Below are 72,089 nucleotides of genomic sequence, written 5' to 3'. Positions count from 1 at the left end.
GGAAGGGCAAGCAGGACAGACTGTGGGCCAACACCCTCTTCTCAGAAGGGCCTGGGGTCAAGCCAGGAAGCAGGAAGGGAAGTGGTGGGCAGGAGGCCTGATTGGCAGGATGCGGAGGGCAGAGCCCCCTCCCTCCAGGTGCTCTGTGGAGGAGGGGCGAGCCTCTTGCCTCCTTCCCTACATCTCACGCGGCATGGGTGGCCCTCCGCAGGAGGTCCGCTCTGTCAAGGGTCAGCTCCAGAGACTTTAGTCCATTTCCTCCAAAGCAGACCTGATGCAGCTGGCTGAGTCAGGACTCTGGGACTTTCAGGATGGAGCCCAGTGTCTGCCAAGGGTAGGAGGGAGGAAAATGCCCTGGGGGTCCTCATGAGACCCGTTCACCAGAGTCCCGCCTCTGACTGTGACCAGTCCCCACCCAGGGTCTGCTGGCCACAGGACACCAGGACAGGCCCAGAGCTCTACATGTTTCCTGGGAAGGTCGAGGAGGGCACACCCTATAGCAGCCCAGGGCATTATAACCCCTAACCCCTAACCCTAAAGCACGTTCACTAATTGTGCCGACATGTTGTGCAGAATTTGAATGAGGGTGAGTGCGTTTGAAGAGCGTGCTTCATGCGGGGACAGGTTGTGTGGGTAAAGAGTGGGTACAACGCATTGTGGAACTCAGTTATTTACATCAATCACCGTTTGGGTGAAGGGTAAGTCATAAAGTTGAAGAGTGACTCTTGGTGGCGAGGTGTACACTGTGTGCATGTGCGGGGAACGTCGGTGACGTCTGAGATCCCACACCTGGGGTAAAAGGGAGAGTAAAGTGTTCACGAATTCTGAGAATTAGGTAAGCACATGAGGGAAACTAATGAATTAGTTAATAGAAAATTTGATGAGAAACAGGCTATTTACATAGCTTCAAAGAACCACCCCCTAAAATACTTACACAAAGAGAAAAAGAGGAACTTTACAGTGGAGAAGCTTGGTCGGCAACACCCTAACCAGGTGATGGAGATGCGCACCATCAGCAGTGGGGTGAGTGACAAGGACACGCACCGCCCAGAAGACGCAGTAAGGACCAAGCGTCACTTCTGGGATCTTCCGTCCAAATGCAAACCCAAAATCACAAGGAAACGTCAGACATGGCCACTTTGGGGGACGTTCTGCAGAGTAACCAGCTTGCAATACTCAAGCCGAGGTCATGGAAGGCCAGGAAAACCCAGGGACTGTCCCAGGCTGAAGGGCACTGAAAGCCCTGTTGAGTAGAGGCAGCCAGTGCTATGGGGCAGATTTGGATTCTCTCACATCCAGGGCATTACTGGGATGACGACCTGAACTCTCATGGGGTCTGGCAAATTAGGAGGCAGTAAAGCACCAGGACTGATTCCCTGATTTCCATGGAGGTGCTGTGCACGTGTAGAATTCCTTCTGAAGGAAGCACATAAAAGTATTAGGGGAATATGATGGGGCAGCAGGTCAGTAACTTGTTCTCAAATGGCTCAAGGGAAAAAAGATCTTTGTACCCCATTTTCAACTTTTGGCCAGTTTTCAATTGTTTCAAAATAAGAAAATGTTCTCAAACTGAAAGGTCCGAGTTTCCGGGAACCTGGAATGTGAGTGGCCGTCCACGTGGCACCCCTGTCACTCGTGATGCTCGGCCCTGCTTGTGGTTCTGGCAAGGAAGGTGGGACGTGACGGGATGCAGGAGTGCTGGTGGTCTCAGCTGAGACACCGCTCCCGGGGAGCTCTCAGTGTCCGCTCAGGCGTCCCAGGCTCTCAGCTGCTCCCACTTCATCCCACTCCCCAGCAAGCACCTGGAAGCGCCCCCGCGGTCCTCTGCCCCTCCCCACTCTCCTGTGAGCCCCAAGGGCACAAACCTGACTTTGCTCCCCGCTGTACCACTTCTGTCGACCAACAGGATGGGGAGGTGAGGGTCAAGGGCCCATCCCCGGGGAGGACAGTCCCGGGTGCCAAAGCTCAGCCCCTGGCCTGTGCGCTCAGCACACCGCTTCCACCTTGGGGGCAATTCCTCGTTCCCGGGGCAAAATGACCAGGCAAGGGGCAGAGCGCAGAGATGCCCACGGGACGCTGCTTATAACACGGAGCTAGTGGAAAGGATCTGAATATCCCTCACCAGGTCCTGATGCGTGGAGTAGTGCCCTCGCGCTGTGCAATGGGGGCCAGGCCTGGCAGGGGCAGGTATCCGGGACAGTTAAGTGAATGGGGGAGGGGCGCGTCAGAACATTAAACTTTAATTGAACAGAACACTTGGTCGGCAAACACAACGGATCACAACAGCGAGGGGAAGGCACCGCGCCCCACCCAGCACTCTCCTGCAGTGCACGTGCCTGTGGGCCGCACTCACCACGGGGCTGGGCGGGAGGGTGGCTGCAGTGCCACACCCTCCTCTCTGGAGAGGGGCCTGCCTGCCCAGAAGCTTGACTGCAAACTACTGCTGCCTGAGTAGAACAGACCCACCTTGGACTTCTGACTTCACAAATGTTCCTCAGATGCTTCTTGCAGTACAGGGAGTTGCCAACCAAACTATTCAAACATGGCAGCCCTTAGTGCTTCTCAGCAGAACCCCCAGGGAACTCTGGGGACCTCCTTCTTCTGTAGGGACAGAGCTCTGCAACTTGTGTTACCAGATTCCACACTTGCTCCCCTGGAGTGCTGGCCAGGCTCCCGAGGGGCAGCTCAGCCCAGACTGCCCCCTGAAAGCTCAAGGAGCATCCTGGCTCCCCAGAAGGCGTCGCTGGAGGTCTGGCTATCGGGCCACTGCACCTGGAATGCCAACACAGCATCACACATGGAGGTGCCCTCTGTGGGCTCTGCCTTCCCATCCGGGTCACCCTGATCCTGGGACCCGCCCCCTCTGGACTCCGCCCCATGACACCTGCCTCCAGTTCTCATTCCACCGAAGTCCAGCCTTGAGGAATCCCTGCCCCATGTTCAACTCTGTCCATTTTATTCACTCCAAAGTCCCAAGCTGAGGACCCAGGAGTTAGGAGGGAAACCCACGGTACCTCATAGGAAGGCCTCACCTGGCTGGAGGGCATGGGCTGGCCCAGGTCCATGGCCGGCACGGGGCCAGGGAAGGCAGGCGGGGCCGGAGCCAGCTCCGGGGGGCTGGAAAAGGGACAGTGTCAGGACAGGCCCTTTTCCAGACCCTGTTTGAGGCTCACGCTGTTTACTGTGAGCGCCACACCCTGAGAGCTTTCTGCCCATCAGAAGCCCTTCCTGGTGCCGGACTCTCTTTTGGGAACGGCCTCCTCCTGCAGGGCCCTCAGGTGTGCAGGGTGCTGGAGGGGCCTGTGTGACACCTTGAGCAGGTGGCTCAGGTAGTCAGAGAGCACATCAGCGCAGGCTCACGGAGGACGGGATGGTAAGCAGAGATGTGAAGGAAGAAAAGGAACAGGCCTGAGGTGTGACGGAGCCCAGAGGTCCTTAGGACCAAATCCGGGGAGGCGGCAGGGGACGCAGATGCAGCCGCTCGGGACAATATCATGCGGTCCCTCAAAGTCAGACCACACTCAACCTGTGACCTACTCATCCCACCGCCACGTGCACATCCCCAGAGACACGAGGGCAAACACGCAGGCCACCACGCGTCGGGAACGTGCACAGCAGTCCCAAACCAGGAGCTCCCAGATGCCCGCCAACAGGTGACGACAATCCACACCAAGGGCTCGGCCTCCGCCATGAAGAGGAGGGGTGCGGACACACACGGCAGTGGGAGCAGGTCTCACAGGAGTCAGGCTGAGTGGAAGAAGCCATACCCCAAAAAAGAGTCTACGCTGTATGAGTTCACTTATATGGAACTCTAGAAAACGCAGCTAAAGAAAGCAGGCCCTCGGTCCTGGGGTGGCAAGGGTGGGAACAGCCCCGTGACCCATGACTAGCAGCACAGCTATGGTTTGTAGGATACGTAAGTCACGCTCGGAAAACTGTCCTGTGCACCGTCTAAACATGTTGGTTTACTTTATGCCAACTACATGAAGCAGTTTTTAAACAAGGAATCAAGGTTACCAGATCAAAGCAAGGATGAGCTGGGGCACTGGAGTCCAAGGGTGATACAGCCAGTGGAGAGGCCCAGCAGGCCATGAGCGGCCCTGTGGCTGCTCTGTGTGGCTCCCGGTCATAAATGGAAAAGTGAGTCCATCAGCATGGTCTGAATTTTCCCACCATCTAGCTGTTTCCACAAGCAGAGCCTCTGACTTGGGAGGCTCCTCCCCTTCTCTCCTATGTCCCCCAGTAATTCTTCCCTCACTGGGCACCTGGCCTTCTGCTCCCAGACTTGGGAGACCCCGAACCCTGGGGACCCTGTCCTGCGGTCCCCATCGTAGATTCCCTCTCCACCGGAGGACCCCTGGCCCGACATCGCCTCCTGTGAAGCCTCTGGACACTGCCATGGCTGTCCCAAGCCCCTTTAAAACTCCAATTTGGAATATACAATCAGGATCTTGATGCTGTCCAGAAGCTAAAAGCCTTTGGGGAAAAGAAAATGCCTGAAAGAGGCTGCTGGGGCCCAGGGAGAGCTCTGGGGACGCGTGAAGGCCTAAGCGCCACGCACAGAACGGACGCCCGTATCTGCTCCAATGCTTGTCTGAGGGAGAGAGTACCACCTTCTTTCAGTAGATGTAGGATGGGGGACTGTTGAGGTTTCCAGAAATCCATAAGGAGGGGACGCACTCTGCACCGTTGGAGATGGTGAGTCTGTGCACCAGGCACCCTGCCCACGGCCCGTAGGAAGTGTCACCTGAGCCCTGTAGCTTACCTCTGGGTGAGGGTGAACTCAGGAGCCTGCAGTGGAAGCCGGGGCACCAGGAAGCCGCTCGCCTGTGGCTCCGCTTGGCCACCGCTGGTACCTGGACCCTCCTCCAGGTATGTGCTCCGGACGTTGCTGCTGGGAGGGTCAGCTAATCCTGCACGGGAAGCAATCCCACAACCCAGTGCTGGGGGAAGGGAGCACAGTCTACGTGCAGCACAACACAGGCCTCCGTGGAGAGGCAGCCCCCAGCCTCGGCTCCTGCGCTGAGGGAAAACAGCCACCACTGCTGATCTCAGTGGCCTCTGCAGGCTCCCAAAAACCAAAACAAGGTCAAGTTTTGCTGACCTCAAATTTCTCTTTGTCATTCTAGATCTCATGCCAGCCCCAGTGCCAAACAAAGACTCAGCACCCCAGCCCGCCCTACGCCCACCACGGCTGTCTGAGGAGAGACCCCGCGGTGTCCCCCGTTCACCACAGGCTGGCCCAGCCCACGGCCATTGCCCCCCCCCCTTTCACCTTGGGTTTCACCATGATTTCACTGCAGTGCCAGGTGTTACTACCTTACCTTGCCTTTTCTCTCTACTTAAAATATTGTAGAAAATCTCTCAGCGTGTCTGTCTTTCACCCTAAAAGGCAAGCCCCTGTGGACGTGATCAATTCTGGGTCGACAGACGTTTAGGAGCAAAGTGAGGTAAGAAGGAAGGTCCATTGCTGCCCTAAGTCTATCCAGGTGGTAAAACTAGCATGCATCCCCGATCTCAGACCCCAAACAACAGTCCTCCCTCCTGTCTGCCAGAGCCGAGATCTTCCTAACCATTTGGTGCATGACTCTACCTCCGCCTTCTGCTGTTTCCCCTTTCCTGCAGAACTTTACAGATAGTCTGAGGTCCAGGAAATACGGTTAACTGCTAATTTGAACATTTCCAGTTTACACAGAATAGATCAGTGGGTTTTATCTTCTTCCTCCAAGAAAAACAGAAATAAAAAGCCCGAAGCCTAGAACAAAGGGAGTGTCATGGGAAGGGTAATTGGCAGGTGGGAGATGTCCATGTTCTGCAGATGCAGGGCACAGGTCTGATCCCATGGTGGGGGCTGTCTGAAGGGAAGCTGGGGCATAAGCAGGGGCCAAGGACCCTGAGAGGTTTGCAGGGAGGGAGGGAAAGCAAGGTGCTCAGGCAACCAGCAGGGAGCTCTCCAAATCCCAGAGAACACACCCCTCACATAGGCTGGACACGGTGTGAAGACCAGCTTCCCTCCTCCCAGTATGAGGCTGGCCACTGCCCATCCCAGCTCCAGCCTTGTTAGTAAACATGGACAGGAAAAGGTCTCTGAAATCAAAGACCAAAGATCAGATGGAAAAGCTGCCTCAGAGAAATGAGTCTCCAGGCTCTTCCTCTTTGGGGCACCTCTTCCTCCTCTGTTCAAGGAAGGGCCTGAATCCACAACCCCAACATTCCCCCCTTCAGGCAAGAAAGCACATTTTCTGAAACTACTAACTAGGATACTCGGAGAAATATAAGATACTGCATCTATAAAAAGTAATACAATCGGGGCTTCCCTGGTGGTGCAGTGGTTAAGAATCCACCTGCCAATGCAGGGGACACAGGTTCGAGCCCTGGTCCCGGAAGATCCCACATGCTGCAGAGCAACTAAGCCCGTGCGCCACAACTACTGAGCCTGTGCTCTAGAGCCTCCGAGCCACAACTACTGAAGCCCATGCACCGAGAGCAGATGCTCTGCAACCTCAACGAGAAGCCCGCACACCACAACGAAGAGTAGCCCCCGCTTGCCACAACTAGATAAAGCCCGTGTGCAGCAACGAAGACCCAACACAGCCAAAACTAAATAAATAAATTTATTTTTAAAAACTTATTAAAAAAACAAAAACAAGTAACATGATCTATGAAGAAAGGAAAATCAGAAATAAGAAAAGAGAGCTTGGGGAACTTCCCTGGTGGTCCAGTGATTAAGACTCCATGCTCCCAATACAGGGGGCCCAGGTTCAATCCCTGGTCAGGGAACTAGATCCCTCATGCCTCAACTAAGAGCCTGTACGCGACAACTAGAGACCCCACGTGCCGCAACTAAGACACGGCACAGCCAAATAAATAAATAAATAAAATTTTAAAAAAAAGAAAAGAGAGGTTGGAGTTCTCTTAAAATGTATAATTGTCAAAATATCAGAAGACAAAGTTTAAGACAAAAGCACATACAATAAAAAAGAAATTTTTTAAAAAAGGTAAGCATTTTGGGAGATTGGTCCAGGATTTCCAACATCCAAATAACATTTGTGCTCTAAAGAGAGAACTGGAAGGAGGAAACTATCAAAGAAAATCACAAAAAGTGCCCAGAGCTTAAAGAATACCTTGTTCTCTGGTTCTTTAAATTGAAAAGCTTAACAACAAAGTGAATTCAAAAGACTCACACCTGGGACCATCACTGTGAAATTTCAGAACACCAAGACTTCAAAAATAAAAAGCACCAATAAAGGAAAAATACGTGAACATCAGAATGACATCTAACTTAAAATGACAACATTGGATGCTATAATTGGATGCTATGTTGCTTTCAAATTTCTAAGGTAAAAAGTATTTTAAACTCAGAATTCTGTCCCTGACAAGTCATTAATCAAACTTGAGGGCGGATTAAAGACAATTTCAGAAGATGCAAGGAAACAGACACTACCTTGCAGGCACCCTTTCTTATAGAGTTAATTAAAGACATTCTCTAACATAACAAGAGTCACGAAAGAAAGAACAAGACTTGCAATTAAGGAAACGCTGAAGCAAACCCAGGGAAGCAGTTAAAGGTGCTCCTGGGATGACGGCTCCACACCAGACTGGGAGCAGGAGGGAGGCCCTGGCAGCAAGTCTTCAAAGGGGATGCTTAAGACACTGCAAGAACTTGGGAATGTGATAAAAGCAGACACTGTAAGAAAAAACGGAGGCAACGACAAACTACAAGCCGACCTGTATGGGACCACAGAAGACTAAGAAATTTAGGTGACAGGCTGAGTTCAGCGCCAACATCCTCCTTAGAAGCTGGGATGTCACAAGATGCTATCGTGTTTGGTGCACGAAATATATACCTGAATACGTATTCTTTAAAGGTATTTATAGCGACAGTTACAACTAAGGAAGAAACTAGGAAGAGAGAGCTAGAGGTCTGAACAGCTCAGCCCTCCTCCGTTGTAGCAGATGTTGACTGGTTAGTTACAGGGACTGGAGTACAGGGGTGGCAGCCATTTCATTTCATTTTAACTCTTTCCTCACCATCTTATTTTTTTAGTCACGTGCACATTTTATTTTGAAAACAAAAATAAAATGAAAACTATCCAGGCTGTTGGTGGGAAGAGCCTGTTCCAACTGAACTGGTTTGGGGTCTAATCAAATATAAGAGATTCAAGCAGAAAGTCCTGGCCCGTCAAAATTCTTCCCCGTCAAATAACATACAAGCAGTTGAAGCATCTGATGTAGAAACACATAGTCTGTCTAGCATAGACCCACCTGTGGGGCTGGCCTCACCAAGGGCGGTGAGGGACACAGCCAGAGGAGCATCTGCAGGGCGCATTGTGAGGTCCAGCCCGTGACTGTGGATCAGTGGCCTAGTCTGGAAGGAAACTTCCTTGGAGGATTCCAGTGCAAGAGATGTCAGCCATGACACGGGGGCACCCAGAGAGGGGTCCAGCATGTCGCTGCCAGCAGCCAGAGGGCAGAAACCAGAGCCAGGGAAGACGGGAGGAAGAGTGGCAGGATCGTGGCTAGGCCCCTCCTGGTACATCTCACCACCCTGCAGAGACCTGGGGAGCAAAGTGAACACCATCCCTCAGGCTAGGGTAGTGGGGCCTGGGAGGAGGTTCCAGCCCAGTTTGGGAATCTGGGCTCCGGACTCAACGCAGCCACAGATGGCTGTGGGTTCCACCCCAATCACGCTGCCTCCACAGTTCTCCCTGGGGCTACAAGGGTTCCAGAGACACAAAAAATACTACCCCTGGAAACCTAAGATACATTAGCAGTTTATTTACAAAGCCCTTCAATGAAACATTGCTCCACAATATTGAAGGCTGAAAATGATTAGCAAGAACCTAATAGGTGAATGATTAAATGAAGGTGGATCTTAAAGGAGTGTTAGGCAGCAGTCAATAATTTAAAGAATTAAAATATTCCCCAAATGCTCCCTGTGTCTCAGATGGTGCTCCTGGGCTTTTGTTAACAACCCCCCGCCCCTGTAATCTGTGTAATGACATGCGTGGCAGGGTCCATCACTATCCCCATTTCACAGGTGAGAAAAAGCAACACTGAGAGGTCACGGGAACCTGCCTAAGGCCACACACCTGGGTAGTGCCAGCCTGGACGTGAGGTGCCAGCCCAGGTAGTGTCAGGAGAGATGCTTAAAACACAAGTGTAAATGGAAAAAGTGGGCACTGCTTGATGTTTACGCAGACGTGGACCTGGTCCCACACTCAGACTCAGTCCCGCTGCTGCCGGCACTTTCTTCACAGCAGTTTGTGCGGCACCACAGGGGCAACAGGGTGAGGGAAAGCGGTTAGGCAGGGCCTGGTCTGTAGCAGGAACTCAAGAAATGTTGGCTGTTACTAACCTAATGATATACCAACCATACCAAACGCTAGAGAGAAACAGACCACGAGGACAGCGGGTTTGCCTTTAGGAGATAGGTCTGCACGTTTTTCTTTCTGTTTTCCCCATTCACCAAAATTTACGTGAAGTCAGGCTGTGAGTCAGGCTCCAGGGAACAAGTTTGGAGTCCATGACGTGGGCTCCTTGCCAGTGGCTCCCCTGTACCTGGGGTCTCAGCTGAATCTGCCCTCCGCCATCACTGAGCTGGTCCCAGTGCCCGGCAGGCATTCCTACGCCCACTCCAGGCCTGGTCTCCCACTGAAGATGGGGAATTGAACAGGGAACGGTCCCATGGCCCACGTGGGTGGCAGTACCTGGGAGCCAGTGACTTTGGCATGGTCTCGTCTCCAGAGAAGTCTGGGGCCAGGACCAGTGGCTCCCACGGCCCTTGGGTGGTCTCCTGGGTCTGTACAGACCCACTTTCCTCAGGTCCTGCTAAAAGCCGATCAGACAGGAGGAGAAGCTGGGTGATGCTCAGGGTCCCAGCTTCCTTCCCAGCAGGTTAAGAACAGCCACGCTGGCTGCCCAGTATTCTTTGTTTGTCCCCTGATCTGTCTTTGGTCTGAACCAACACCCGTAATTAGGAACCCAGAACACCCTAAATTCTAGTGCTTGGCTCCCTTCCCACTGACTCCTGGCCCTGGCCGCAAAGTAACCTCTCAACGCAAAACGCTGCTGCAGCCCCACCTGGGCCCATCCTGAGTCCAACCTGACCCTCAGCTTCAGCGATCTCACTTCCCACAGGGTGAAGTACCAAACGTGCAGGCTGGGGCTGGCGGAGAGGACCCTGTCCTGTAACCAGTGACCCTACCTCGGCCTAGCCCTAGACACAGGTTTTGGGAGAGGGGTCACTCACCCGACCACTGAGGCCTGTCCACGCACCCAGAGCCAAGGTGGGGCTGGCCTGTGGGCTGCGGGGGGCTCGGGCCGGCCTCCCTCGCGGTGCGGTCCTCCGCCGAGTCCCGGGCTAGCGCCGCGCGCTGCACAAGGGCCCTCTGGCGCCGCCGGTAATTGGCGAACCAGTTGTAGATCTGCTCAGTGGTCAAGCGCGTCTCCGAAGCCAGGTCCTCCTGCGCCGAAACAACACGCCGCTTGCCCAGCCCGCTCCTGAGACGCGGGGCCGGGACCAGCGGGCCGGGACACAGGGCGGCCGGGGCATCATGCGGGCCGGCGCCGTGGCCTCTGGCCTTGTTCCTCCTCAAGCCGCCGCCCGGCCGACAGCCACTCGCAGCCGGGAGGGCTCGGCAGGGCTTGCAAGCCGGACCCTCCCGAGGCGCCACCAAACCACTGACCGCCCGCCCGCCCGCCGGGCCTGTGCGAGAGAGCGTCGGCCTCGACCGACCCTGTGATCAGGCACCTGTCCTTCCTCAGGAGCCAGATCCGAACCACCACGGGCCACAGCACGGAGCTCCAGTAGTGCTCCGCTGATTGGACTCGGAGAGAAGGGGCGGGGCGATCACTGGGAGAGCCCTGCTGATGATTGGACCCGGGAGAGAGGGGGCGGGGCGATCATTGGGAGAGCCCCGCTGATTGGACCGGGAGAGAAGGGAGCACGCCAGCTTTATGAGCGGCAAGGCTCTTACTGCTGCCCCCTCCACCTGCTCCCGAGAGCTCACCCGTGCATCCCTCCTGCTGGAGTCCCGGCCGCGGTAAGTGCTCAGTGAGCACCTGCTGAAGCCACACTGGATGACGGGGTATTAAGACTCCCGTGATGAAACTAACCCCGCCACGTGTGCAGGCGGCTGCCAGCCAAAGAGCGCCGTCCCCAGGGCAGTTCAGGGCAGGCGGAGAGCGCCAGCGCCCTGGCAGATAGGCCACTGGGGAGGCGGGGAGGTGCGGCTGAGGATGCGGGTCAATCCCCTAAGGGTGGTGATGTCACCTAAGGGTGGGAGTCCCCTAAGGACCGGGGAGGGTAGGCTAAGGGGAGGGTTGCCGGGCCTCGCTCTCATCTGCTCTTACCCGCTCGGCCTTGCTGGGGTTGGTGCTCACACCCGAAGCAAACTCCTGCAGCTTCTGGCGAACTTCTCTGGGGAAGTTCCGGCTCTTGAGGCCGTCAGGGCAGAGGGAGGCGGGCGGTGGGTTCCTGGATGAGAACAGTGAGACCCCTGGCTTCTTCTGTTGTACCTGCTGTGCTCCCCTGGACTTCCTGTCCTTTCACTGGCCACCCGCCTCCCCTGCAGGACTCTGTGCTGCAGTCCCCGGGTCCATCCCCTGAACAAGGGTGGGGTCTCGTGTTGCCTGGGCCCACACCCCACACTTTCACCAGGGTTTCCAGTACCACTCACTGACCAGTGGCCATGACTGTTAAAGCTGGGGGATGAGGGTACTGAGGTTGGTTATGCTACCCTCTTTACTGAGTGTATACTGGAATTTTTCCAAAAGAAAAAAGTGACATATAAGCAAACAGCACCGGTCTATACAAGATTTGCTAGCCAAATGCCAATTGAACAAACCCCCATGAACATCGAAAACACACCCCACACATCCCAGTGGAGCTCAATCTCCTGCTCCCCACACCGTCCCCCAGCCCATCCTGCGCGTCCCAGTGAGAGACCACCACGTCCCTGCCAATCAGGCCAAGAGCCCTGCAGCCAGGTTTATTCTCTTTACCTTCTCCAGTACATTCAACCTATCGTTAAATCCTCTAGAGTCAATCCTGACACAACCCTTTCCCCAGCCATGGCCACTCCCAGAAACTCCAAGAACCTCCCACCTCTGCTCCTGCACTAACCACCTGCTGTGACTCCAGTGTCACCCCTCCTTATGCCCAGAGCACGCCTTCCCTGTGCTCAGGCCTCCCCCAGGCTCAGCCCTGTGCTGCAGCCCGACCACAAGCAGAGGACCAGTGAGTCACAGCCCTCTACTGAACGAGTTCCGTCTAGCATTCCTTGCTCTGAATTACAGGATCTGCTTTGTTTCCTGGTCTACTGTCCATCATCCACACCCGCGGGCAGCTCCAGGACAGCAGGGCCCCAGCACCTCTAGTAACGCGCAGCAACCAGGGGCCTCTTCACAAACACTGCATGCTGGTCCCCAAGGCATTTACTTTGCTGAGCCACCCTCTGGCAGGCTGTCAGAGCCTATATGGAGGGACCTGACTGCATCCCTGAAGACCTCAAGGCTGACTAACTGCTGGGCTTCGAGGGCATATCTGGCGCGCACTGTGAGAAAAATTCCGTCTGATCCAAAAGGAATCCATCTCTTCTTCCATCAACCAGGCCCATGGCTCAGAAACTCCTGTCACTTGGGCTTTCAGGAGCTCAGAGCAAGACCTGCAGCTCCTCCTGGCCAATGGGGGACACCCAAGGTCAAGAACAAAGGCTCTCCAGTCTCGATGTCTAGGCTGGAATCCTGCCTTTGCATCTCTGTAGTGTGTAACCAGGCAAGTGACTAACTTTTCTGTGCTTTGGTGTCCTCATCCACGAACGGTGATGATGGTAATGATGATAACTAGTAGTCATAACGTGTACTTAGTGCTGATAATGGTCATCGTGGTAATTATTATCAACATCCATCCAGCTGCCACCGTGTACCAGACGGCCTTCTAAGCGCTATGTGTATCTCATGTGGTGCTTGCAGACCCTCACATTTCTCTCTCTTTTAACGGTCCTGCAGCCCTGAGGGGCCGTGCTGGGATCCAGGCCAGGCACCTGCAGAGCCTGACCATGGGCATTAGCTGAGCTGAGGGGCACCCATCCTGCAGGAAGCAAGCGAGGTCAGGGTGCCCACCTGCCGCCTCCCTCACTGCAGGGCCCTCACCGACAGGCAGTGGCTCCTGCTGCAGCTACAGCTTTCGGCCTGGGTCCTGGGAACAGCTCCCCGTCCTCGCCCTGCGGGCACAGGTCGGAAAGCATCCCCACAGCCAGCCGAGTGGTGGAGAGGAGGGCACCTGCTGCTGTGGAGCTTATTACCCTCTGTCTATCACTGCTTCCTCTTACCTCCCTGCCTCTACTTCACCTAAGTCCTTCTGTGGTCTTGGAGGGCAAATCCCTTGGGAGCCCCGGGGAATAAGCGCCAGTAAAGGCTGGTGCATACCTCTTCCTGCACCGGAACTTCTGCACCGGGGTCAGCGTGGCCACGCCGAGCCTCTTCATGACCAGGCGGTAGTGGATGTCATTCCAGAGCTGCACCAGCTTCAGGCTGCCACCCGGCACCCGGCATCCCTGTGGACAAGAGCCTGCTGAGACCCGGCACGCTCGCCTGCCCCGGAGCCCCGCCGTAGACCCAGACTGACCACTAAGAACATCCGCTCGCTGGTGCCCCGCGGCGAGGGCACGAGTCCCATGGCCGGGCTCCTGTCCCCAGCAGGCCCTCCCACGAATGGGAGGTGGGCACAGCTCTCCCTCGCCCCCCAGGTGAGGGCCAGGCAAGGGGAAGGCCAACTCCGGGCTGTGGCCATAGCACCCAGAGGCCGAGCCGTGCTGAGAACCACGTGGTCAGGTCTGAGCGGCCTGAGGCTTGATCCCCGTCCTGCGTGAAAGGCCTTTCTCTCCCACCAGCAGGGCGGGCCCCTGGGCTCAGTGAGTTCAATCTGAGCTGAGGGGGACGAAGGGGTCCCGGTCTGTGCCAGTGACAGCTCCCCAACCCAGTGTGGCTTGGTCATGTAACCAGACTTTAGAGATGGCCAAGGACGCTGAGTGTGGGCCTCCCCTGGACACAGCCCCTGTGGTCAGTATGTGGTTCGTGCCTCTAACCCCAGTGTTCTCAGGCCCATCTTGGTGAGGGAGGTGCTGAGAATCATTTAGCTTCCTCTCAACAGCATCAGAAAAAGCCCATTTTGCTGGGCTGAGAGGCCTGCAGTCTCCTGCCAGGATGCAGACGTCAGCACAACTGTCAGACAGGGAACCCACTTGGAGCCTCCCCACCTGCAGGAGTGGCCCTTGGCGGGAAATGCCCTTTCTTGATGTGGTAGCCCCATCCTTTCTCTCAGGTCTCAGAACACATCACTTCCTCAGAGACATTTCTGGACCATCCTGAGTTACTCCCATCCCGGGAGTTTTTCATCACTGATGTCACGCTCACATTCCATCACTGACTGCCTTCCTGGCAGCTACTTCAACTCTGTGTGTTCACCCATTTATTCTGACATTTGCAAGGCTGAGCCCTCTTATGTTCCAGGTGTTATGCTGGGTGCTGGGGATCCTTTAATGGGCAGAACTAACACGCCCCTGCTCCTGGGGCCTGCAGTGCAGGAGGGGAGGCGGATCACAGATCGAGAAATAGACAGGTTTCTAACCGTGAGCTGAGGAAGGAGCCACAGAGGGGGATGAGGGCTCCCTTAAGTCCTAGCTCGACGGGGTGACGTTTAAAGCAGAAACCAGACAGGTAGGAAGGCACCAGCCACACAGAGTGGTGTCCAGCCTCTGGCAGAGGGAACGGCATGCGCAAAGGTCAAAAGACAAAGATCTCGGGAGCTCCAGGAGAACGGCAAGCAGCCAGCACAGCCACTGTGCGGGAGCCAGGACGGGATGGCAGGCTCTGGGCCCGCGCCTCGGTGCGTACCGTGGTCCCATCTGCAGTTTTAAAACTGCCTCTGGCTGCTACGTGAAGACTAATAGAGGGGGCAGGAGAGGACACGGTGGCGGGGCGTGAGCGCCAGGAGGGTGCCGCAGGGCTTGGGGGAGAGGGAGCAAAAACAAAGAACTGGGCAGAGTTTAGTATCTTGAAGGTAAACTCAGCATGAGTTATGCATGGACTGTATTATGGACTGTATTATGAGTGAAAAAGGGAAACACAGGCCCCCAAATCTCTTATTAAAACCTTTTGAGCCAGATGTATTTTGGAATTCAGAATTCCTCACACCTTAGGAAGTAACACAGGCAAATACTACATAATTTGCACTATCCCAGTACGATCTAGGGCAGGAAGCATCCTGCAAGCAAACACCCCAGGATTTGGGTAGCAAAACGTACTGCAGTAACATTAAGTGGATAAATAAAGACAAAAATAGTTTCCCATCAATGCAGCTCAGGTTTGATGCCAACTGAGTTGAGGTTCAAAGTACCACCGGAGGAGTGACAAAGATACTTGTGGTCTCAGAGTTCCCGGATACAGACCCGCAGCTAAGGGACTGCGGTCCTGGGTCTGTTTGATTGCTTGCCTCACTAACCGGAGTGCCAACTTTCCAAGCCAGGACCACTGGTCCAGGACCAGAGGGATCCGACAGATGGTCAGTTCTGTCTCGGGTTAGCAGGCAAGTTAGAACTTAGTACAGTGAGAGTGAACGGCCCTGGCTCGGCTTATAGCAGCTCTCCCCAGGCTCCTGCTGACTCCTGGGCACTTCTGTCATCTTCAGGCTGCTGTGGGCTGCTGCCCCTCTCCCCGCCCCACCCCGGTCCTACCTCTAGCAGCTGGCAGGCAGCCCGGTTCTGCTCCTGCTGGGCCAGCATGCTGGCGCACACCAGGGCCACATCCGCGTTGTCCAAGAGGTACAGGCGGAGCTGGCTGTCCAGCACGGCCGTGACCAAGGTCTGCACCTGGGCGGGATCGTCCTGGACCTCCCGGCACAGCCTGCCTGCGAGGGTCACCAGGTCCGCCAAGGGCAGGCCAGCACCTCCGCTTCCCCTCAGCAGCTGCAGGAAGCTGTGCATCCCGAGTCGGGTTGGACTCCTCTGAAAACAAGACGAAAGTCAGGACCACCACCGGTGCTGATGGGCTGACTGCACATCAATCCTCAGACCAACAACGCGAGGCCTCTCCCGCCACAGGTACTTGTATCATGGCAGCAGTGAGAGAGGGCGGCGCGTCAGGGCCCGCCAGACCTTCCTTGTAGTCCCCACAACAGCGTAGACCCTGGCGGTGCACCAAGGCCCAGCTCGCTGCTCTCGCTGCCAGACTTCTCACTCCGCACGCCTGGAACCTCTATCTGGTGCCCTCGTGCCCCTCACCCGCCGCGCCACCTCTCTGTTTCCCCCACTTCTCACACCGCTTGTCACTGCATTTCCTCCTTCCTTCTCCAGGGTCTATGGGGGACAGGCCCAACTGCACTGGGGTCATCAGATCCCCCCAGCATCTGCCAGACGGAGAGCAAGGCCTCTCAGAGCGGGTGGGCAGAGCCGCGGGCCAGGGGTTGTGCAGACGCCCTAGGCGCTCCTTCGGAGGGGAGTCAGAGGCCCGCTGAGGCGGGACCAGCAAAATTCGCTTTTAACTATTTTAATTTTGGGGGAAAAAAACCCTTATATTTGAAAACCACAAACATTTAAGGGTTGCTCTAGTCTGAAAAATTAATAAAACTAGAAAGGGAAGGGAGGAAGGAAAGAAGGAGGGACGAAGACAAGGAAACAGAGAAAGAGAAAAGGATGGAGGGAGGGAGGGAACCGAGACAAAGAAACGAACACGTGCCGGCCTCCGGCACAGTCCTGCTGCAGTTTGGGCTCCCTGCCCTCACATCGCCTCGGGCACAAAGCTTCCCGCTCTGCCCGGTGAGGGCACAGGCTGAGTGCTGAGGTAACCTGCAAAGGCCCGAGGGCGGGGGCCTCGCCAGACTGGCTTCCGTGCGGCCCGTTGCACCCCAAAAGCCCGCTCTGCCGCCCTCCCACCCCGACACAAACAGGTGAGCCACGGCAAGCTGGACCGAAGGCTTTTCAGTGTTCTAAAAAATTACCATCTAACTATGCAAACAGACACCAAGTTTTAACAGCAGAAGGAGTTTTTTTTATGGCGATACTCAGTCGGGCCAGCACCGCAGGCATGACTCCCGGTCTGCGCAAAGCACCCGTGCGAGGCGCGGCCATAACGGGCGCCGGCAGCTTGCCAGCCGCGGCCGCTGAGGCGGCTGGCGATCGCTTTTTCAAACAGCACGTGCAGACCTGTGTCCACAACTACTTTACTTCTGTGGAACAGGATCCTGGAGGCGAGGGTTAGGGCGCGTTTTCAGTCGATGCTGCCAAACCGCTGTCCGCAAGGGTTGAGACAACCTGCAGAGAACTGCCGCGCTCCCGGCGGAGGGTCTGGCCTGCTTCTAGCTCTTTCCTCCCGGCAGGGCTACCAGGGCGCCCGCCAGGGGACGCGCTCTCGCCGCCGCTTCCGAGCCTCAGCGCCTCGTCACGGGCTCCTGCCTCGGGGCCCCACGTTTCTTCCCGTCGCGACTGGCAGGAGGCCCGCGACCCCGCACCTTCGAGGGACCCGGATGCCCCCAGCGCCGACAGCCCCGCCCCACGCTGCTCCAGGAAGGGCGGGAAGGAGGCCAAGGGCCGAGCTCATGGAGAGGGTCCTGGAGTTTGGGAAGGAAGTGGGTTCGGGGGGCACCCCGAACACTGAGGGGACCCGGCCCGGCGGGGACAGAGGGGGCGGGGGGCAGGCGGCTATGCCCTGCGTCCTGCCCGGACACCTCCGTCTGGCCGTGGCCCTGCGCCGCCGGACCTCTCCCGGCGCCCTTCTCCCCGCGGGGCCCGAGAAGCCTCCCCGGCGGCCGGCCCCGGACGCCGGACTCAGTCACCGTCGCCCGGACGACCCCCTCGTTCACTCACCTTCATCCGCACGCCACCAACACACCCCAGCCAGGCGCCCGGGGCCGCTTCCGCGCTCGGCGCGCACGTGCTCCGCCCGCACGTCCGGGGAGGCGGCGGGAAGGCGCGGTTGATACAGAGTATCCAGGCCTCCGCCAATCCCTGCAAGGGCCCCGCCCGATGACCCCCGCCCGTGCCCTGCGCCCCCTAAGTCCCGGGGCCTGCGGTTCCGCCCACCTGGGTTCGGGGCATTCCGGTGGTTCTTGGGGAGCCGAGAGGTTCTCGGGGGTCCGTGGCATTCGGGGGGCTGCACGGGAGCCGACAGGTTGGGGGGCGAGGGCGGGGCGTCAGAGGCGCCATCCAGCCTGGTTCTGCGCGTCCTCAGGCCCCAGAAGGAGCAGAGCCGGGGTCCTGGGGGTCCTGGGCTGGGGTGGAGGAGAGGGCGCCACGACCCCCGCCCCTGCAGCAGGAGGAAGCTGTGACCCTGGATTAACCCCACGCCACCGCCCTGGAGCTCTGCGGAGACAAAGCCCGGCTGGGGTCGTAGCCCAGGGGGCAGACACCCCCGCCCCTCCCGTGCCCCCGCAGCCCCAGCCGGAGGCCCCCGGTGATCCCACCCCTGCCTGACCCTGGGGCGCAGCTGCGCGCGGCGGAGAGGCCTTCGCGACGGTGGAGGCCTGGGGACCCGAGTTCTCGGTGACCCTGGTCAGCCACGCGGGGGAAGCCTCTGAAGTGCCGCCGTCCTGGCTCGGACACGGTCTGGCCTCTCCCCTGTGCGGTTTAGTTTGGGGAGATGTTGCACACAGCGAGCCGGAAGGCGCTCTAGAGAGGAGACCAGGAGGGTTTCGAGTTGCTTTTGAAAGGGTGGTCAGGGCAAAAATTCTCTGACGTCAAAGCTCATGCCTGAACGTATGCAAAAGACTTAGGCAGAAAGAGAAACATTTCAGCGTTTGTTCACTTGAAAATCTGGAAACGACCCAAGAGTCCGGTGGAATATTGCTAAACACATCACACTTCAGAAACAGGATGGGCTCCTGGAGGGTAATTAGTAGTTGCCGGGAGAAAGAATGCTTCCTGACCGGACTAGTGATACATTGTACAATAAAAACGGCTGTTACAAAGCAATGTGAGTGAGACGAGCCCGTTTGAAAAGTACAGACACAAAATGATGTATGCCACATCGTTAAACCCTGGTTGCCACCGGGTGACAAAATTATTGTTGTATTACTTTTATTTGGCTTTAAAATTTTCTTCTTTTGCTTATCCATGTTTCCTAATTTTTATAAAAAGACAATCTTCTGTTTTTCTCGTTTTAAGGTTCTTTTCAAGAAATGGGAGAAAAAACATTGACAACAGGGTTGGGGGAAGCAATCCCCACCGTCCAAGTATACTAAGGCGGATATGGGTGAACAGAGAGGAAATTGGAGATTTGCTGCAGGAAACCCTCCTGTTGTGGGAATGTGATCACAGGCCCTTTCTCCAGGACCGGCTGGTGCTCAGTGAGAATATTCCTGGTTGCACTCCACCCATGAAGCATCAATGAAGTTAAAACCTCAATGGAAACCAAAATGTCCAAGTACCTACGTTATTAAATTTAAATGTAATTCAACAAATTTTATGATTCTAGTTCATTGTTATAAAATCAGTTACTTTTTTTGGCTGCCAGGTGAGAAGTCACTGTTTACAAACATTGTCTTATTTGAGCCTCCCAAGCCACCTCTGAGCGAGTTATGTTCCCTTGTTACTAAAAAGGAAATAGGTCCAAGTGCATTTAAAACACTTCCAACCAATAAGTGGCCTCCTTGAACTGTCAGACTCAAAAGCATACGTTCTTAACGTAAGCACATAATAATTTCAAGTATTCTAAATCGGGAAACTCTTCATAAGCTTCATTTTTTTTTTTGCAGTATGCGGGCCTCTCACTGCCACGGCCCCTCCCGTTGTGGAGCACAGGCTCCGAACACGCAGGCCCAGCAGCCATGGCCCACGGGCCCAGAAGCTCCGCGGCATGTGGGATCTTCCCAGACCTGGGCAGGAACCCGTGTCCCCTGAATCGGCAGGCAGACTCTCAACCACTGCGCCACCAGGTAAGCCCCATAAGCTTCATTTTTAATAGAGGTCTGATCTTCCAACAAAAGGTAGGCCAAAAGGTAATTATCCAACACCCACTGTAAATAGAGGCTGCCTCTCTCTTCCATGCTCACTAGTCTGAAATGCAATCATTACCACATAAAGCACCCTAAGGCATACTTACCTGCTATTTCCGGATTTTCTATTCTCTCTGGACCCAGGCTACCTGGGGCGGACTCCCAGTTCAATTGCTTAATAGCTGTGTGACTTTGGACAAGGTACTGATCCTGTACCTTCTCTCCTCTTGGTAAAGTTTATGATTTGTAATAATAACAGGCCCTCTTTCCTCTTTGGTTTGAGATCATTAAATGAGTCAGTACTCTGCACGCGCTATCTTCTTTACCATTTTGTTTCTTACCGGCGTTGTTCACTTTTAACACGTTCAAAATCTGGGAACTTCCCCCTTAGTCCTAAGGGAACTTCCCCCTTAGGACTTCTCCTTTTCAGAAATGTCCTGGCCACTCATGTACTTTCCCCCATAATGAGTAGCTGAACACATTTTTAAAAATCCCTGATCCACGGAAGGCTGCAAGCCCATCTAGATACAGCCTCCTAAGAACCTCTACTTCACCCTGAACCCCTCTTCCCTCCAGGGAATTACCTTCGTTCCCAGAGGTCCCCCTGAGGGAGCTGCTTGCCCACCTGCACTGCCCCAGGAAGCCTTCTCGAAGCCCAATCTGTCTGTATATTGGGGTGCTTGTAGCCATGGGAGACCAGTCCTTTGGGCCGTTCGTGGGTTCACAGAACTACGGGGAGCAGGCCGTCTGGGGAACACCCTTGGGAAACCGATGCCTGACAGAAAAAGAGAGGGGATGTGTGACGTCTTGGGTAGAGTGATGAGAAGGACAGAGGGAACGTAAACAAGAGCTGGAAAGAGTGGCTCAGCTGTCCTTCCTTTCTTGGAAGATGGCAGATGCAGGTGGGGCAGGGCACAGGAAAACCCTCCCAACATACTGACCCAGAGGCACTAGGAATGCTTTTTTGTTTTTTTTTGCTAGAGAAAATGTTTAAAAAAAATTTTTAAAGATGAGATGAGTATTATCGATTTTTCCTTCTGCTTCAGGCTCAGAGGTGGCTGGGCAGTGGTGCTGTGCCCAAACAAGGCCCATTTCACCTGCTACAAAGCTTCGTTCCCTCTGGTGGTAGGTCAGGTGCAGGGAGGGGGACAGGGACTCAGAGCCCAGGGTCTATTTACTGAGCATGCGGCACTCTGTGGGGTGGGTATTTTGCCATCATTCCCATATGACAAGATGCCCATCAGAGAGATTAAGTCACTGGTCTAGTCACAGAACTGGTAGGGGGTGGGTTTGAGGTTAGCCCGCTCCCATCTGGCCCCCAAGTGTTGGTTTTCACGTCACCCAGCAGCACACTGACTCGGAGGGTGGGAGAGAAGGAGGAAGGTCTCGCTGCGCACTACATTCTCGTTACTCAGTAACCATGCTTGTTACACTCCAGGCCCAGGCTGGACGCTGACATCACAGATGAGTGAGTGTCCCTCCGTTTGAGGAATCCATCCTCTCAGGACCTGTTGATTGCCTACTCTGTGAAGAGCTGGAAAAAATCAATCTATTTTGTCGTTGAAACAAGCCTAAATAGATACTTAACCAAGAGCATTTTAAATTAACATAATATTACATGTGAAAACTTGAACAAACATACAAGTCCAAGAAAATGAAAGCACATTGTGTAAGTTCTTGATGAATTTGATTTTCTGTCCTTGTAAGTTACATAAAGTGCACAGATCTTTAGGGTTTACCTCTGATTTTCCCATACATGCAGATACTGTGTCCTCACCATTTCCAGCACGCTTCAAGGCTCTCTCATGCTGGTTTCCAGTCACTATCCCCCCACGGTGACCACCCTGGACTTAAGTCACCAAATGTTAGCTTTGCCTTTTTTGCACTTGATCTGCCTTCTCAAATGCTACCAAATTTCCCCCATGTAACCTTCTAGAAGGTCTATTTTTTCCCCCTTTACATTTAGGTGTACAATTAATCTGGAAATAATTTTAACTTATGGTACGAGGTATGGGTGTGTTAACCCCACACACACCCCATAGGACATCCAATTCACCTGATTTATTGAAGAGTCTTCACCATTGCATTGCAGTGGCACTTTTTGTCTTAAATCAGATGATGGTACATGTGTGGGTCTGCTTCTGGGCTCTCTGATCTGTTGTTCCATTGTTCTGTTTGTCTTGCTTTACATAAAACCATACTATTTTAATCATGGGATAAGTCGATATTCAGTGTGTATCCTTCAATTTTCCTCCTCTTTGTCTTTGCTATGCTTCACCCTTTGCATCTTCACAGGAATTTCAGAATTGGCTCGTTAATTTTGACAAAAATGCATATACTAGGACTTTGAGATGGCACTGAATTTATAGGTCAATTTGGGAATTTTTTTAAATATAAATTTAGTTAGTTAGTTTTGGCTGCCTTGGTTCTTCGTTGTTGTGCGTGGGCCTTCTCTAGTTGCAGCGAGCGTGAGCTACTCTTCGTTGTGCTCTGCGGGCTTCTCATTGTGGTGTTTCTCTTGTGGAACACGGGTTCTAGGCACGTGGGCTTCAGTAGTTGTGGCACGCGTGCTCAGTAGTTGTGGCTCGTGGGCTGTAGAGCACAGGCTCAGTAGTTGTGGTGCATGGGCTTAGTTGCTCTGCAGCATGTGGGATTTCCCCAGATCAGGGCTCAAACCGTGTCCCCTGCATTGGCAGGCAGATTCTCAACCACTGCACTGGGAAGTCCCTGGGAAATGTTTGAGAACAATATTGAGTCTCCCAATCCACAAATACAAAATAGATCTCATTTATGAAATTTCAAGCAATATTTTGCAGTTTTCTGTATAGAGGCTTTTCACACCTTTCTTTAGACTTATTTCTAATCATTCAATATTTTTGATGCTATTGTCAATGGTACTTTTAGTTCAATTATCTAATTGTTTTGTAATATACAGAAATACAGTTGACTTTTGTATACTGACATTCTACCTAGCAACTCTGCTAAATTCACTTAATTCTAACAGTTTATCTTCAGGGTTTTTTTTTTTTTTGGTTTTCTAAGTACATAAACATATTGTATAGGAATGGATAAGTTTTCTTTCTTTCTTTCCAATGGTGAATTAAAGAAGTAATAGTGTAATTTTTTCTATTCTTATATGCAAGGAGAGAGCATTATTTCACCTGAAATGAAATCATGATGTGTCTGCAACATGAAGTGTCTGTGATAGATTTCTTTTGTAAATATGCTTTATCAGATTAAGGAAGTTCCTCTCTATTACTAGATTTAAGAGCTTTTGCTATAAATACCTGTTTAATTTCATCACTTACTTTTATTCTGCGTCTCGGGTTGGTTTTTCTCCCTTATTCTGTAACTGTGATGGATCTCAGTGTGTGGGGGTTGTTTGTTTGTTTGTTTGTTTTAGCTGCACCACGCGGCATGTGGGATCTTAGTTCCCTGACCAGGGATCAAACCCGTGCCCCCTGCACTGGAAGCGTGGAGTCTTAACCACTGGACCACCAGGGAAATCCCCTGTTTTTTGGGTTTGTTTGTTTTTGTAACATTAAACCATCCTTGCATGGATACAATAAACCATACTTGCTCATGATATAATTTTTATATATCACTAGATTCCATCTGTTAATTCATTGTTTAAGATTTTTGCATCTCTGTTCATGAGAAATAAATGTCTACATTTTCTTTTTTTCTAGTGTGTTTGTTGAATTTTGGCACCAAAGTTATGCAGGTCTCAAAAAAAGTATTGGGAAGCATTCTCTCACTTTTTCTATTCCCTGGAAAATTTTATAGAATTGGAATTATTTCTTCTTTACATTTCGGAAGAATTCACTAGGGAAGACATCTAGACTTCAAGCTTTCTTTGTGGAAAGGTTTTTAATTTTGGATTCAATTTCTTCAATAGATTTAGGACTGATTTGTTTTTTTATTTCTTCTTTTATCGAATTTAAGTTGTGATTTCTAAGGAATTTGTCCTTACTATCTAAACTGTCAAATGTGTTTGCCTATTACATAACCTTCTTTTACGTTTACTTTATTTACTTTCATGTAAAATCTGTTGTGATATCCCATTTCATATTGGATACTGGCAATGTATTTTTTTTCCTCTTTCTTGCTTTTTCTTTTTTTTCCCCAGTATTTTATTTTAACATCTTTATTGGAGTAAAATTGCTTTACAATGGTGTGTTAGCTTCTGCTTTATATCAAAGCGCATCAGCTATACATATACATATATCCCCATATCGCCCTCTTGCATCTCCCTCCCATCCTCCCTATCCCACCCCTCTAGGTGGTCACAAAGCACCGAGCTGATCTCCCTGTGCTATGCAGCTGCTTCCCTGTCTTGCTTTGTCTTGATCAGAAGTGAATTTTATTAATCAAAGAATCAACTTTCAGTGGCAATTTCTCTTTTGTACATTTGGTTCCTATTTAATCAATTTCTGCTCTCCATTATTGCCTTCCTGCTACTTTCTCTGAGTTTAATTTGCTTTTCTTTTGTGGCTTCCTGAAATAGAAGGCTAGATAATTGGTTTTCAACCTTTTTCTTATTACATTAAAACTATACATTTTCCTTCACTTTTTACCATTGTATTTTACCATCATTTATGTAAAAGTATCTCCTAATTTCTGAAATTTCTCAATCTAACATTACTGTTTTTGTAATTAAGAAGTATCTGAGCTTTGAGACTAATATTTGTTCCTCATAATACTTTTGCTTACAAGTTTTAGTATTAATTCCTGCCTGAAACAATCTTTACTATAGTGGCTGTCTAATGACAATTTTCTAATTTCATCATTTCTTCTACATTTATCAGTTGGAATTCACCTGCCATAAATGGTTTTTCTCCGGCCCCCTCCATCATTTCAGTGTAACCTATTTATATTTACTTTTTTCTTCTGTGTGGTTCTTTGTTCTTTCAAATAATTTCTTTTGTAATTTAGGCTTCATATTGTTCCAGTTGTTACTTTTATATCTTCTTATAGTGCCCTGAATCCCACTTTTCTCCATCTGTTATTATCAGCCTAAGAGTTAAAGTGGTATCCTTTGCTTTCCTCCTAATATCAATGGCAGTATCTTACTTCCCCCAACCCTCTTTCTTCTTATGCTCACTTCATATTCTTACTTTACCAGAAAATATCTTTATATAGTATTCTTCATCTTTGCTCAACCCTCATTTTAGTCTTAGATGTAAAATTAAATATATTAAATGCTCACCATCAGCCCTTTAGCTGGAAGCTCAACCTCTAGTATATTCCTCAAAACATTAATTTTTGTATATGGTGTAAGTATAGACCAAGACACATATTTTTCTCAAACAGATGTGCAAGTGTTTCAGCACCATTTTCTTTGTAAAGACTATTCTCTTTCCAATGAATTGATTTTGTAATTTTGACAAAAATCAGTTCACTATGTAGTGTGTAGTTTTAGTCAGGAGTCTCTTCTGTTTAACTAATCTGTATGTCTGTCCTTTCATAATACCACACTGTCATAGCTGTTGTAGCTTAATGACAGGCCTAGAAATCAAAGAGTATATGTCTTGCAACTTTGTTTTTCCTTTTCAAAATTGTGAGTATTCTAGTTCCTTTGCTATTCCACATAAATTTTAGAATCAGTTTGTCAGTTTTCACAGAAAATCTTCCTGGGAATTTTATTGGAATGGGATTGAGTCTAAAAATCCGTGTGGAGAACACTGACACTTTAACGACATTGAATCTTCCAATCCATTAACAGGGCACCCCCTCCCATTGTCCAGGTCATTATTATTCCCTTCTTCATTGTTGTTCTCAGCATACATTTCATGTCACTCACATTTAACTATTCCATGGTTTTTGGTGCTATCATAAATAGCTGTGCATTTTAACCCTAATTTTCCATTTTATATTGCAAGTATGTAAAAATAGAACTGATTTTTGAATATTGATTTTATATTTTGCTGTCTTGCTAAATTGACTTGTTATGGTGGCTTTTTTAGTGTGTGTGTAAAGTTTTAAATGGAGTTTGAGTGAAGGCAGTCATGCTGTCTCTGAATAGTTGTCGTTCTTCCTTTCCAATCTGTATCTTTTTAATTTATTTTTCTTGCCTTATGCAATCAGCTAAGTCTTCCAGTACAATGCTGAAATAGAGTGGTGAGAGTGGATATAATTGACTTGTCCTCAATCTTAAGGGAAGCTATTCACTCTTTCACCATTATGACATTAATTGTAGACCAGCGGTCCCCAACCTTTTTGGCAACAGGGACCAGTTCCACGCATGACAATTTTTCCATGGACCAGGGGGTGGGGGGGATGCTTCAGGAGGTAATGCAATTGATGGGGAGTGATGGGGAGCAGCAGATGAAGCCACGCTCACTCGCCTGCTACTCACCTCTTGTTGTGTGACCCAGTTCCTAACATGCCGCAGACCAGTACTAGTACTGTGGTGCCCCCTGGGGGTTGGGGATCCCTGCTGTAGACATTTTTCAGATATGCTTTATTAGTTTGAGGAAGCTACTTCCTATTCCCAGTTTTCTCAGGTTTTTTTTATCATGAGTGCTGTGGAATTTGAACAAATGCTTTTACTACACCTGTTGACGTGACCATATGATTTTTATTTTTTAGTTGGTCAGGTATGAATTAGTGATTGGATTTTGAATATTGAGTCAGCCTCAGCTTTGTATTCCCAAGATAAACTCAAATTTGCCTTCATGTATTACCCTTTTATATATTACTGGATTTAATTAACTAATATTGAGGCTTTTTACATCTATGTTCATGAAGAACATTTGTAGTTTTTTAAGAAATTGTAGTTTTTTCTTTTAATCAGTGTGACACTGATTTCATAAAATCGGTTAAGAAGTATTTGTCATCTATTTTCTTGAAGAGTTAGTATAGAATGGCTATTACTTCTTTCTTAAATGTTTGATAGAAATCACCAGTGAAATGATCTGAGCCTGGATTTTTCTTTCTTGGGAGAATTTTAACTATGAATTTAATTTCTTTAATAAATGTAGCACTATTCAGGTTACCCATTTCATATTAAGCTTTGGTGGTTTGTGTCTTTCAAGAATTTAGTCCATCAAAGTTGTCAATTTGTTTTGTGTTGCTTACCCCTTCCACTGTTTTAGTTTCACTGGTTTCTGATCTTATCCTTACTATTTCATTCCTATTTACACTGGGCTTTACTCTTCTTTTCCTAGTTCCTTAGGTAGGACTTTAGATTATTGATGTGAGACCTTTATTCTTTTCTAATGTAAGTATTTAGTGCCATTAATTTCCCTCTATACACTGCTTTTTCTGTATCTCAAAAAATTTGATATGTTGTATTTTAATTTGTACATGTTGTATATAATAATTCAAAATATTTCCCATATTTTTCTTGAAATTTCTTGGAGCCATGAATTACTTAGAATTGTGCTGCTTAATTTCCAAGTGTCGATTTTTCTGTTCTTGTTGCAATTGGTTTCTTGTTAAACTGCACTATAGATGGAAGAAATTTTGAAAGGTTTCAATTATTTAAAAAATGTTAAGATTAATGACTTAGTACATGACCTGTATTGATGAATGCTTCACATGTAATTGAAAAGAATACATACTCTGCTGTTGGATATTCTAGACATGTCTACCAGGTCTAGTTTATTGATGGCATTATTCAGTGCTTCTATAGCCTTGCTGATTTTTGGTCTCCAACTTATGTTACTGAGAAATAACTGTTGAAGTGTCCAACTAAAATGGTAGAGTATATTTCTCATTTCATCTCTGTTTTTGCATGATTTTGAAGCTTTCTTGTTAAGTGCATGCACATTTAGGATTGTCTTTTTGGCAAAATGATGCTTTTCATTATATAAGGTACCTATATATTCCTGATAATTTTCTTTGCTCTTTGAATATATATTTACTTCCAGAAAAGGGTACATATTTTCTAATGACAGCTCTTAGGCTGGGAGATAAGGTGGGGCTGAATCAATCTGATCTGTATTTCAACTGACTGAGCTTGGTTGAAGCTTTTGGTTGAGTTAGTGCAAAACTGCCTTCAGATATTTTGAGGGCAAATCAGAATGTTTCCCTCAGCAGGGCCTGGAATCTGAGCATGGAGACATTGTAGAGATTTGCTTGTGCTCACAGCCAAGCTGCCAGCTCTCAGAGCTATGCGAAACAACTCCTTGCCTTACAGCCTGTAGTTTAAATATTTGCCTGTAGTTTATTTTGGTTTTTCTAAATAGACAATCACATGTGCAAACAATACGATTTTTGTTTCTGCCCCAAACCCCAATTCCTTACAACTTTCTGTTCTCACATATTGGCTAGAACTGTCATTATATTGCTCAATAAAATTGATGGGCATTCTTTTTCTTAATTTAAAGGTATACATTTACTGTTTTATCATTAAATATGACATTTGTCAGTTTTTGGAACATACTCCTTGCAAAGTTAAAGGAGTTAATTTCTATCTCTAATTTAATAACATTTTAAAATAATCTATGGGTATTATAGCCCATCAAATGATTTATCTACACATACTGAGATACTCATATGGCTTCTTTCTGGTAGTGTGATTAATTTTACAAAAAGAATTTTTAATATTAAATCTTCCAAACACCCTAATGAGTTTTAATTAGGATCAGGTTCAGGTGCACATAACAGAACCAACTCTCCTCCCAACGAAAAAAGAAAAGATGCCATGAACAAGACAGTTCATCTCTCTTTTGTGTAAAAATATGCCCAGACTTGGTGGTCTAGGGCTGGCACAGCAGCTCCATCATTACCAGAGAGCCACATCACTCTTATCTCTCTACTGCACTCAAGCAGACAGCTTCCACCCTCAAGAGGAATTCAGGCTCTAAGATGGCTGCTGAGTCTGCAAACATCCAGCATGTTGCATATTAAAAAGAAAAGATGAAAGCACACTAGGGGGCTTTCCCCACTTGTTTTCCTTTTGAAAAACCTTCCCATTATCCCTCTCGGTAGCTTCTATGTCCATTTCATTACTCAGAATTAGCAGCAGGATCACACTTAGCTACAAAAAGAATGGAAAAATGCAGCTTTTTAGCTGAGCACATCACCATTATGAAAAATACAATGATACTGCTGGTAATAAAGAAATATTGGATTCACTACTAACAGTCTGCTACACTTAATAATGTCATGACTTAAAAAAATAAAAACTCTACATTACTAGATGCATTTTTGCTATAATTCCATTTAGAATTTTTAAATCTATGTTCACAAATGACTTTGTCATTTCCCCCCAAAATGTCTACTTCCTGTGAAATATTGTAAAATGTTAGAATTATCTTTCCTTTAACTTTCCTGAAAATTATCAACTATTACTGAAAGTCTCTGGAACCTCTTTCTTTTCTGGGGCTGGGGCAGAGTTAGAGGAACTAGGTAGATTTTCAAGCCAGAAATTCAATTAACTTTCCTATTGTTTTTTACTGGTTGCTCATCTACTGATTTTTGTTAAGTTTCATTTATCTGGAAAATTTTCCATTTCATTTAAAATCAGACCCAATCCATCATTATCCTTTCACACAGTATTTGATTTATACCTTCAACATTATGCTGACATCTCTGGCTTCTACTGGGAGAGGCTGAATGTGGATTTGCATCACACAATACAGAACCTTTGAAATCTAATTGACCCTGGATAGTAGGAAACAGAATATGTGTTTATTCTTTATTTTGTGTATATATCTTCCTTGGAACATCAATGACAAAATACATATTCATATTTTCCAGGTTTATGGGATAGACTGTAGCAGATATCTGAAATTCTTGCCTTATGCAAGCCTTCTCTTCCCTTCTGTAAATCATCATTCTTCACCCCAGGTCTATTGACATTGGATAATAATAATGAGCTGAACACATAAGGACTTGGGATTCAAAAATCATTGACTGCGTCCTTCAAGGAAGATGCAGTTTCTTTGGGTAAGAGATGGGATTCCCCACTGAAGTAAAGAGCACAAAGTAGTGGGTGTTTCAGAAATATTTGCAGTTTTGAATCCTCATATTCCTCCAAGATAGCGTAACCTAATTTTCAGATTAATGCTCATTCACATAAGGTAATTGGTGAGGCTGTGAAAAAAACTGACTTTGTAAGTAAGCAACTGGTAGAATGACTTTTCACCATCCTGAATCTATAGCTATACATACACATTTCAGCAGCATCACTTAAAGGTATCACTTAAATGTACTGAGAGGATACAAGATAGTTCAAATTAACAGAGAAGTGAACTAGGATTAAAAAGGGACAATAACTAAAGCTATTCTGTGTAATCTATATAGAAGGAACTAATTAATACTAGCAGTAAGATGCTACCTGAGAAAAAAAGCTAAGTTTGATTTTCTGTACTAAGGAGTCCATTAAAAATTTATATTCTGAACTATCTCAGCCAACTCCTGGCAGGACACCTTGAATGATGATCCCATCATGACTGCATACACTGTGAATTCTCTTAAAGGAAATCAAGGTGTTCTAACCAGAGAAGGTAGAACAGATTGCAGATACACAATCACATGAAACTATATTGCACTATATTGATTATGTAACTAAAGAGGTAGCTTTCAGGACCATTTACAAAGGGTACAAAATAAAAGGTTTAAAGTATGGAAATGCATTTTAATGCCATATTATTCTAGTAAGAAGTCGTATTTTTAAATAAGAATGTCTCTATGCAGAGTATAAACCCCTAGAAAATGGTATTGTCATCTAGCTAATTTATCTACCAAATGTGGCATTCACAAGAATATGCAAAACTACACAAAACATATTTTATAGTACAGAAACGAAGATAACACCTAAATATCCCTGCAGGTCTTATGATGTCATCCTTATTCTTATCCTGATTATTACATTTATTTACACAGATTAAAAAATCTTTATGTTCTACTATGAACATACCTATCATTGATAGTTGAATACTTTCTCCAATCGTTTCCTAAAAGTTTGGAACATTTGGAACATAATTTCCCTTAATTTGTAAAGGAAATTATTTTTTTCCAAATGAATCAAAATAATAGTAAGTAAACCTTCCTGCTGAGGCTTTACCCCATCTGAAATATTCATAGATCTTCATTCATTCAAATATTTTTTTCTTTTTTTTTTTTACTAGACGTTTGTCCTTCTAGATGAAGAATTTCCCTAACTTATAGCATGGTTTCTCCAAGGTATGAGCTTATGATACCTGCAATTCATTCATTTATGTTTTCTCTCATTAAAATCCTAATTCTTAATAAACTATGAATTTCAAAGGACTGTATTCTATATTCATTTGCATTATGGAATTTCCTCTTTGTGGATGTTAGCATATCAAAAAATGGCTTTCTGACATTCATTTCATTCATAATGTTCCTCACCTGCACAAACTTACAAGACTTCCTGCTAAGAACTTTCATAGGGTTCACTGAATTCATAGAGTCCCTTGTGCACATGTACTGATATTTTTTGTGTGTATAAAAAACAGCGTTCCACATGCCACATATACCTGGTGTACAATGAGATGATTCCATTTACAGAGTTTCTCTCCTGTACAAATTTTCTGGGAATTCCTGTGACTTGACTTTTGAGAGAAAGTTTCTTACATTTACTTCACCAGTATGTTTCTCATCTGTGTGAGTTCTCTGATGCATAATGAGCTGTGACTTCCAACAAAAGGCCTTCCCACATTCACTGCACTTACAGGGTTTCTCTCCTGTATGAGTCCTCTGATGTGCACTGAGAATTGATTTCTGAGAGAAGGTTTTTCCACATTCACTGCATCCATAGGGTTTCTCCCCTGAATGAGTCCTCTGATGTACAATGAGCTGAGACTTCCTAATGAAGGCTTTTTCACATTCGTTGCATTCATAGGGCTTCTCTCTTGTGTGCATTCTCTGATGTACAATGAGCCGTAATTTTCCACTGAAGGACTTCTCACATTGACTGCATTTATAAGGGTTTTCCCCTGTATGAGTGCGCTCGTGTACAATGAGTAGCGACTTCCAAATGAAGGCTTTCCCGCATTTGTGGCATTCATATGGTTTCTCTCCAGAATGAGTTCTCATGTGTATAATGAGGTATGACTTGCTACTAAAGGCTTTCCCACACTCACTGCACCCATAAGGTTTTTCCCCAGCATGAGTTCGCTGATGTGAGATGAGTTGATCTTTTCTATTAAAGGCTTTCCCACATTCACTGCATTCATACGGATTCTCCCCCGTGTGAATTCTCTGATGTACAATAAGTTGTGAATTGAAACTGAAGGATTTCCCGCATTCACTGCATTCATGTGGTTTCTCTCCTGTGTGAGTCCTCATATGTATGATGAGGTAGGACTTGCTCCTAAAAGCTTTCCCACATTCAATGCATCCATAGGGTTTCAACCCTGTGTGACTTCTCTGATGTACAATGAGCTGTGACTTCAAACTGAAGGCTTTTCCACACTGATTACACCCATAGGGTTTCACCCCAGTGTGTGCTCCCTGATGTACAATAAGCTGTGACTTGAAAGTAAAGGATTTCCCACATTCACTACAACCATAGGGTTTCTCTCCTGTGTGGGTTCTCTGATGAACAATAAGATTCGACTTTGTGTTAAAGGCTTTCTGACATTCACTGCATTCAAACGGTTTCTCTCCTGTATGAGTTCTCTGATGTATCACGAGCTGTGACTTCAAACCAAAAGTTTTCCCACAGTCACTGCATTCATAGGGCTTCTCCCCTGCATGAGTTCTCTGGTGTGAAATGAGCTGGTATTTCCGACTGAAGGCTTTTCCACATTCACTGCATTCATACGGATTCTCCCCCGTGTGAATTCTCTGATGTACAATAAGTTGTGAATTGAAACTGAAGGATTTCCCGCATTCACTGCACTCATGTGGTTTCTCTCCTGTGTGAGTCCTCATATGTATGATGAGGTAGGACTTGCTCCTAAAAGCTTTCCCACATTCAATGCATCCATAGGGTTTCACTCCTGTGTGACTTCTCTGATGTACAATGAGTTGTGACTTCAAACTGAACGCTTTTCCACACTGATTACATGCATAGGGTTTTACCCCAGTGTGTGCTCCCTGATGTACAATGAGCTGTGACTTGAAAGTAAAGGCTTTCCCACATTCACTACAACCATAGGGTTTCTCCCCTGTGTGGGTTCTCTGATGTACCATGAGGTTAGACTTTGTATTAAAAGCTTTCTGACAATCACTGCATTCATAGGGTTTCTCCCCTGTGTGAATTCTTTGATGTATAATGAGTTGTGATTTCAAACCAAAAGCTTTCCCACAGTCATGACACCCATAGGGTTTCTGTCCTGAATGAGTTCTCTGGTGTGAAACAAGCTTGTCTTTCCTACTGAAGACTTTCCCACATTCACAGCATTCATAGGGATTCTCCCGCGTGTGAATTCTCTGATGTATAACAAGTTGTGAATTGAAACTGAAAGTTTTCTGACAAACACTGCATTCATGTAGTTTCTCTCCTGTGTGAGTTCTCTGATGAACAATGAGGTAGGACTTGCTGCTGAAGTCTTTCCCACATCCATTACATTTGTAGGGTTTTTCTTTTGCATGAGTTCGCTGATGCACCACAAGGTATGACTTGCTACTGAAGGCCTTCCCACAGTAACTGCATTCAAAGGGCTTTCCTCCCATACGTATTTGCTGGCATATGAGCTGTGACTTTCTGTTGGCAGTTTTTCCAGATTTATTACTTTCACAGTATTTTATCCCAATAACAGCTTGCTCATGTTTAGAATGGAAGGACGATTCCCTATGTGCATGAAACCCATTAGGATTCTTTCTGGAAAAATTATTACCGAAATCTGTACTATATTTCAAACTCTTTCCATTTGTGACACATTTATGAAGTTTTTGTCTTGAAGAAACATAATCTGTACTAAGAAGACATAGTTTTCCAAATGCAGTACACTGATAGCCTTTTGACATACTTCTTAGCTTGCCTTGATTTTCCTTATGCCATTCCATATGACCATCAATTTCCCAGACTTCGTCTAGAAATGAAAATACTCATATGTTATAAATAGTAACATGATCCTAGTATAGCATAAAATTGCCTTAAAAATGCCATATCATGAGGTTTTTCTTAGTTTCAGATATCAGTTCCGAATGTAAATAAAATCTCAAGTGTAAATGTACCCAAACTCCTGGGCACTCGGGAAAACAAAGCAAATCAAAACACGTATGAGGCAAAGGGAACTGACAATAAAGGTAGTCTTGAGTTACAAAATTTTGCAAAATGCCTTCTTTAGAAAGCAAAAGAGAAATGAGCAAAACAGAAAGAGGTGGGGTCTTCCCTGGTGGCACAGTGGATAAGAATCCGCCTGCCAATGCAGGGGACATGGGTTCAAGCCCTGGTCCAAGAAGATCCCACATGCTGCAGAGCAACTAAGCCCACGAGCCACAACTACTGAAGCCCATGTGCCACAACTACTGAAGCCTGTGCACCTAGAGCCCATGCTCCACAAAAGGAGAAGCTACTGCAATGAGAAGCCTGCGCACCATAAGGAAGAGTAGCCCCCGCTCGCCACAACTAGAGAAAGCCCATGTGCAGAAATGAAGATGCAATGCAGCCAAAAATAAATAAATTTATTTATTTATTTATTTAAAAAATATATATATATAAAGAGGTGGGAAAGGATCTCTGAGCATTAGCTTCAGTCGACGAATAATTGTTAAATATCTATTATGTGCCAAACACTGTGCTAAGCTCAGGAGAAAGAGCAGAACCACTGCAGATTGGTTTACAGTCTTCTTGGGAATAAAGTTCCACTGAATACCGAAATAGATGAAAATAAACTCACAAGAAACATCATCGAGATGTTTCAGAACGCTGACAATCAGCAGCTAATAAAGCTTCCAGAAAAACCAAAAAAGTTTCATATAATGGGTCAAAATTTAGAATGGATCTGACTACTCATTAGCATCGCTAGGAGAGAAAAAACAGAGCATTCAGGAGTGAAGTATAAACATTTTCAGCGGCACATGTCTCAAATTTTATATCAAATGCACCCTTTCACAGGAAGCTACTATGAAAGGTGTTCCTTTCACAGGAAACTACTATGAAAACAAACCAAGAAAAAAGATGACACAAAAAAATAGAAAAGAAAATCTGAAAGGAGATTCCAGGTTAAAAACTGTACAACCAGGTCTTGAGAAAAATCAGCTTACACTGGAGCAAGTCAAAAGACATGGGAGTGATGTCACCAGGAAGATGAAATTGACAGAATCACTAATTTAGCTGAATGTACCAAAAGAATATTTAGACATGTGAAGAAGAGTCTGGGGTTAAATTAATTATAAATACATTAATGATAACACAGAAAACTGGGCACGGAAGTAAAACAACTCAAGAGAAAAAATGATTTATGAACGAAAACTAGCCATTGTACACTTGCATGATTTACCTGTGAACAGAAATTACATGGTCGTAAAGATATAAAAACTGAAGACTGATCTAAGTATGAAACAGCTTGATTAGGATGATGGAGGTATGGAAAGAGACAGTGTGTATATCATGGGGAGTATGAGGGAAGGAGGATGAAAGAGAATTAAATCTTTACCCTTCACACTAAGTAATTAGGAGGAAATCAAGGTGCAAGGGAATAAGTTGGTTATTTAGAAAAACATGGACGTAAATACCATAAGAAAGAGCTAAAGAGATGAAATTGGTTTTCTCTGAGGGGAATGAAAAACAGACGGGGCAGGGTGGCCAGAATGCTTTTAAACATAAACCCAACCCAAACTCCCACCCCCCAACCAAATTCCAGAAATACAAAGTGGATAGGGAACTAGACACAAGACTAAGTCCTCAGTCATAATCAGAAATATCTGGAGGTTGAACAGAAGAGAGAATGGGTAGAGTTGACCTAGATGTCCCAAAGTTATTGCTGACCAAGGCAATGGACAGAAAAGGGTATTAAGAGAACACAGAAGCAGGTCAGGTTTGAAGACAGCAATATCACAGGATCTTAACACCCCATTTCAGGTTTCCCTACATCTTAAATCTGAACCCTCTTATTCATTTTGTACACAACCTCCAAATTATATTTTCCCAAACATCAATTCCCAACTGGGACAGTACCCACCCCCATGCAGTGAGAAATGAACAGGAGCATGTTTGACTGTTACAGTGGCTTTGGAGGGAATATTACTGGCTATTACTGGGTTGGCCAAAAAGTTCCTTTGGTTTTTAAGTAAACATAAAAGATACATTTTCCATTTTCACCAAGAACTTTACTGAACAACATATTAGCCACTTTGGGCTTTTTTGTTTGCGGTACGCAGGCCTCTCACTGTTGTGGCCTCTCCCGTTACGGAGCACAGGCTCCAGACGCGCAGGCCCAGCGGCCATGGCTCATGGGCCCAGCCACTCCGTGGCATGTGGGACCTTCCCGAACTGGGGCACGAACCCATGTCCCCTGCATCAGCAGGCAGACTCTCAACCACTGCAACACCTGGGAAGCCCTCACCATTTTGTTCCACTACCTTCTGCCATATTTCAGGCAACTTCATAATTCCATCCTACCAAAAGGTTTTATCTTTTTGAGCAAAGAACTGTTCCAGGTGCCTTTTACAGTCTTCCAGGGAATTAAAATTTTTTCCATTAAGAGAATTTTGTAAAGACTGAAATAAATGGAAATCCAAAGGTGCATTGTCTCGTGAATATGGTAGATGAATCAGAACTTCCCAGCCAAGCTGTAACGGTTTTTGCCTGGTCATCAAAAAAACATGTGGTCTTGCATTATCCTGATGGAAGATTATGTGTTTTCCGTTGAGTAATTCTGGATGTTTTTTATCGAGTGCTGCTTAGAGTTGGTCTAATTGGGAGGAGTACTTGTTGGAAGTAATCATTTGGTTTTCCAGAAGCAGCTCATAATAGAGGACTCCCTTCCAATCCCACCTTATACACAACATCATCTTCTTTGGATGAAGACCAGCCTTTGGTGTGGTTGGTGGTGGTTCATTTCACTTGCCCCACGATCTCTTCCGTTCCACATTATTGTACAGTATCCACTTTTCATTTGCCCATCACAATTCGTCTTAAAAACTGAAAGTTTTCATTACATTTAAGTAGAGAATCGCATTTGAAAATATGATCAAGAAGGTTTTCTTCGCTTAACTTACATGGAACCCAAACGTCAAAGCAATTAACATAATCAAGCTGGTGCAAATGATTTTCAACCCTTGACTTGGATCTGGATTTTGCATATATCGGCTATCTCCCTTGTGATATAACATTAATTGTCCTCAATTAAGGTCTCAATTCGATTGCTGTCAACTTCAACTGGTCTACCTGGCAGTGGAGCATCATCCAGAGAGAAATCTTCAGCAGGAAACTTCACAAGCCACTTTTGACATGTTAGATCAGTCACAGCCCCTTCTCCATATACTGCACAAATCCCTTTCTGCATTTCAGTTGCAGTTTTGCCTTTCTTGAAATAATACAGTATAATAGGTCAAAAATGTTGCTTTCTTCCATCTTCAATATTAAAATGGCTACACAAAAATTCACCAATTTTGATAATTTTTTTTTTAATGCACACCGATACAACAGCTGTCCCAATACAATCTAACAAAACTGTTTCAAATGAAGTTAAAGACAACTAAGTGCTACTAGAGCCATCTTATGGAAAAAACTGAATGAACCTTTGGCCAACCCAATACATGGTCTTAAAGTCAGAAGTGTTTCCATCAAGAAGAAAACAGGCCAGTGAGTAATTAACCTTTGCCCTCAAATCATATTTGCTCATGTTTGGCTGTCAGTGTTGTCCCTGTAGACTCTGAAAGTTCATGGGTACTGAATCTGCCAGTTTCTGTACTTCACCCTTCCAATCCTTCTGTTGCTGGCACCACACTCCTGCTGATTTTCCCTTGGTTCCCACATCTCTGGCTTCCTTCATTTCCCAGGAAATCTAATGAATTTGCTGTTGAGCATTTTCTTTACAACAATAATTGCGGGAAATTAATCATTGCTGGTATCTCAAGGAAGAGCACAAAGAATTCAAGAAATAAGGACAGAATACCAGAGCCAGTGAGTAGAAGAGAGGAATTCACAAGATTAAAGATTATTTAAATATGATTCAAGACTGTATTAAACATGATTACTGGCTGTGGCCCATCTTGAGTTTAGCCACAGAAGACAATGGAAGAGGAAATCATGCTAAGCCAGCAGAACCCGGGCTCACCAGGCCACGGCCACAGCAGGAAGCCCCGGCACAGCCTGCCCAGCCCGGGTTCCAATGCTTCTCTGTTGTGCCACTCCTGCTGCTCTCCCAGAACGAGGTTCCTGTTGTACCCACCCTGTACTTCTCTCTGCCACTCTACCTGTCTGGCTGGTTGTACGTGGATAACTTATCTTTAATTATAGATCACCAGACCATGAAGAACCACCACGTCTGATTAGAAACGAGGATCCTAGACTTGCATTAATATACTAGAAGAATGACAAGAGGGGTGACAGAATATTTTTGAAGATGAATGGATGGAAAGAAGGGTGCGACTGGATGATGCCTAACCAGGGAGGTAGATGGAGGTGGACAGTGCTGCCTACCCAGCCGTTCTGCTGCCCTTTTCCTGGCTGGCAGAAACCTGATCTTATTTCCTACTTCCATTTGTAAGGCCATGTGCTGCAGTTAGGAAAATGGGACCCACTTCCATACCCCTGCCGAGAGTGAAGCATGATATAGCTGAGCCGACAGTGATGGCCCCGTTTCCCTCACCAGAGTCTTCTTTACACAGGGATATGTGATAAAAATCTAGCCTGCTCAACATGGTAAGTCTGCTGGGGTTTCCTGAAAGAGATTTTAATGCCTAATTAAAAGGACCATGTGGGAAGAAACAGTCTTTCTTATTCCACTGCCCACTGGTATATCTGCAGGTGTTGGCTGGAACTGTAAGAGGCATCTGGTGACCATCAGGGGAGGAAATCTGAGAAATACTGACATAGTTAGAATGGCGAGGCAGAGATAGACGTTTGGGGATTTAGTAAGTCAAGCAGTCCCACATCAGGACATTTTGTGATGTGTGGTAATAAATCACTTCTGCCTAAATAGTTTGATTTAGGACTAATCAAAAATTGCAGCTGAAACCATCCTAATAATACAAAGATTAACTGTTGATTTATCCTGCCACACTTATGATGGAATACATAGTTGCTTAGGGAAATATATCTGACAGTAACATCAGGATGAACTTACAGTATAAAAAGAGTAAAAGGTATAAATTTGGCTAATAAGTAGAATAAGCAAGAAATGAAATAATGGAATTCCCTGGTGGTCCAGTGGTTAGGACACCATGCTTTCACTAACAAGGGACCGGGTTCAATCCCTGGCCAGGGAACTAAGATTCCATAAGCCGTGTGGTATACCCAATAAAAAAAAGAAAAAAAGATAATATTGGGAATTATCTCATTCCCAATGAGAAGGAGGTGGGAATTGAGAAGATGGAGGCCTTAAAATACTTATTTTTGAAGGCCAAAATACTAACAGATTATAGCAAGACTAGTGACGAGAACTGCATAAAAAGGATATTTAGGCTCACACCCCAGTGCCAGGAAGAAGAACCAGAAGCACAGCAGAACTAACAAACAGGAAGGTGAGAAGAAGTTATCATACAGCTATGGGGCAGCAGAAGAGACATTCCAATTCCAGTTTCTGAAAAATGAGACAAGGGAGTGGCCCACGCAGGGAAGATGCCCGGTGGAACAATCAAACCCAGTACCAAAGGGCAGATGAAAGAGGGATGGGGCTGTCAGTCACCAATACAGAAAGAAAAAGCGTAAATCTTCCGAGTGGAAGTTTTAAAACTTACAATATACGAGGAAAGTGGGGAATACAAGAAAGACCCCTTTGGACTCAGAGGAAAGAGCATGCGAGGGCAGTAAAGCATGAGGAGAATAAGCACTGTGTCGTGCAGTGTGAGAGTGGGTTCCATGGGGTTCACTTGAGTAAGGTGTGGGGAAAAGGCTTCAGGCGGGAGAAATTATATTATCAAATGATGCAGGAATACACTCAGAAAGAACAGTGATGACAAAGCCATTAGGCAGGAGAAGCAGAAAGGGCAGAATCTCCTAACACGTAGGTTTCAAGGAGAAGGAAATTGGAACTGTGTTGAATATGAATGTAAGTAATTTTAGAAAAATAGAAAAAAAGTAGAAGGGGTGTGAAAGTCACATGAAAAGAGGTAAAGAGGAAAAGCTTGCTTAAATGCGTAATGAAATGCATCTATCACCACGGGACAGTAAGAAGGAAGCTGAGAATGCCACAGAGGAGATTAACTAAGAGACAATGGTTACAAATGACCCAAAAGTACAAACACAAAAGGAACATCCCATCAGAACTCACACCAATTCTGAGTAAGGAGGAAAAGATCTAAATGTTCTGACGACTCACCCATATGGCCCTCACTTGGAATTTGCATCATCCACAGCTCTTCTTGTTCCAACTGGAAAATGATATTCGGTTTGGTGTGTTGATACCCTGTGAATAGAAAATTACAGACAACCTGGCCCAAAACTGCCTAGGACCATGGGATTCAGCAGAATGGGGAAGACTCGGTTTAGAGGCGGCATGATGAAGCTGCCCTTTTGCACTTTGGCAAAGTGAACATCATTCAACCAGCAGATTCTGATGCCAAAGGGAGAATAAGAAAATCTGGCCTCTAAATATAAGCTGCAAATCACCAAGCATTTTACGAAAGTGCCCCAGCTTTCAGCACCCAAGAAGGGGAAGCCTGGAGATGACACACACTCCTTTCAGGGAAGTGGTACTTACCCAGGGACACCAGGTTGCTATAGTTCTCCAACATCACACTCCTATACAGGTGCTTCTGAGCTGGGTCCAGCAGCTGCCACTCCTCCCAGGTAAAGTCCACAAACACATCCATGAATGACAATGGTCCCTGAAACAGCATATCGCCATTCAATTGCAAATCATTTTACTGAGTTTGTAGTAAACAAAAGGCTGCTAACGGTGTCCATTATTTACATTCTACTTTGGGAGAAAAGCAAACGTTTACTGAAAATATCCCATCAATATGCATTAAATCAGTTAACCTGTCTTTCAGCATATAAGAATACCATGTGCCAGGTATTCAACTAGGTGCAAGTAATATAAAATGGATGAAAGACAGAAGTGTTCAGCATTGCAGAGAACAGCAAAGATTAAACCCATAAAAATGTAACAGGCAGCCAAAGATGCTACGAGAAAAGAACATGCAGAGAACATGGGCACAAAGGGGGAAGCAAGCAATGCTGCCTGAATGCACCAGGAGGTACCACTGAAGAGAAGACGTTAAAATTTCGTGAAATAAAAAAGGCAACAGCTGTAAGTAGCAACCACGGTGTGGGGCGACAGATCTGAACATGAAGATACACCGATGGTAAATCAGCATATGAGAAGATGCTCAACATCATATATCATTAGGGAATTGCAAATTAAAACAGTGAGACACCATTACACATCTAGAATGGCTAAGATTTTCAAAAATGGACACCAAATTTGAAAATGAAATTCCAAATTTGATGAAGACATGAATATAAACATCCAAGAATCTAAACAAACTCCAAAAACAATGAACTCAAAGAAACACACATGCTCAAATTTTCAATAGACAAAGAGAGAACCCTGAAAGCATCAAGAAAGCAATGACTTGTTTCCTACAAGGGCTCCTCAGTAAGATTATAAATAGATTTCTCATCAGAACCTTTGGAGACCAAAAGGCAATAAACCCATATATTCAAAGAGCTAAAAGAAAAATAAACTACCAGCCAAGAATCCTGTATCTGACAAAACTGTGCTTCAAAAGTGAGGTAGAGGGCTTCCCTGGTGGCGCCGTGGTTAAGAATCCACCTGCCAATGCAGGGGGCACGGGATCGAGCCCTGGCCCAGGAAGATCCCACATGCCAAGGAGCAACTAAGCCTGTGGGCCCCAACTACTGAGCCTGCACTCTAGAACCCATGCTCTGCAACAAGAGAAGCCACAGTAATGAGAAGCATGTGCACTGCAATGAAGAGTAAATCCCACTCGCCAGAACTAGAGAAAGCCCACATGTATCAATGAAGACCCAACGCAGCCAAAAATAAATTAATTAAGTAAGTAAAAAGTGAGGTAGAAATGAAGACATTCCCAGAAGAACAAAAGGTAGTTTGCTACCACTAGACCTGCTTGTCAAGAGATGCTCAAGGGAGTCATGTATGTGAAATAAAAGAACACTAGACAATATTTTGAAGCTGTTTGAAGAAATAAAGATCTGAATAAAGGTAAATATCTGGGTAATTATAATGGTAGTATATTTGTGCCTCTACATTTCATTCTCTACATAATTATAAGAGACAAATGCATTTGAAATAATTATTAGTTTACATTTCGGGGCACACAATGTATAAAGATGTAACTCTGAGACATCAGCAATCAAAAGCAGTGGGACAGAGCTGTAAAAGAGCATAGTGTTTGTATGTTATTGAAGTTAAGCTGGTATAAATTCAAATCAGAATGCTATAACTTTAGGAAGTTAAATGTAATCCCATGGCCACCACAAAGAAAATAGTTATAAAACTTACACAAAAAGCAAATGAGAAAGGAATTTAGACATTTCACTATAAAAATTCAACTAATCACAAAAGACAGTGATTGCAGGAACTGAAGGACCAAAAAGCTATAAGGTATAAAGAAAACAGCAAAATGACAGAAATAAATCCCTCCTTATGAGTAATTACTGTAAGTGTAAATCAATAAAACTCTCCAGTGAAAAGACAGAGTTTGGCAAAATGGATTAAGAAACATGATTCAAATATGCTGTCTATGAGAAACTCACTTTAGATCCAAAGACACAAACAGATCAAAAGTGAAAAGATGGATAAAGATATTCCATGCAAGTAGTAACCGAAGTAGAGCAGGGGTGGCTATACTAACATCAGACAAATCAAAAAGATTGTAAGAGACAAAGAAGGAAATTACATATTATTAAAGTTTCAGCACAGCTAGAAGATAGAAAATTATAAACAGTTACACCTAATAACAAATCATCAAAATACATGAAACAAAAACTGACATAATTGAAGGGAGAAATAGTTTTATAATAATAGTTGGAAACTTCAATATCCCACTCCCGATAATGCATAGAACAATCAGAAAGAAAATAAGTAAGGAAACAATTTAAATAAACTACCTCTAACAGACATATACAGAATATTCTACCCAAGAACAAAATATACATTCTTCTCAAGTACACATGAGACATTTTCCAGGACAGACCATATGTTAGGCCACAAATTAAATCTCAGTAGATTTAAAAGATAAATATCATACAAAGTATCTTCTCTGAACACATAGGATGAAGTTAAAAATCACTAAAAGCAGCAGAAAAAAAGGGAAAATTCACAAATTTGTGGGAATTAAACAACATGGTCTTAAACAACCAATGGATCAAACAAATCAAAAGGGAAATTAGTAAATACTTAGACATGAATGAAAACAAAACACAACATAAAGTTGTTGGGATGCAGCAAAAGCAGTGTTAACGGAAAATTTTACAGTTAAAAACACATATTTAGGGGCTTCCCTGGTGGCACAGTGGTTGAGAATCTGCCTGCTAATGCAGGGAACACGGGCTCGAGTCCTGGTCTGGGAGGATCCCACATGCCGCGGAGCAACTAGGCCCGTGAGCCACAACTACTGAGCCTGCGCGTCTGGAGCCTGTGCTCCGCAACAAGAGAGACCGCGATAGTGAGAGGCCCGTGAACCGCGATGAAGAGTGACCCCTGCTTGCCACAACTAGAGAAAGCCCTCACACAGAAATGAAGACCCAACACAGCAAAAATAAATTAATTAATAAACTCCTATCCCCAACATCTTCAAAAAAAAAAAAAACCAAACATATTTAAAACAAGAAACATCTCAAATCAATAATCTAACTTTACAACTTAAGGAAACAGAAAAAGAACAAATTAAACACAAAGGTAGCAAAAAGAAGGAAATAAGATTAGAATACAAACAAAATAGAAACTAGAAAAACAATAGAAAAAAAAAATCAATGAAACCAGAGCTTAGTTCTTTGAAAAGATAAACAAATTTTGATAAACCTTCAGGTAGCTAGACTGAGGGGAAAAAAAAAAAAGAGAGAAGACTAGAATTACTAAAATCAAGAATGAAAGTGTGGAAATTAGTACTGATTCTACAAAAATAAAAATGATTATTGGCAAGTACTATGAACAATTGTATGTCAACAAATTGGATAACTTAGTTGAAAGGAAAGAATTCCATTTGTGTTTCTATTAAGATCAAATCACAAAGAAATAGGAAATCTGAACAGATCTATAACTAGTAAGGAGATTGGGTCTGTAATCAAAAATCTTCCCCCAAAGAAGAAAAGCCCAGGCTTCACTGGTGAATTTTAACAAATATTTAAAGAAGTAATAACATCAATCTTTCTCAAGCTTTTCCAAAAACCTAGAGGAGGGAACACTTCCTAAGGCTCTGATACCAAATCCAGACAAAGCCACTGTAAGAAAACTACAAACTAATATTCCTCATGAACATAGATGCAAAAATCTTCAAAATAATAGCAAATCAAATTCAACAGCTTATTAAAAAGATCATACACCATGACCAATGGGATTTATTTTCGGAATGCAAGGATGGTTCAACATTTGAAAATTGCTCAATGCAATACATCACACTAACAGAATGAAGTTAAAAAAATGATTATCTCGATGCAGATTACCTCAGTTGAAGGATCTGACAAAATTCAACACTCTTTCATAATCAAAACACTCAACAAAGTAGAAATAGAAGGAAAGTACTTCAACATAATAAAACCCACATCTTAAAAACACACAGTGAACATCATACTCAATGATGAAAGACTAAAAGCTTTTCTTCTAAGATCAGGAATGAGGCAAGGATGCCTGCTTTCAAGACTTCCCTCGTGGTCCAGTGGTTAAGAATCTGCCTTCCAATGAAGGGGACGTGGGTTCAATCCCTGTTCAGGGAACTAAGATCCTGCATGCTGCAGGGTAACTAAGCCCACACACTCTAGAGTCCACACACCACAACTAGAGAGAAGGCTGCATGCCACAATGAAAGATCCCATGTGCTGCAACTAAGACCCGATGCAGCCAAATAAATAAATATTTTTTTTTTAAAAAAAAGGAATGCCTTCTTTCTCCACTTCTATTCAACATAGTGCTTCAAGTTCTTGCCAGAGCCATTGGGCAAGAAAAAGAAATAAAAGACATCTAAATTAGAAAAGGAGTAAAATTATCTCTGTTCATGGACAATGTCTTCCTATATATAGAAAATCTTAAAGATTACACACACACACACAACCTAGTTAGAACAAATGAATTCAGCAAATAACAGGATACAAAGTCACACACCAAAATCAGGTGCATTTCTATACACTAACAATGACCAATCTGAAAAGCAAATTATGAAAATGATTCCATTTATAGCATCATCAAAAAGTAATAACTGAACCTAGGAGGTAAATGACTTGTAGAATGAAAACTGAAAACCTTACTGAAAGAAATTAAAGAACACATAAATAAACAGAAACATACCCTATGTTCCTTAATATTAAAATGTTAACACTACCCTAAGTGATCTACATATTCAATGCAATCCCTAATAAAATTCCGACGATGTTTTTTGCAAAAATAGAAAAACCCACCCTAAAATGCATATGGAAGCTCAAGGGACCCTGAATAGCCAAAGCAATCTTGAAAAAGAACAAAGCTGGAGGACTCATACTTCCTGATTTTAAAACTTACTACACAGGATTTCCCTGGTGGTGCAGTGGTTAAGAATCCTTCTTCCAATGCAGGGGATGAGGGTTCGATCCCTGGTCAGGGAACTAAGATCCAACATGCTGTGGGGCAACAAAGCCAGCACACCACAACTACTGAGCCCGCACACTCTGGAGCCTGTGCACCACAACTAGAGAGAAGCCTGTACACTGCAACTGGAGAAGACTGCATGCCACAACAAAAAGATCCTGCATGTCACAATGAAGATCCTGCATGCCGCAACTAAGATCCAATGCAGCCAAATAAATAAATAAACATTAAAAAAAACTTACTACAAAGCTACAGTAATCAAAACAATGTGGTACTGACATAAAGGTGACAATGGAATAGAACAGAGCCCAGAAATAACCCCCTGCATATATGGTCAAACGATTTTTGGCAATGGTTCCAAGACCATTTATGGGGAAGTCTTTCCAACAAATACTACTGGGAAAACTGGATATCCACATGAAAAAAAAATGAAGTTGGACCCTCATCTAACACTACATAAAAATTAACTCAGAATGGATCAAAGACGTAAATGTAAGACCTAAAACTATATAAGAAGAAAACATAGGGCAAAAGCTTCACAATGTTAGATTTGGCAATGATTTCTTGAAAATGACACAAAAGGTACAAGCAACAAAAGAAAAACCAACCAATTGAACTTCATGAAAATTAAAAAAATTTTTGCATCAAAACACAACATCAACATAGTAAAAAGGCAACTCCCAAAATGGGAGAAAATATCTGCAAGTCATATATCTTATAAGGGATTAATATCTAGAGTATATAAAGAACTAAAACTCAACAAAAAACAACCTATTCAAAAGTAATCAAAGGACTTGAATAGACATTTCCCCAAAGAAGATATACAAATGGCCAATAAGCACATGAAGATGCTGAACATCACTAATCATAACAAAAATGCAAATCAAAACTACAATGAGGGACTTCCCTGGCAGCGCAGTGGTTAAGAATCTGCCTGCCAATGCAGGGGACACAGGTTCAAGCCCTGGGCCAGGAAGATCCCACATGGCACGGAGCAACTAAGCCTGTGCACCACAACTACTGAGCCTGTGTTCTAGAGCCCAGGAACCACAACTACTGAGCCCATGTGCCACAATTACTGAAGCCCGCGCACCTAGAGCCCACTCTCTGAACGAGAGAGGCCACTGCAGTGAGAAGCCCGTGCACTGCAATGAGGAGTGACCCCCACTCATCACAACTAGAGAAAGCCCATGCAGCAGCGAAGACCCAACACAGCCAAATAAATTAATTAAAAAAAAAAAACTATAATGAGTTTCTGCTCACACTCATTAGGATGGCTATCAAAAACCATAAAAATAACAAAGGTTGGCAAGGATGTGGAATAATGGGAACACTTGTACACTGCTGGTTGGGGATACAACATGGTGTAGCTGCTGTGGAAAACAGTTTGGTGGCTCCTCAAAAAATTAAAAATTATTATTACCATATGGTCCAGCAATTTCATCTCTGGGTATATCCCCAAAGGAAGTGAAAGCAGGGTCTTAAAGAGATATTTCTACATCCATGTTCATAGCAACGTTAATATTCACAGTAGCTAAAACATGAAAGCAATCCAAGTGTCCATGGATGGATGAATGGATAAGCAAAATGAGGTATATACATACAACAAATTATTATTCAGCTTTAAAAAGGAAGAAAATTCGCAGTATGCTATAACAAGGATGAACCTTGTGAACATTATGTCAAGGGAAATAAGCCAGTCACAAAAAGACAATTACTGTATGATTCCACTTATATGAGGTAACTAGCGTAGTCAAAATCAGAGACAGAAAGTAGAGTGGCGCTTGCCAGGGGTTATGGGGAGGGGGGAATTGGGAGTTATTGTTTAATGGTATAGAGCTTCAGTTTTTCAAGAGGAAGAGTGCTGTGGAGACGGATATGGTGATTATGACTGCCAATGTTATGAATGTATTTAATACCACTGAATTGTCACTTAAAATGGTTAAGATGATAAAAGAAAATACGTGTGCAGAAATACGTATGCTCCAAAATACAAACAGTGGTTAAAAAAATCAAAGATCTAAAACATGGAAAGCTATAGTGTATTCATGGATTGGAAAACTCAGTATTGTTAAGATGTAAGTTTTCCCTAATTTGACTCATAGATTCACTGTAATTCCAATCTCCTAACAAGCTTTTTTGTAGCTATCCACAAGCTCTTCTATAATTAATACAGAAAGGCAAAAAACTAGAACAGCCAAAACAATTCTGAAGAACAAAGGTGCAGCACTCCCACTAGCCCACTTTAAGACTTCCTATAAAAGCAAGAAAGCATGATACTGGTAAAAGATTAGACATAAAAATCAATGGAACAGAAAAGAGAGCCTAGAAATAGACCCATATAAACACTGTCTCTTGAAAAAAAAATTTTTTTTTCATGAAAACACAAAAGCAATTCAATGGAGAAAGGATCACCTTTTTCAACAAAGGGTGCTGGAACCCTTGCACATCCATACACATAAAAAATGAACCTCAACACATACCCCACACTCTATACAAAAATTAACTAAAAATGGATCACAGACTTAAATGTGAAAACTAAAACTTTACAAATTCCAGAGAAAAATTTTTTTTAATTTGTGCACTTTTGTTTGGGCAATTAAATTTTAGATATGACACCAAAAGCAAAACTCATTTTAAAAACTTAAAATTCAGAAAATAAACTTTATCAAAATTAAAACATTGTGCTCTGTGAAAGTTGGTGTCATGGAAATGAAAACACAAACCAGAGACTGGGAGAAAATATTTTCAAATCACTTTTCTTATAAAGGATTTAAATCTAGAATAACAAAGAATTCTTAAAAATCCATGACAACAGATGGCCAAAAAGCACATGAAAAGATGCTCAACATCACTAATTACTAGAGAATACAAATCAAAACTGCAATGAGGTATCACCACCCACCAGTCACAGAATGGCCATCATCAAAAAATCTATAAACAAACAACAACAACAACAAAATCTATAAACAATAAATGCTGGAGAAGATGTGGAGAAAAGGGAACCCTCCTACACTGTTGGTGGGAATGGAAATTGGTACAACCACTATGGAGAACAGTATGGAGATTCCTTAAAAAACTAAAAATAGAACTACCATATGACCAGCAATCCCACTCCTAGGCATATACCCACAGAAAACCACAATTTGAAAAGATACATGCACCCTAATGTTCACTGCAGCACTATTTACAATAGCCAGGATGTGGAAGCAACCTATGTGTCCATCAACAGAGGAATGGATAAAGAAGATGTGGTGTCTCTATGACATAAATCACAGCAATATCCTTTTTGACCCACCTCCTAGAGTAATGGAAATAAGAACGAAAATAAACAAATGGGACCTAATGAAACTTAAAAGCTTTTGCACAGCAAAGGAAACCATAAACAAGACGAAAAGACAACCCTCAGAGTGGGAGAAAATATCTGCAAACAAAGCAACTGACAAAGGATTAGTCTCCAAAATATACAAGCAGCTCATGCAGCTCAATATCAAAAAAACAAACAACCCAATCCAAAAATGGGCAGAAGACCTAAATAGACATTTCTCCAAAGAAGACATACAGATTGCCATCAAACACATAAAAAGATGCTCAACATCACTAATCATTAGAGAAATGCAAATCAAAACCACAGTGATGTATCACCTCACACTGGTCAGAATGGCCATCATCAAAAAATCTACAAACAATAAATGCTCGAGAGGGTGTGGAGAAAAGGGAACCCTCCTGCACTGTTGGTGGGAATGTAAATTGATACAGCCACTATGGAGAACACTATGGAGGTTCCTTAAAAAACTGAAAACAGAACTACCATATGACCCAGCAATCCCACTACTGGGCATATACCCTGAGAAAACCATAATTCAAAAAGATATATGTACCACAATGTTCACTACAGCACTACTTACAAGAGCCAGGACATGGAAGCAACCTAAATGTCTACTGACAGATGAATGGATAAAGAAGATGTGGCACATATATACAATGAAATATTACTTGGCCATAAAAAGGAACAAATTGAGTTATTTGCAGTGAGGTGGATGGACCTAGACACTGTTATACAGAGTGAAGTAAGTCAGAAAGAGAAAAACAAATACCGCATGCTAACGCACATATATGGAATCTCAAAAAATGGTATCGATGAACCTAGTGGCAGGGCAGGAATAAAGACGCAGACAGAGAATGGACTTGAGGACACAGCGGGGATAAGGGGAAGCTGGGATGAAGTGAGAGAGTAGCACTGACATATATACACTACCAAATGTAAAATGGATGGCTAGTGGGAAGCTGCTACATAGCACAGGGAGATCAGCTCGATGTTTTGTGACGACCTAGATGGGTGGGATAGGGAGGGTGGGAGGGAGGCTCAAGAGGGAGGGGATATGGGGATATATGTAAACATATAGCTGATTCACTTTGTTATACAGCAGAAACTAACACCACATTGTAAAGCAATTATACTTCAATAATGATATTTTTTTAAAAAAAGAATAAGAAAGCATGATTTTGTAGCCCCAAATTCTGAAAAGCCGTATGTAATATCTTAATGTCATGCCCATCAAACTCAGTAAGTTTGGCTTCTGCCCTCTCAAGACAAAATAAACAAGATAAAGAATTAAAAAAAAATTTTTTTTAATGATACGGTACATATATACAATGGAATATTACTCAGCCATAAAGAAGAACAAAATAATGCCATTTGAAGCAACATGGATGGATCCAGAGATTGTCATACTCAGTGAAGTAAGAAAGACAAATATCATATGATATTGCTTATACGTGAAATCTAAAAAAATGGTACTAATGAACTTATTACAAAACAGAGACAGAGTCACAGATGTAGAAAACAAAGTTATGGTACCAGGGGATGGGAGGAAGGATAAACTGGGAGATTGGGATTGACATATACACACTAGTATATATAAAATAGATAACTAATAAGAACCTACTGCACAGGGAACTCTACTTAATACTCTGTAGTGGCCCATATGTGAAAAGAATCTAAAAAAGAATGGAGGGACTTCCCTGGGGGTCCAGTGGTTAAGACTTCACCTTCTAATGCAGGGGGTGCGGATTCAATCCCCGGTTGGGGAGCTAAGATCCCACATGCCTAGGGCCAAAAAAAAAAAAAAAAAAAAAAAACCAAAACATAAAACAGAAGCAATATTGTAACAAATTCAACAGACTTAAAAAAAAAAATGGTCCACATCAAAAAAAAATCTTAAAAAAAATTAAATTAAAAAGAGTAGATATATGTATAACTGATTCACTTTGCTGTACACCTGAAACTAACACAACATTGTAAATCAACTATACGCCAATAAAATTTTTGTTTAATATTAAATTTTAAAAAAATCAATGACAAGAAAACAGATACTTCACCAAAGATATAGAAAGAATAAAACACATATAGAAATATACTCAATACCACTACCTAGCCATTAGGGAAATGCAACTTAAAACTACAGTGAACTATCACCTCACATCTATTAGAATGGCAAAATTTTTAACAACTTGACAATACCAACAACTGGTCAGGATGAGGAACAGAGACGCTCATTCACTGCAAGTGGGAATGCAAAACTGCAAGGCACTCTGGAAGACAGTCTCTTACAAAGCTAAACATAGAATCGCCATACAATCCAGCAATCATGCTCCTAGGTATTTACCCAACTGATATGAAAACTCATGTCCACACAAAAACACACATGTGAGTGTTGACAGCATTCATAATCACCAAAAACTGGAAGCATCCAGATATCAAGACTTATTATAAATCAAGACAGTGTGAAACTGGCATAAGGATGGAAAAGTAGGCCAATGAAACAGAATAAAGAGTTGTGAAACCAAACTATATTTATGGACGCCTGATATATGACAAGGTGGCACCGCAGAGCCATAGGTAGAGGTCAATCACTTCAGTGGCACTGGGGCAATTAGGCAACTTGATGAAAAAAATAAAGCTTGACTCCTACTAACACTAAACATAAATATTAATTCTAGATGTATTGTGAATCTACATGTGAAAGGTAAATGTGAACAAAGAAAACTGTCTTCATGAGCTCTGGATAACAAAAAGTTCTTAGATTGGACACAAAAAACACCAGTAATAAAAGAAAAAATTTAGAAACTAAATTAAGTAAAAATTAGAAGTAGCTGTTCATCAAAAGGCAGCATTAATTAACAGAATGAAAAGGCAAGACAGGGGAAAAAAACCCAGCTTGTAAACAAACGCTGAACAACAGTTAATGCTGTGCATACTGAAGTATTTAGAGGGAAGCATGCTGATGTCTAAAATATATTAAGAAATACAGCAAAAATAAGATGGGGTAAGAGATGCAGAGGGATGGAAAGATGGCTAATGTGATAAAGCAAGTACAGTAAAATGTTAAAGGTAAATTCAAGGTGATGAGTATACAGATGTTCACTGCAAAATCCTTTCGATTTTGCCCTGCGTTTGAAAACTGTCATAACAAAATACTGGAGGTGAGAGAAGCACCCCAGGTAAATATGGATTTGGTATCAAGTTTGCTTTAAACTTCAATGTGCATGAATCACTGAATCTTGTTAAGATGAAAAGTCTTGATATAACAGGACTGAGGTGCAGCCTGAAACAGCATTTCTGGTAAGCTTCCAGAAAATAAATAACTCCTTTCTGTCAATAAGAAACAGACAGAAAACACCCACAAAAGGTAACAAAATGTCCAAAAAGCATGCTAGCAGGAAATGCAAAGTAAGCCCATACAGAGACACCACCATACCTGAATGGCTCAAATAAAAAGAACAACAGTAATTAAGAGCTGGCAGAGAACGTGAGGCAAGTGGACACCAAGACACTGCTGACGGCCATACAAGAGGACGGTGCTTAACGAAAAATATAAGCAATACAGCAGGATACACATGCGTATACGCCAACAACATAAATTAAAAATGCATTCACACCAGAAACAATACAGTTTGTAAACACATTTAAACAGAACAATATCCATTAAAAAAAATTGGGGGGTGTGTGTGGAAAAGGAGCTGAAAATTGAGTCTGGGGAAACCAGGAAACAGGGACCTCAGGGACCTTACACGACCTCCCACCTGAGGACCTCCATCCCTCTCCCCACCAAAAAAATGAAAAAGAAATAAAGAAAAGAAGTGGAAATGAACAAACCAGTAACTCACCCAGGTCTTCTTCGCTTTCGGCTGCTCCTGGGAAATAAACAGCCACTCTAGGACCTGCTCTGTCCCGGGACTCTTGTGCCTCTGCCGGGGTCCTCCAGGGAGAGGCCTCTGGTCAGGGGTTTCTTGACCCAGGATGGATTCCTCCCCCTGGAGCTTTCTGGTGCCATCGCATGTGCTCTCTTGCTCCTGCAGAGGTGGGACCTGCAGACCCAAGAGCAAGCTCACCTTTGCGAGCACTTTTCCTCTGGGCCCCGACCTCGGTCTCCTTTGCTGGTGAACGTGCTCACCCAGGCTGGACTGGGGGCTCTGCGGACTGTGGTCAGGGCGGCTTGGGGGGCACAAGTGAGAGGAAACGAAGTGGGGAACCCAGCACACAACCACAGCCCCCCGCCCCGCCCAGACTCTGCACAGGCCCCCAGGATCCCCGAAAGTGCGGTAACCACCCAGAGATTTAAACAACTCCGGGCAGACACTCAAGAAGAACATGACGCCAGATGGTAAGGAGGGAACGACCCTGCTGGAGGCGACGTACACGAGAACTGGGCTGTGGACAAAACAGTCTGTCTCAGTAGAGCTTCTTCTCTCAATATCTGGATGTCCGTGAACAATTCACTTCATCTCTCTCGCTGAGTCTTACTTTTGTTGTTAAACATTGAGAGTAGGATGAGATCAGGGGAACAGTGTAGTCTTTTAATCTCCCAATAAAAACAAAAGTGGCCTACCAGAATAGCAAAAGAAGAAGCCCAGAGATGTCCACAGACAGACAAATGGACCCAGGTGACAGGGTTCCTCACAAACCCAGGATCCAGGCAGATGTGACCTAACTGCAGAACTGGGACGGGGGACCGGGGGCCACATGCTGCCGATCTCCAAAGTCACCCCCAACAGGAGAGCACCTCCCGAGGGGAATCTGAGCCTCTCAGGCTCAGAGTTGCAGGTGACTAAAAAAGACATTCCCAAAGTCGCTAAGTGACCTAACAGCACTGTGGTCACCTAGGAACACGAGGGTCTGAGAAATAACGAGCAAACCGCCCCTTCTACAAGGACGGGTCTGCACTGCGAGGGGAAGCTGCTGGAAATGGAGCCCAAATTGATCAGCACAAGAAGTGAGAAAACGAAGATTCAGGCAAAGAGAGGGACAAGAGAAAAGAGATTCTGAGAATGAGAGGGGAAGGAGAGAAAAGGGAAGAGAGAAAGGCACTCGGCAGTCAGGGGGAAGGGTCCAGAGGATGCTCATTCCAGAAGCTATTATAACAACAAAATACAAGGGGTAAAACTGAGAGAAACATGTTAGGATACAAGGCATGCTGAACTCTAGGAAACACAGGGCTAGAGGCAGAAGAAAGGCTTCCTGACAAGGCTTAGCGTTGAGTCGGGTCAGGTATGTGTGTGTGTGTATTTGCTTGTATTTCCAAAAGAATCACTGAGAGGATGAACTAGGAACTGTAAAATGGTTCCCTCCGGGGGCGGGAAGGGACAGAGCAGGAGGGATGGAGGCTTGTCTGAATGACGCTACACACTTTCTACTTTGAATCACGTAAATATTTCACATGATCTAAAAGAGGAGGGAGGGCAATCCCTAACATTGAAAATAAATGTCAACAAATACATTTATTTATACAATTGGAAACAAAACTACAACAGACAATCATTTTACCAACTGACTTAACATGCGGTATTTAACTGTGCATTCTTTGGATAAAATGGGCTACAAAGACAGACTGAACCTCATTTAGCACCCTTGTTAATGGTAACAAATTGTTATTTTAAAACCGTCTTATGTATGCTATAGGACATGACAGTTATATCACTCTTTTTAAGAACAAAGATATCTAGCACATGACAAAAAGTTGCAAGAGTAAAGCTTTTAACCCTCATGCAGAGCTGGTGGGAATGTAAAATGGAGCAGCCACTTTGGACCCAGCTTGGCAGCTCCTCACTGTTAAACCCAGAATTACTGTATTAGCCGGCGATCCCATTTTTATCTATCTGCTCAACAGAATTAAAAGCCTACATCCACAGAAACGCTTGCACACAAATGGCTCTAACAGCCTGATTCCTAATAGCCAAATACCCATCAATGGATGAAGGGATAAATCATATGTGATCTATACATACAAAGGCACGTTATTTAGCCACAAGAAAGAATGAAGCACCGAAAAATGCTACATGATGAACTTTTGTACTATAGGTACCTGACAATTAGCTTTTGTTGACTGTAATGCAAGTGCCTGATCGTACTGAAAGCTTCTGATTTCTGGGGCACCACTTCAAAGTCATCCGTCTTAGATAAATGCACTGCCAGCCACACAGCTAGATAAGGAGACAGGCCGCCCCACCTGACGTTCTCCTCCCAGAAAGCCCTGGGTGACCTAGATAACTGCTCACTTGAGTGACCCCGCTCTTCCCTTCCAGTGCCTGAATTCTCAGGCTTATTTTAAATTCACCAATAAATAATGAACCTGCAACCCCCCCTTGACCCCAATAATAAAGGCAGAACCTCACCCCCCTTGACCCCAGTAAAGGCAGAACCCCAGGTCCGCATTCTCGTCCTCTCCTTCTCTCTGCTGTGTGGCCCCCGGTGTGCCACGTACCCCGCAGGGTCTGTGAGTAGTAAACCTTATGTTTTCAGAGTTCCCCGCTGGTTGCTGATGAGAGGCGCCTTGCAGTCACAGTAAGAACCACAAGGGCTGGTCCAGCCGTGACGCTGGCTCCAGTCAGGGAAATGTCTGTGGGGTTGCCACAAGCAGCACGGGTCCCGGCGAGCCCCACCCCAGGCGCTCTGTGTCACAGCATCATTCCTGCCAGGCTGAGACCAACACAAAACTACCTTGAAAACACTACGCTAAATGAAAGAAGCCAGATACACAGGGCCACCTCTGACATGATTCTGTTTATATAAATGTCTAGGATAGGGAAATTCTTGAACACCCCAAGTAGATTAAATGGCTGTCAGGGGATAGGGGAAGGAGGGGATGGAGAGTGGCTTGTGAATGGGGACAGGGTTTCTTCTGGAAGTAATGATAATGTTCCGAAATTGGATACGGTGATATTTAGGCAACACTGTGAATACTAAAAATGACTGAAGGTACACCTTAAAAGGGTAAATTTTATGGTATATAAATTATACCTCAATAATGCTTCTATATAGAGTAATTTTTTTAACTTCAATGATTTTTAATAAATTGAAAGTTCTGCAACAGTCCACACATCCAGGTTTACAGCGTTCCTACTGCCTCAGACAGATTCCTCTGGAGCCGAGGCCCACGCTCACCCCCGACCCCCAGACAACCACTGCTCTGCTCCTGTGCACAGATCTGCCTGTTCCAGACATTTCACACGACTGGGACCACACTAGGTACTGCATCTGGCTTCTTCCGCTCAGCACAACACTTTGGAGGTTTATTCTTGTTACAGCACACACCAGCGGTTTGCCCCTTAATTGCTGAATAGTGTTCCATTTCGTCTATACGTTCACCACTTAATCCACATTTAGATTCTTTTTAGTTTTGAGCTACTATACAAGTCTTTGTGTGAACATGTCTTCCTTTATCTTGGGTAAATTCCTAGAAGTAAAACTGCTGCTCTGTACAGTAAGTTTACATCTAACCCTTTAAAGAAACTGCCGAAACCTTTACAAGGTGACTGTACTTTATATTCCCACCAGCAGTCTACAGTGGTTCCAATTTCTCTACATCCTTGTCAACACTTATTGTCTGCCATTTTGGTTATAGCCATTGGGTATAAAGTGGGACTTCATTATGATATGAATTTTATTTCCCTAGTGACTCATGATGTTAAACATCTTTTCCGGTGCTTACTTGCCATCTATACATCTTCTTTGGTGAAGTGTCTGTTCAAATCCTTTGCCCATGTTTTAAATTGGGTTGTCTGTCTTCTTACTGAGTTGTAAGCATTCTTCATATATTCTGAATATATCCCTGTTATCAGGTACATGATTTGCAAATACTATCTCCCGGACTTTAAATACTTGAAGTCCCGGTCTGGGACTGTGTTTTCATTTTCTGAATGGTGACTTCGAAGTTCAAAAGTTTTAATCTTGATGTGGCCCAATTTCTATCTCAAAAAGCACAACCTATGAAAGAGCTCTCTAAGAACTTTAGCCTAAGAGAAGGTCATGAATATTTTCCTCTATGATTTCTTCCAGAAATTTTATAGCTTTTGCTCTTAAAGTCTATGTTCCATTTTGAGGTAATCTTTTGGTATTGGGTGAGGTAAGAGTCACAGCTCATCTTAGAAAATTTTTCCTTGTGATAACATAAAATACGTAACATAAACTTAGTATCTTAACCATTTTAAAGTTTACAGTTCATTGGAATTCAGTACCTTCGCAGTGCTGTGTAACCATTCCCAGCAGTCACATTCATCTCCAGAACTCTTCATCTTGCAGAACTGAAACTCTATATCCTCTGAGCAGTAACTTCCCATCCTCCTCCTACCACGACTCCCTGACAACCAGCATGGACCACACTTTCTATGATCTTGACTACTCTAGGAACGGAAACCATGTTCCACAGGGTTAGCAGACAGTGTTGACTAACAGGAATTCTCGAGCTCGTCTTACAGAGCAGCAGCCCAGGGACAGCCTGGTAAACCCCCGCCTGAACCCGCCCTCAGTGACCAAGCTTTGCCTGAGTTACTAACTGTCCCCTATAGGTTACACCTCGGACGTATGGGTCACTATATCAATGGGCACTTAAGCTGTTTTCCAGAAACCTAGAGTCAGCTCTTGTCCAGTTCAAGGCAGTCAAGACCGGTTGGGACCGCTGACCCTAAAAACTGGGCCTGCACACGTGTCTGATGAATGACCGCCTGATGTCAGAGGGCCAAAACCTCCACCCTCGGATCATGCTAAGTGTCTCCATTTTTGAACACATATCCCACGAAGAAGCATGTACCCTGATACGCCTGCACAGAACACTGATTACCTCACCTTTTCCCTACTTCCAATCACTTCCCCACACCTAAGACCTCCCTGCTTCTTTATCCTGTGAATATCTCAAATCCCTCACCTGCGAGGAGACAGATCCGACATTTGTTCTCCCATCTCCTCACTTGGCTGTCTCGTGAATAAACTCTTTCTCTGCTACAAACTGCAGCGTCTCAGCATTTGGCTTGCTGCGTGTTGGGTGAACAAACCTGGTTCAGTAACAGAACCTCACGTAAGTAGAATCTTACAGTATTTTTCCTTTTGTGACTGGCTTATTTCACTGAAAATAATGTCCTCAAGGTTCACCCATGTTGTAGCATGTGTCAGAATTCATTTCTTTTTAAGATTGAATATATACATACACACCCACACCCCATTTTGTTTATCCATTCATCTCTTAGTGAACAACTGGGTTACTTCCACCCAAAAAAGAGTAATTTCAAAAAAATAAATCTTTTAAACTCTGTAATTTGAATTGGAAATATCAACATGAATAATAAACTTTTTTCCTTTCCGAAGATCCCTAGGTCTGCCTGCTGAAACAGCCCAGAAGTAACGACATTCCAGTATCAACTGTGGTCCCTGAGCACACTCCCTACGAAAAGATACAGGCTCCTGGAGAAAAGGTTGATTCCAGATCTGGGACGGGAAATACTCAAATGAGCAGAGACTATCTTCTTGGGCCCTGAAGCAAGGAAGCCAGGAAGCCAGCTAAGACTAACAGAGTCTTTCCAAAAAGCCTCAGAGCCAAGCTGAAAGGCTCCCTTTGGCTAAGGCTGGGACAATGAAACCCTCTAAAAGAATACTGACTGCAAATGATTGAAACTAACTGTAAACAGTATTAAGATTTACGAGTTTTTTAATCATACTCAAATTAGCAAAAAGAAAAAAATCAAATGAAAACTCACTGCTGTCACCAATGGATGTAACTAGGGCATCATCTCCTTAGTGAAAACTGGCAATTAAAGAGAAAGAGTTAAGCATGGACCTGTCATCCCTAAACAAATTGTGTCTCGGGGTAACCAAATGGTTCTGTTGATGAAGAAATGTTCTTTTTTAGAGAAGGATTCTGTAAATTCTTTCAGAGAATTCCTGCTACAAAAATGGAAAGAATGATAGGGTTAGAAAGTCACCACTTTGTAGATGCTGTGAAGTAACTGGCCGAGGGGAAGGTCATAATTGATGAAACCATTAGAAGGACTGATGGGAAACTTCACAATACCACACTGCCACCCCTGACCCCACCAATCGATCTTTGCATCACCTAGAGTGAGTCAATGAGACATACGTGCCTCCTGAGGTGACAAGACAAAGCACTATCAAGTATTCTTGCCAAAAACATTAATAAATCAATCTAAAGTCTCTAAAGATAAATTTCAGTTTACCAGAAATACTGGTGACAGAAAACATGTTAAATGTGACCACAAGGAAACAGAGGTAAATCTAAAATGAAGAACATTCTAAAGGACAAATGGCTCCACATCTTTAAAAAGTCAATGGGGGAAAAAAAAGAAAGAAGGATGGGTTACTCTGGATTAAAAGAGACTTAAAGTATGTAACAGTAAGAAGTGTGTACCTTGTTTGGATTTTGATTTTAACTTGCCAATGTTAAAAAGGAAAATGAAATCTGAACATGGAATAATTCCATGATACCAAAGAATTATTCTGTTAGGTGTAATAGTGGTATTATAATTATATTAGAAAATGTATGTTTTTAATGCCTAGTGATGTACGGATGAAATAACATGAGAACTGAATCTGCTTCAAAATACTTCAGAGTATTTTGGAGTAAGGTACCTTTATCCTACGCCTTAAATTTTTCCTTTGAAGAATTTTTCAAGAACAGTGACCACCACACAAGAAAATAAAGCTTTCAGAAAACAAGACAACATGAACAAGAACCAATGAAAATCAACAAACAACAGAAAGAAAACCTTGTAGCCAACAGACAGTGCAATTGATGGACACTCATTATAAATCAAATATTATATTCAAGGAGAGAAAGGCAAGCCTTATGACTTGCCAAGGACTTGGACAAATAACTTAGCAAGCATATTTGAAAAAGAACTAGAAAGAATTTATAGGAATGATAAAAACACATCAACTGAAGTCTCTTTAACAGCAGGTTAGGAAGAATTAGTAAACGAAAGGACAAACCGGAAGAAATTATCTAGAAAGTAGTATGGAGAGACAGATGGGCAAGAGAGGAGAGCAGTGACACACAGACTGAGAACGTCTATCATAAGCTGCATTAGAGTCTAAAAGGAAACAACAGAGCACATTTAAAAATGGGGGGTGGGGCACAGCTTTCCGACAGCAGGCAGGTATCTAATGAACATAGAAAGAATAATGAAATTAGATAAAACTCATTTGTCAACTAGCATAATAAAAACGCACACAAGAATCACCCATGCAGGCTAAATGAATGGGTGAAAGTTTGAGGACTAAAAGGTATTTATTTCATCTCAGTATCTCCCAACAGATACTGACTTACAAAGGGAAGAGAGAGTGACTACAGGGGAGAGAACACAGACACCACCTTCACCAAGTGAGGCAAGTTCACATCAGCAGCCACGAGTGCCCCGGATGTGATGCAGGGAAGAATGCAGCACTTCTGAAATGAATCAGGAGGAGGAGCAAACAACCGGAAACTGAGGAATATTCCACAGAACGCCCTGGGCTCCGAAAACACCACGTCATGACAAAGAAGACTGAGGAACTGTTCCGGGTTAGATGAAAGAGCCAGCACAGCCCATCGCAACACATGATTCAAGTTACTCTTCTCCCATAAAGGACGGTATTCCAAACTTTCTATAAAGGAACAATTGGCAAAATCACAATAAGACCTGTAAATGAAATAACAGCATTGTATTGATGTCAATTTCCTGATTCAGTGGTTATGTAAAAAACTGTTCTTGTTTGTGAGATGTACTGCAGTATTTAGGGGTAAAGGAACATCATGTCTGCAAATTGGTTTCAGTTAAGGAAAAAAAAATGTGTATGGAGAGAGAAAGAGGAGAGGAGCTGGGAACAGAGAGTGAGAGAGAAACAGATAAAGCAAGTGCAGCAAAGTATTACTATTTGAGGAATCTGGATGAAGGCATAGAAGAACTTTTGTATTATTCCTGCAACTTTTTTAAGATCTAAAATTATGTCAAAATAAGTGAAATTAAAAAAATTTACAGCATAAATAATGTGTATAATGCCCAAACATCTTTACAGAAAGAAAAATAAAAATTATCAGTCCAAAAAAAGCCAAGAGAGGAGAAAAAAAAAAAAAAAAAAAAACAGATCAGGTACAGCAAACACAGTATAGAAAAACACAGTAAGATGGTAGATTTAAACTCAAATATAACAGTAATTACGTCAATCATAACAGACCAAGTGTCTGAGTTAAGTACAAAGACTGACAGACTGATTTTTAAAAATGATGCTATTTAAAAAAACACATCTAAAAGATAAAGATACAAAAAAGTCAAAAGTTAAAGAAAAATATACGACAAGCAATTAACCAAAAGGAGGCTCCTACAGCTATAAGAATACAAAACAGACTTTAAGACAAAAAAAGGATTCCTGGACATAAGGTGACTCCACAATCATCAAAGCCTCGAGTCACAAGGACAATGTAGTTTTCAGCTTGTCTGGAAGGGGTGAACAGCCTGCTCCAAGTCAGCCAAGCGGGTGACAGGCCGCCACGTTACCTGACACCCCTCCCCCCCAGACCCTACAGCTGAGTGCTGAGCCAGCTCCAGAGGCCTGATGGCGGCCGGCCACTCCCGGCCCACTGCTGGCAGCACACAGGGGCTCCCTCTGCCCGCAGCCTCCTTCTCCTTCGCCTTCACACGGCTGATTCCACAGGTCCTTTGAGAGCAGCTGCCAAGGTCACTTCCTGGGCTTCCCTCTGCCCCAGCGCGAATCCCGTGGCCACCCGGCCTGCCCTCTGTCCCCTCTCTCAACTCCCAGGGCTGCCTTTGACCCATGTATCCTCCGTGCCTAACCGGTACCTGGAATATATAAACAAGGGTGCGCGAGGGTTGTTAGTTTTGAAAGACTAATTCATGAACACTGCCACATTTTAACAGGAAATTATTGGGGCTTCCTTGGTAGTGCCGTGGTTAAGAATCTGCCTGCCAGTGCAGGGGACACGGGTACAATCCCTGGTCTGGGAGTATCCCACATGCCGCGGAGCAACTAAGCCCGTGCGCCACAACTACTGAGCCCACGAGCCACAACTACTGAAGCCCGCACGCCTAGAGCCCATGCTCTGCAACGAGAAGCCACCGCAGTGAGAAGCCCGCGCACCTCAACGAAGAGTAGCCCCCGCTCGCCACAACTAGAGAAAGCCCGCGCGCAGCAACGAAGACCCAACACAGCCAAAAATAAATAAATAAAATAAATAAAACTTTATATAAAAAAAAACAGGGAATTATCATTTTAACCTTTAATTCGCCAAGAGGGTCAGTCTGGGCGCAGCTGAAGACACCCAGCCTGGTATGCACGGGAGCACGGGCCAACATTCCTCAGAAAGGCCCCGTCAGGCAGAATTCCCTTCTCTCTCCCACACCCCCTTGCATCAGTCTTGAAGCCCCAACTCACTGCACTGCAAACTATGCTATTAGCATGTCGTGGTGGTGACCGTGGTGACAGTGTTTGGCAGTGGTCCATGGGAGCAGAAGCCCTGCCCAACGCTAGAGAAAAAGGGAAACAAGGTTCCCTGGTTTAAAATAAGTCAACTAGGGCTTCCCTGGTGGCGCAGTGGTTGAGAATCTGCCTGCCAATGCAGGGGACATGGGTTCGAGCCCTGGTCTGGGAAGATCCCACATGCTGCGGAGCAACTGGGCCCGTGAGCCACAACTACTGAGCCTGCGCGTCTGTGCTCTGCAACAAGAGAGGCCGCGACAGTGAGAGGCTCGCGCACTGCAATGAAGAGTGGCCCCCGCTTGCCACAACTAGAGAAAGCCCACGCACAGAAATGAAGACCCAACATAGCCATAAATAAATAAATTATAAATAAATAAATAAATAAAATAAGTCAACTCCTACAGAAGAGGAGGACACAGAAAATCTTTCCAAGCCCCTAGGAATGGAGACTCCCTGAAGTGAATTTGTAATGACACATTTAAGGGAGGGAAGTGTCAACAGCAGAAAGTAGCCAAACTGAAAAAAGAAAACCTGCCAGTAAGTGCCCAGCATCCTCCGAGGAAAGAAACAGAGACTTAGGGGCTCACAGGCCTCAATGCAACATACGTCACCGCCGAGGACCACCTCCCTCTGCTCTGAATTCACACTCGTCTACAGCCTTCTAATTACTAGGTATCACCCTGGTTACCCAGGAGGGGACACCCAGAATATGGGTCGAGGATGTCACCGGCCACAGGAAAGGGACCCCTATGTTGCACAGTTTTAAAATGTCTTGCATATGATATCCTTTCTGCTTTCAGCGCATCCCTGAGTGGGGTCATCCACATCTCTCATTCCCCAGGGACTGGGCCACACACACCCACTGCGACCAGGGCACGGCAAGGGACTTAACTACTCTTGAGTCCAAGGAGCAGCTGATCAGTGACCCATTGTGGGTAAACAATAACTACTTCTAGGGCCCAGGAGGCTAGAATCTCTGTCTCTTGAGAAATTCTCAGGCTATACCCTGAGGCAGTAGAGTACACTGGCCAGGGAAATGGGTGTAGGGCCATCCCACGCAGGTTCAAATCCTGGCTCTACACAAACCAGCAGTGTAACCTGGTCCCAAGAAGAGGTACTGATGAATGCCTGCACCAGATGCAGCACAGAACCCCATGCACAGTGAGCGCTGAGCATTCACACTGGGCTGGAATGGTAAGAAATACACGACTACTTACACAAGATAAACCACTCTAAAAAGTGACAACGGACTAGGTGAAAAGCATAAGCTGGTTGTCAGAAAAGAGGACTCACGTTTCAAACGCCCCCAATTCTGTCTAGTCTCTCCGTTTCCACTGCTCCAGACAACACCTCCTCCGCCTCTCGTCTGCACCCCTGCAGTCGACCATTCTCCACTGTGCAGCCAGAGGGGCTCTGAAAAGCCCAACCCCCTTTCCTAACACAACAGCTTCCCAGCCTGATGGGGCCTCTGGCCCCCTCCGTGTCTGTCTGCTCCCCTCCCCTCCCCTCCCCGCCAACCCGGGCCACACAGGCCTTCCTTCCCTGCTACAAAGGCACGGACCCTCCCCCACCTCGGGTCCTTGGCGATGGCTGTTCCCACCCTGCATGTTCATGCACCTGCTCTTCCCAAGTCTGGCTACTCTGGTAACTCACACCTGCAAACGTCACCTCCTCCATGGGACCTTCCCCAAACACCCAATCTTTCACATCAACCAATGTTAATTCCATGTACAACACGACAACGTTTCCTGTTCACTTGTAAGTAGTTTCTCCATCATTTACATGGCATCTGCCTTCCTCCACCAGAGTGCAAACTCCCCAAAGCATGGATCCTGTCAATCTCGTTCACCACCACATGCCTGGACCTGGAAGGGGGCCTGGCACAGAGTGGGTGCTCAATAAAGACCTGGAGACTGGAAACATGATGAACACTTCAAAGACCAAAGCCTGGGATTTGTATCTATCAGTTCACTCTTTCGCCCGAGACGGTACATGTTGCCCTGTTAAGAACTCAGAGGAGGGAGGGCTTCCCTGGTGGCGCAGTGGTTAAGAATCTGCCTGCCAATGCAGGGGACACGGGTTCCAGCCCTGGGCCAGGAAGATCCCACGTGCCGAGGAGCAACTAAGCCCGTGTGCCACAACTACTGAGCCTGCGCTCTAGAGCCCTCAAGCCACAACTACTGAGCCCATGTGCCACAAGTACTGAGCCAGAGCTCTAGAGCCCGTGAGGCACAACTACTGAGCCCACGTGCCACAACTATTGAAGCCCACACGCCTAGAGCCCGTGCACCGCCACGAAGAGTAGCCCCCCCTCACCACAACTAGAGAAAGCCCATGTGCAGCAACAAAGACCCAACGCAGCCATTCTGGGTTTGAATTCTGTCTTCTGCTGAATGATCCTGGCAGACTGCCTGCCTCTCTTTGTCACCTTTCCTTGTCTTTAAATGGGGCTAAGAGTCCTACCTTCCTATGAGGCTGCTGTGAGGATCAGTTTGTATCTGTAAAGTGCTGAGACCCATGGCTAGGAAGAGGAGACACTGTAGAAATGTTAACTAGTATTACTGAAGGTGTAAAGTTTTCCTTATACAAGTCCTCTGCACTGCTCAGGTTTTTAGTACTTTCACCTGCTTTACTGCCATTTGTAAATAGGCTAATTTCCCTCATTATAACTTCTAAACAGATACAATTTATAAACAGGAAACGCACTGACTTTTAGACTGATTTTGTACCAAGGAATCTTCCTGGATTCTCCTCAGGTTACCACTCTCTTCCCGCAACCACAGGGCACACTGACTCAGCCCACATGGCTGGCTTCCTGCCTCACTCCCATATCTGCGACGGACCGCTGCTCCCTCTACCCTACTCCTTCCTCTCCTGCCCAGCAAACACCTACTCACACTCTGCTCTGGAAACATCACAGCAAAACCCACCACTACCATCACCACCAAGTCCGATTTGGACTTCTGTGACGCAACAGTACTTGACCTCCCTGGGGCATCTCACATGGCAACCATTTTTGAGGTTTCTTTTTCTTTGACTCTGACACACAAGTCTCTCCATTTCTCTCATTCCTATGGGGCTGCCCAACCTCCAGCCCCTCCTCCGCCACCTTCCCTTGCCCACCCCCGAGCACTGCCCTCGGTGCTCTTCCCAGGGCACATGTGCTCCTTGAGCTAATCTGGCTATACCCACTGATACCTGTCCAGACCATTCTCTCAAGACAGATGCCTACCCATGTGCCCACCAGCACCCGCAGGGTCCCACCGTATCTAAAGAAAATGTCCACCCAGCCCTCCGTAACAACTCTGATGGTCTTCCCTAACTCAGGTAATGGTACCACTCTCAACCCAGGCCCACAGGGCAGACCTCCAGCACTTATGCCTGGCTCTGCTGGCTTGCTCACCACCAGCACCCAACTAGTTACCAAGTCCAGTTGCTTCTGACCCTTTATTCTCCCTAGAGGATAAAATCCAAGTGTTTTTTTTTTTTTTGGCCGTGCCATGCAGCTTGCGGGATTTAAGTTCCCCGACCAGGGATTGAACCCGGGGCCATGGCAGTGAAAGCACCGAGTCCTAACCACTGGACAACCAGGGAAGTCCCCAAATCCAAGTTTTTCATGTGATCCTCAAAGCCCTCTACGATCCAATCTCTGCCTATGGCTCTGGCCTCATTTTTTAATACACACTCCACCACCACCGTCACCTACAAAACCATAAACTCTACATTTCAGCAACTGTAAAGTGTTCCAAGGTCACCAACATACTACATCACTTTAAGCCTCTCAAATTTGCACATTGCTTCCTTTTCCTAGGCTGACCTTCAGTCCCTTGTTCACCTCATTCACCTTTCAAATCTCAGTTTAAGACTCCCTTATTAATCCCTAAAGCATTTCTTGGGGTGTCCTTACTTCCAAAACTGGCCCTGTGCTGTGTGTCTCCATACACTTCCACGGCCGACTCTCGGAGGACCCCTAACGTGCCATTGTGCTCATACATTTTCTTGCCCACAATTCCCACCAGACCATGGCTCTTCCAAAGCAAGAACGACCTACCTTCGCACCTTTAGCACCTGCCCCAGGGTGCTCAACAAAAGACAATAAACAAAACTGTTGAATAACCGAAGGGACAAATGCATAACTTCCCAAATGAGGCCCCAAAATCTTAAGACACGGAAAGAAAAAACTAAGAAAATGTGTCGAAGAAATTGGAAAATGCATCATGACCCCTCGTTTAACTCAAGGCTCAAGGTACAGAATCAGCAGAAAAGAGACTGAAAGAAGGAGTAAAGTAACAGTCTGACGACAAGAAGCACTTCTGGACGGCTCAACGTCATCTTAAAGGAGGCGCAGTGGCTTGGAAGCCCCACGCAAGCTCCGACCCTGGAAAAGATGGATGAGCACACGTCGGTGTTCAGGGCGCTTTTCATAAACGAGAGAAAACCCCCCGACTCACCCAGACGGCAGCCGTCCGGACCCTGGTGGCCATCCTCACGGCCAGTTTTGTGCGCCCTGCGGGGGGTGGCAGGACCCGACGGCTGCGCGAGAAGAGAACCGTGAGGGAACCAGTCTCCCCGCCACTCCCACGCCCACGCGGGACCCTCCTGCCACCCCCCGAGGACCCGCCCCTCCCTTCCCACGGCCGGGCCTCCTTCCCTCACGCAGCGGCGGGGTTCCCCAGCTCCGCCCCCACCTACACACACGCGATCGGCTCAGGGCAGGCGCGGGGGAGGCCAGACAAGTCTGCACGGTCCCGCCGCCCCGACACGGGAGGGACTCGGCGCGCGCGGCTCCCCCAAGCCCTGAATCGGCAGCGGGAGATGCGGGGGAGACCGGCTCCGCAGCCGACCTCCCGGATCTGCAGCCAGAGCCGCTCAATCCTCGCTCTCGACTGTGCGGCGCCCGCTCTGGGTGCTTCGGCGACGGGCCTCGAGCAGACGAGGTCGGAACGCTCCAGCTCAGGTCCCCACTACGGGCAGGGGACGCAAACCACCCACCACGACTCTCCCGGCTGGTGCCGAGCCGACGGCGGCCGCTAGGGACGCACAGGAAATGCGTCAGGGCAACCCGAGGGCAGGACGAACTACAACTCCCGGAAGCCTCTGCGGGCGTTCCTCCTGCGCGGGGCGGCTCCAGCCGAGGGCCGCCGGGAGGGGACGCTGCGGCCGCGAAGCGCAGGCCCTTCCCGCCCCACCTCTGGGCGCGGGCGCGCAGACTTTCAGTGATACAGAGGATTAAAATAATTGACAGCAATAGCGCAAAGGCTGGAGGCGTATAAATTCAGTTAAAAGTGTTATAAGGTTCCTGCTTTTCCAAATGGTAAAAGTCCTAATTTATAATTTAATAACGCAAAGATTCGTTCCGTTGTATAAGTGACATTTATTTTCCAGGAAAATTAGGAGTGGCATTGTCTTCCTTTGGGGATGGGGGTGGGGGAATCCTTTAAATGTCTGGCTTAATATAAAACAGCTGCAGTCTCATATGTGCTTCTGCATTCACTCTGTTGCATGTGTTTCTTATGTGTAAGTATCAATATATAAAAAAATCTGGCCTCACATAGGTATGTATCAATAGTTGGAAAAGGACAGGGTATTTTAATATACTTAGATAACTGCATATTCTTTGCAGTAAAAGCTGAACAAGGAATAGGTCAGTTTCAGTGTATGATCTGAAACCAGAGAGGTGAGCTTTTTCTACTCTATTATATTAAAACCCATTGGTCTGTCTTGCACTTTGAATGCATAGTTTTATCAGGCATGATTTTGTAACAACATGCATTGGTCATTTGGAAAATATTTGTTCACTGACTAATGCAGATCTTCCAAACACTGACACCTCTCCTTATACAACATGAAAGCTCGTATTCATCAATATCATTATTGATCTTAAGTACTGGGAATCTGTGAAGTTCACAGTGGCAGATACAAGATTTCCAGAATTCTGTTTGCACTTGAAAACTCTAGCTTTGTATTGGCAGACAATGCTGGCTGGCACTTGTTCCCCTTGTGTGACAGCTTACTTGGTTGGCAATTGAGAATGTGTCTGCCTCACCCACGTCTGCCTCATATTTCAGTCCTGCTTTCACGCAAAGTTCAGCTCCCAACTCACATAATCACAGAAGTGCATTTTCTGGAGACAGATATGGAACTTCAGGATGCAGCACAGAATATTTGTTGCATAGATACTAAAAAGATATGGACTCAAGAGTTAAGATTTAATAAAGTTAGTTTTCACTGCTCCATCAAGGACATCCAGAAGCAAAATTGGTCCTTTTCTCTTCTTTTTTTAACTGTGAATGTGATGATGAAGAACATAATGACGACTAATAAATGTCTTTGATGCCACTTCCTGGATGCATGGGGAGTGCCCATAGTGGTACCCCTATGGCTTTTGCACCATCAGAGCAAGTTCAACACAGTAGGCAACATCTTGAGTTTGGAATATCAGTACTCGCTGTAAAACTCTTTCAACTTTTCTGTATGTTTGAAAATTTTCATAATAAAATATTGGAGGAAAATATTGTGGAAGAGACAAACTTTTCAATAAATTGTGCAAGCCAAAAATAAATAAATAAATAAATAAATAAAAATTGTGCAGGAACAATGAGATAGCTATACAAGAATAGAAAAAAAAACTGCTGTCTCACAATATATTTAAAATAAATTCTAAATAGATTAAATATGGGACTTCCCTGGTGGTGCAGTGGTTAAGAATCCTCCTGCCAATGCAGGGGACATGGGTTCGAGCCCTGGTCTAGGAAGATCCCACACACGGTGGAGCAACTAAGCCCGTGAGCCACAACTACTGAGCCCATGTGCCACAACTACTGAAGCCTGAGCACCTAGAACCCATGCTCCACAACAAGAGAAGCCACCGCAATGAGAAGTCTGCACACCACAACAGAGAATAGCCCCAGCTCCCCGCAGCTAGAGAAAGCCCGCATACACCAACAAAGACCCAACGCAGCCAAAAATAAAAATAAATTTATTTTTTAAAAATAGATTAAATATTAAACGTGGAAAGGAAGGCTCTACAGGTTTTAGGTTGAAATGTAGAGTTAGCATCCTTTGCCCACTGATTTGTTACCCAATCCCTGTTATCTGCTAAGTTCTCATGTTGTGTTAGTTTTCTGTGCTGCTGTAACAAAACAAACTTGGTGGCTTAAAACCACACACATTTATTATCTTACAGTTCTGAAGGTCGAAGTTCCGACACAGGTCTTCCCGGGCTAAAGCAAAGCGTTGGCAGGGCTGCATGGCCTTCTGGAGGCTGCTGGGGAAAACCCTCTCCTTGCCTTTTCCAGACTTTAGAGGCCAAGAGCATTTCTTGGCTCAGGCCCCCGTCTTCCACCTTCAGAACCAGCAACAGAGGGCTGAGTCCTCCTCGCGCTGCGTCGCTCTGGTCTCCTTTTCTGTCTCCCTCTTCCACCTTTAAGGACTTGTGTGATGACATTAGGCCCACACAACAATCCAGGATAATCTTTCTATTTTAAGATCTGCCGGTTGTTTTTCTTTCTTTTTTTGTTGTTTGGCTGCATTGGGTCTTTGTTGTTGCACGCGGGCTTTCACTAGCTGTGGTGAGCAGGGTCTACTCTTTGTTGCAGTGCGCGGGCTTCTCATTGCAGTGGCTTCTCTTGTTGCAGAGCACGGGCTTTAGGCACGTGGGCTTCAGTAGTTGTGGCACACGGGCTCAGTAGTTGTGGCATGCGGGCTCTAGAGCACAGGCTCAGTAGTTGTGGCTCGTGGGCTCTAGAGCGCAGGCTCAGTAGTTGTGGCGCACGGGCTTAGTTGCTCCACGGCATGTGGGATCTTCCTGGACCAGGGCTCGAACCTGTGTTCCCTGCATTGGCAGGTGGATTCTTAGCCACTGAGCCACCAGGGAAGTCCCTGCTGGCTGTTCTTCAAATGAAGCTCTACCGTTTACTAGCTACATGATTTGGGGCAAATTACTTAAAATTTCCAAACTCTAGTGCCCTTAACTGTAGGGGAATAATATTATGCTCCTCATAGGGCTATAGAAAGAGAAAAACCTAATGCATTAAGGGGCTTCGCAGATTGGCTATCTCATATCAAGCTGTCTATGATGAAGATGCGTTACAAAAATAAAAACCACCATACATTCGTTATTAGCGTTCACTTCGAGATGCAGATTTTCTTGTTTCCCAGAAATCCTTGGTTTTCCGATTTTTTAAAAACAACTTTATTGAGGTTAAAAGTTACACACAACAACCTGGATCCAGCTAAAGTGTCCAGTTCAATGAGTTTAACAAATGAAGACAGTCATGGAACCACTACCACAACCAAGACACAGGTCACTCCCAGTGGTCCCCTTATGGTCCTGTTTGCAGTCAATTGCTCTCCCACCCGGGCCACAGGTGACCCCCGACCTCTCTCCTTTATCTATTACGCTTTCTAGAACTTTATACATGGGAGTCATATAGTATGTACTCCTTTGTGTCTGAATTCTTAGAATGCTTTTAAGATTTAACCATTTAGCCTTGCAGGGCTAGACTACAATGTGTTTTATCTACTCACATGCTGTGAATTATTATACATGACATCTATTGAGTTTACTGTATTTGTGTTTGTTCTGGTTTTAGGCGATCACAATGCTTAACATTCAGGCACACATTTTTGCATGGACATATTTTCACTTCTCTTGGTTATTTACCTAGGAATGGAATTGATGGGTCACGTGGTAACTGTATGTTTAGCCTTTTGAAGACATGCCAAACTGTCCTCCAAAGTGGCTGTACTATTCTATAATCCCACCAGCAACGTGTGAGGGTTCCAATCTCTCCAATCCTCAATAACTAGCCTTATCTTTTTTATCTTAGTCATGCTACTAGATATGAAGTCCTATATCCTCCTGGCTTTGACTTGCATTTCCCTAATGACTGATGCTGTCAAGCATTTTTACAAGGGTTTACTGGCCATCTATACACATTCTTTTGTGAAGCATCTGGCAAATCATTTTGCACATTTTTTTGTTCACCTTCTTACTGTATAATTTATGAGTTAGTTATGAGCATCCTTTGTATTCTGGATACAAGCCCTTGTCAGATATACATATTGTTAATATACCAGCCTATGGATTGCTTTCATGTTCTTTTCAAAAGAGCAGAAGTTTTAAAATTTTTATTAAGTCCAATTTATCATTTTTCTTTTATGATTCATGCATTTTGTTCTATCTTTTCTTTTACACATAAACATTTTATCCTATGTTTTCTTCCAGATATTGAAAATTTCTAGCTTTTGCATTTAGGTTTGCAATGCATTTTGAGTTATTTCTGGATGTGATGTGAGATAAGGGGAGGGTTTTTTCCATACAAATATCCAGTTGTCACACCACCCCTCATTTAAAAGAATGTCTTTTCCACATTGAGTTATTTTGGCTCTCATGTCAAAATTTAATTGACAATATATGTGTAGGTCAATTTCTGAACTCTCTGTCCTGTTTTATTGATCTATATCCACCCTCATGCCATCATTTTATTAGTATAGTTCTATAGTAAACTTTGAAATTAGGTATTGTAGGCCCTAC

At 45.1% G+C, this 72,089-nt stretch overlaps 2 protein-coding genes across 2 annotated transcripts; both read right to left on the bottom strand.

Moving 5' to 3' along the window:
* Positions 1–2,685: 2,685 nt before the first annotated feature.
* ANHX (anomalous homeobox) lies at positions 2,686–15,986 on the bottom strand (the record flags this gene model as incomplete). Its single annotated transcript, XM_082853756.1, has 9 exons — positions 2,686–2,772; positions 3,033–3,117; positions 4,766–4,913; positions 8,266–8,558; positions 9,711–9,831; positions 10,253–10,466; positions 11,356–11,479; positions 13,432–13,559; positions 15,738–15,986. The coding sequence occupies 9 exons, from the start codon at positions 15,984–15,986 to the stop codon at positions 2,686–2,688; spliced, it is 1,449 nt and encodes a 482-aa protein (XP_082709882.1).
* Positions 15,987–29,553: 13,567 nt separating this feature from the next.
* On the bottom strand, positions 29,554–67,499 carry ZNF268 (zinc finger protein 268). The gene is made up of 6 exons (XM_082852623.1): positions 67,250–67,499; positions 67,003–67,084; positions 52,960–53,160; positions 40,726–40,852; positions 40,345–40,431; positions 29,554–33,945 (listed from the first exon to the last, which is right to left on the bottom strand). The coding sequence occupies exons 2-6, from the start codon at positions 67,033–67,035 to the stop codon at positions 31,469–31,471; spliced, it is 2,925 nt and encodes a 974-aa protein (XP_082708749.1). The 5' UTR covers positions 67,036–67,084; positions 67,250–67,499; the 3' UTR covers positions 29,554–31,468.
* Positions 67,500–72,089: the final 4,590 nt, after the last annotated feature.

This window comes from Leucopleurus acutus (genome assembly GCF_964270905.1).
Source record: "Leucopleurus acutus genome assembly, chromosome: 13".
In the NCBI taxonomy this organism is placed as follows: Eukaryota; Metazoa; Chordata; class Mammalia; order Artiodactyla; family Delphinidae; genus Leucopleurus; species Leucopleurus acutus.
This window is presented reverse-complemented; position numbering and strand designations above follow the sequence as displayed.

Coding starts and splice junctions, on each gene's coding strand:
- ZNF268 (XM_082852623.1), bottom strand. CDS start 67,035: ATGGCCACCAGGGTCCGGACGGCTGCCGTCTGG. Junction 40,432..40,725: donor TAGCAACCTGGTGTCCCTGG/GTAAGTACCACT, acceptor TTCTATTCACAG/GGTATCAACACACCAAACCG. Junction 33,946..40,344: donor TCCAAGTGAGGGCCATATGG/GTGAGTCGTCAG, acceptor TTTCATTTCTAG/ACGAAGTCTGGGAAATTGAT.